Here is a 72,089-nt window from a genome sequence, read left to right as displayed (position 1 = left end):
CTAGAAATTAAAAAATATTCTAGGACAAGAACTTCAATCAAAAATTTTACATAAAAAGACACTGCTTCAATTGCTTCGAACCTCGTTCGAGAGCAATTAAGTACTTCATTAAAAATTAAGAATGAGATTAATATCATTTCCGCTTCTTACATAAAGTTTTTTTACGTTTCTTAACCAAGAATCAAATTAGGTTCTGGTCAGCGGATATAAGCTTTAAAATACCTTTTCATTTACAACTTAAAAAAACTCAACGATCAAGTTTTGGAGGCCGATTTAAATCAAAAATCCAAAACAATGAGTGAAAAAACAGCGCTCAAATATAGATCATTTGAATTCTACTGAACAGTGGGAACTGAAAGCTTCGATCAGCTAGCTTTACGGGAACCATAAAAATGTTGCTAGCAGAAGGCAGGAAAATAGCTTCCATTACGTCGCAAATTGTACATTTGCCCTTTTGCGGCCGATTTCAGCAAATTGTGGACAAATGTGACAATACCTCGTCACATTTTTCCACGCTTTATATCACTGCTTTACACGGTCTTTTTCAAAATCAATTAGCGTCGGAAAGGCAAATGTCAATCATCATAAAAACAAATCAAGCTAGCAATTTGCGTTTTTTAATCCGCAATTAGTAAAACGAAGAAAATTTGTCTATTTAAAAATCAATTAGTTTTTCTTTGATTCCTGCTTACTTGAAACTTTGTTAGCTGTTTTTGTTCGACAATAGCTCAAAAACACAATAGTGGACAAATGTGTAGGGTTGCTCACTTACAACTCTAATGCGACGTGGAAAACCCCGTTAAATTCAAGCAAATTTGCTTGTTTTCGTGTCTGTTTTGCAGCGTAACTCCGATTGCTCCACAAACCAAGCGTCTTAAAATTGCAATGCAAGAAAAAAGACCTAAAAATTTAGACCTTTGGCTTTGCAGCTAATTGCTGCAAGGCTTCCAACTTATCTCTCAATCTGATCTAAGTATGGGTCAGTTTGCTTTAATGAGTCCGTCGCCAGAAAAACCATTAAAAAATGAAAATGGCCTGGTTAATATAAAGATATACTTCAACATTACTTCTCAATTCTCTCAATTTAAGGCAAAAAATTGATTTTTATCAGCGATTAAAAAATGCAAAACTCAAATTTTTTTGTTGAGCGTTCACAAGCCAGCAGGTTACAAAAAAATGTCTGATTTTGCAGAAAAAAGCTAACGTAGAGAAACCGCACCTTGATGAAAGAAAGAAAGAATTAATTTCTTCAAGCATAATTGAAAATTATAAATTTAAATAAGCTCAGCAATTTTCAAAATTTAACACAAAATTAGATAGATAAGAAGGACTGACTGGCACTATACAAACTGTAACAAGATAACAAGAAGAGGACAGATAACAAGACCAGATGGTCTACACTGACCTGCCCAGGATTGATGAAAAACAAAACCTCACATTAGAATTAATTGGAATGAAAAGTTAAACTGTAGTCGAAACAAACGTAAACAAGGATTTCACAAAATGAAATGCGACTGTAGAAAAAAACTCTGCTTGCTTTCTGTCGTCGGTCATGGGTTGCTACATGTTAACAGAAAAATGTGGTATCCTACATACATTAATGCAGTCTAAAGCTTAATTTTAAAATTTGAAAATTTTAAAAGCTTTTAAAAAATCGGAACTTAAATACTAGGCCTGCGAGATTTTACGATTGATCCCCTACTTACTCCCTTAGCGACCTTGCCTCTACTGACGGTGGAATGAGCCTCTCGATTCAACTAGTGAAGCCAACCGGTCATGGACCATCTGATTGAGCACAAGCAGCAAGGTCAGGAATAAGTAGAAGTCACAAAAAATTACCCGCAGCTCAAAAACTTAATACATACCGTACTAATTCAAAGTTACTAAAAAGGAAAGCAGTTCTGAAAGTATGATAAAAATCATTCACTTCCTTATACGAGCAACCGATCAAGTCAGGCATTATATCAACCTTTCTTAATTCATTATACAAAATAGTTGAACGATATTGAATAGATGAACGTTGAATTTTTGTTTTGAACGATGGCACTTTAAGCAAATTTAAACAAGAAGAGAGTGTTGAAGAGAAATTCTGAAAAGTAAACAAACTATTTAAACACTCATCTGAATGGAAATTGTTGATAGAATTTAGGACAAATTTTATCAATTCATAAATATGTAGTTCATACACAGAGAGAATTTTATTATCAGCGAATATATCTTCACTACTGTCGGTTCGTTTTCGGAAGTAGATGAATTTGAGAATTTTCTTTTGTAGCAGGAACAAAGGTGTAAGTGAGCTGTAGCTGCAGCACCCGTAAATTAGTACTCCATACTGTAAAACAGGATTAATATTACTACGATAATATCTTAGAAGTAGTTTTGTTGGGGTATAAGGCCTAAGCTTCGATATAATGCCACAATGCCTAGATAACTTTCCGATAAGTTTTGTTGTATGGGTCTGAAAGCAGAGCTTTGTATCAATAAAAACACCAAGATTTTTACACGATGAATTATTTTTAACAACAACATTATTAAACGCAAACATTGTACTAGGATTAGAAGCACTTTTACCAAAAGTCATTTGAACTGTTTTGTCTAAGTTTAGCGCTAACTTATTAGCATTTAGCCAATGACTTATTCTACTTAGGTCCTCCTCAATATCATTTCGGAGGCAGGCACATGATGTTACATTTGTATCATCTGCAAACAAGTAGACTTCAGAGCTGTTACAAACATATGGAAGGTCATTTATATATAATAAGGGACCTAAAATTGAGCCCTGCGGTACCCCACATTTAATCGGAAGCCATCTTGATGACATGCCACAAGCTTCCACCCGTTGTTTTCCATCACTAAGATATGACCTGAACCAATTGTAACATGGTCCTCTAACTCCTTAACATTCTAATTTACGTAGCAGAATATCATGGTCTACCGTATCAAAGGCTTTTTTCAGATCAAGAAAGAAAGTTACTACTTCTCTTTTATAGTTATATCTACATTTTTCGGTAATGCAAGCTACCGCGTGAATCGTACTGTGCTTTGCTCTAAATCCATACTGTTTGCAATAAAATAATCCAAATTTTTCAAAATAGTTGTATACTCTTCTATACATTGCCTTCTCAAAAACTTTACTGAATAAATTCAATAACGATATAGGTCGATAAATGTTGATATCAGATTTACAGCCACTTTTAAACAACGGAAAAACTTTTGCACGCGACAAATTGGAAGGAAATTTACCTTGTTTGAAGGATTGGTTAACAAGAGCAGCAAGGACAGGTGATAGTTCTCGGTTAAACGTCTTTACTATTACATTGCTTATGAAATTATCGTCTGAGCTATTTTTGTTATCAATCGAATTAATGAGATCAGAAATTTCTTTTTCTGTGACTTTAAATAAAAACATGGACTGATTTTCAGACGCAAATGTTTTTAATTCACTATTTTGAACGTTCTTTTGAATCTCACAGCCAATATTCGTAAAGTGCATGTTGAATTTTTCAATAATTTCATTCGCTGTTAGGTCAGTGTCGTTTGAGTCTTTCAGCTTGGGATCTATTTCATATTTATTATTGATACCTCTTATATCGTTTAATAATTTATACACTTGTCTTGAGTCTCCAATACTTTGATTAAATTTATCTCTGTAATAATTTCGCTTGGTCTTAGTAATCAGGGCATTTAATTTGGCCCTTAGATATTTAAAAGTATTTGAGTCAGCTTCAAGTTGGGATGATTCAAGTTTTTGATACTGTTTGATAACCAAGGAATTTGCTTAATTTGATTAACATTGCCAGTCCTGATTGGTGCAAATTTATTTAAGGTTTTCAGGAAAGTATTTTCAAAAAATTCATAGGATGATTCAATGTCACCGTTTATTAACTCCCACAAGGATTGTATTTCCATACAGAATTGATGGGAAAATTCTTGTATTTTTATATTGCATTTCAAAAAACTTGTGTCTATATTTTTTTTGTTAGTTTACGATTCACCGATCCGTAGTACCATTTAATATGAATCGGATAATGATCTGTAAAATTATTGTGATCGATTACGAAGAATTCAGGTAGTTTAATATTTTGGAAAACGAAATGATCAAGACACGTTGAAGAGTTGTCAACAACTCTAGTGGGTAGTAATTCTTTGTTAGATTATTTTCCTTAAGGATGTCAATATTTGTATTGCCACAAATTACAATGGGATCAATAGACTCACTAAAAGATTCCAGAAAAACATCTAACGTGTCAACAAACTCAAGTTTGTTGACTCTGGGAGCAGCAAATTGTGAGTACTTTGAACTTATAACTGTTGATTTCAACTTCTAAAAACAATGCTTCTTCAAATTTTGTTGGTATTTCTCTTAGTAGTCAAATTGTCCCGCATCTGGATCAAAACACCGCCACCAGTGTGAGCGCGGTTTTTTACGCAGTATCTTTTATATCCACAAACAAGATAGTTTTCAGACTCTTCAGAGTCGGAGAGCCATGTCTCTGTAAGACACAAAAGTTCAGGTGGTGACTCAAGACTTGTTATAAGTGCTTCCAATTCCTGATAGTTTTTGTTTAAAGAGCGCACACATTCACGTGGAGGACAGACACATGCTTTACCGCAGTATCAAAATTGCTTTCAATTACTTTGGATTCATTTAGTTTTAATTTAGTGGTGGTAAAAAAGCAGCCCCCTCGCCGAAGCAGCTTTTAACATCATTCAAAGAGTACTGTAAATCAATAGCACCTTGATATAGCCCATTTATCTTATATATCATATGATTTTCTTTCCAGACGTAATTAATAGTGCCTTCTTTGGTCCAGCAAAAATCGATACGTTGATCTTGTCGCATCATTTGAAGGAAATTGAGTCTTGCTTTTGTTATGTCTTCAGATATCCGAATATGGCTCAGCTCAGGAATAGATTTCAGTTCCTCCTTCCTTCTCAGCAGCTCTATTTTCGCAACACGCCTCGAAAAACGCACAATTATTGGTTTTGCTGAACTACTAAATCTGGATGGTAGGCGATGAGCTATTGAGATGTCAGACAGCTGCAGTCCTGCTTCTAAACAAGTCGATATATCAAGAACAGTTTTCATTTGTTGTTTCAGTTCGCTCCGGAATCAGTTTGCCGTCGTGTGTAGTGAAAGTTTTTTCAGCTACTCCAGTAATTGACATTTTCACGTCGATTGTAAGATTCTAGCAGTTCTGTTTCAGATAGTGCCTTAACATTGAGCTTCTCAACTTCATCGCTAAACTCCCGCCGAACTGTTTGCAAAATTTCATCTTCTATCTTAGACACTGCTTGCTTGACGATTTCTTCGATGGTGGCTTTCAATTTGATAGATACGGCTTCCACCACGTCGGGAATACTGTTTTTCAGTGAGTCCGCGATGCTTGATTGCACTAATTCGCGAAGATTTTTTCCTGCATCGCTCTCTGGGCTTACTTCGGTGCAGGGTCTTTTTTTATCTGGGCGGTTGATGGGTGTGTTGTTTTCATCTCCCCAAATCAAATCAACATTTGAATCAGTGCTCATGTTCTACTCTATTTAATAAGTTTATCACAACAATTAGGCTATGAATCATTGAAATTTATGAATCATTGAAATCATTGAAATCTATGAATCGATGAATCATTGAAATTTAAAATGAAAAAATTTAACAAACACAAGGTTCTTATATTTATTAGAGTAAGTAACAAAATCCCCGGCTGCCAAATAAAAACTGTGTAGTAGTATCTACAATAGACTTCAGCAGCATTTTGAGCCACATTCACATAATTTGTCTAAATTCGTTGCCTCATGCATCTAGCAATGAACAGTTCCAATCATCGGCATGATTTATCAGATAGTTCAATTTGTAATACTTCAAAATTTGAGGAATTGATTTTTTTCGGAAAAAAGTCTCCGCGTCAACTGACACCTCATAATGAGTAGCACCCTAAATAGATATAAGCAATAAATTACTCCAAAAACAAAAACATGGCACTGGGTTTCTTTAACATGAAAAGCAAAAATAGTAAACAAGGAAGCCATAACTTTATTTTTATTACCAAAACATTTGATTTAAACTGTTCTCAAATCAATTTCTTAACACTTTTATGAACCACAACTTCTAAACCAACGTTTACAACAACTGCTTCAAACTTCGTTCAAGAACAACTAAAAAGAAACAAGATGAGGTGAACAAGAAACCGTTACTTAAAAATCTGGCTTTTAAACCAGTATTTGCTGTTTTCATACCATAGTTTTAGATGGTTTATTACAATTTAGCAAAACTTGAAGGATTTAATGTATGCTTGGCGCCATTCAGCAGATGCGGGACCAAATTAGAAAGAAAAATTGAGAATGAAAGAGTAACAATCGTATGTTGATCACGGAAACTGCAAACAACACAGTGTGCTACACCGCAAAGAAAAACATCATGAAACAATTGCAACTCAATGCACAATTAATTTGAAAGCTATTTGGAACTGTTTTGACTTGAAAAAATAGGCGTACTTGAGCAAAAATTGAATTTCAATTGATTTAACTGCTTAATTCGAACAGCTACATTTTTCAGAAGGAAGCGTGTTCAAAAATATTTGAATTCAATATCAGTCAAAATTCACAAATGCAAAAAAAATATTAGCGCAAGCACAGAAACTCGAAAACAAAACGTTAGTTGATAAAACCACTAATCGACTCAAAGTATTTTTGTCTGTTTTTCTCGACCAATAATTCAAATCAAACAAATAGTTTCAAAATGAGCAATTTCGATTTCAGATAGTCTATCATTTCAGTTTTGACCCCCTGGTCCATTGAACGGTTTCCTTCAAATACTCCATTTTGTAATACTTGGCAATATTCCACAGAGTCATCAACTGCTGGGAAAATTTATCCCTTTTCATCAAATAGGTAAAATTACCAGAACACTCGCACGTTCGTTTCATATTCAATTGTTTAATGTTTTTACATTTCACACACGATAAATCCTGTAATACAAACGCTAGACTTAGTTTTTGAACTTCGTTTACTAAACTCATTTCGATCTCGTCTAAATCGTAATTCAAGGAGCATTCCGTACATTTCCAACTTCCCAATTCTTCGCCTTCGAAATCAAGGGTTACGTCTCGACATAAGTCAACATCTCGACAATAGTTACACTCTCTGCAAATAACTTCTCGCAAAATGAAGGAAAGCGAAGGACTTTGAAAATCTGCAGCGTCTGAAAACTCGCCGACATTTATGATTCTCAAAACAGTTTTCTTCATTTGTTCGACCTGCATAGTCACGCTCGAATCCAGACTTAAAACATGGCAAACAGACTTGATAAATTCAAGTTCTGGGTTTTTGAATTTGAGGTAAGACCCGGGCAATACTGGGAATTTATCTTCATTTTGTACTTCGTTGAACTCAAATTTCTGCCGCTTCATTTGCAAACCATGCACTACACCAACTATTTTCTGGGTTATGTCGTTTGAAATCAAACGTCGGCAAAAATCGCGTAAATTTGACTCGAAACTGGACATCACTTCTTTACCATCGGCGCCTTCGACTATGACAGTTTCTGTAGCCATCGTTCCATCTGCTCGCAATTGCTCAATTTTCTTCAAAAGTAGAACTAAATAGTTGGCCATTATGAGTGTAAACTGCTGCTGCAAATCATCTTCAACTGGTAAATAGTACATTAGGTTCCAATTGGCGTCAATTTCCAAATTATCATTTTGTTCAGCTTCGGCGTTCGCAGAAATGTCTGGCTTATCTGTATTCTGATTGGCTACTTCTCCAGTATTTTCTGAGATCTGATTGGTCGAGGTCGCATTACTTTCACCGTCTTTGTCAATTTCAGTGACTTCATTTACAAGTTCTTTTTCCCCTTCTTGTTCAGTTAATTCTACTACTTCATTCTGATTGTCCACATTTTCCGGTATTTCGTTTTCTTTTGATTCTGATTGTGTACAAATTATCCCACCGAAATTGCAAGAGTCCATAAACATGAGAATGTTCCAGAACTTGTTAGGTTTGAAGTCCAGAATGTGGAAGAGGTCACGTGACCTGATGTTCTCTGTGATGAAATTGATGTATGTGTGGGCATCGTCTATTGAGTGTTTGGTTGTGTTGATGATCAACTTGTTGAATGAAGCGTATATTATTTCCGCACCTAGCCTAAAACATACGAAAATAAAGAATAATGTCAGGAAATAGAATACGGTAATATTTAATAATTGAAAGCCTCATCTGGTGCTAGGTTCAAGATAAAAGAAACACAGATTATCCATAGAGCTCAAGTGACTTATTAGGAGCCGCTAAAAATAAGTTGAATAAATCTGGCAAATTCAATAAATTTAACAATCAATTCAAATGCTTTAGCATAAAATCGACGCTAAAAAATAACATCGACGTTTACCATAAAATCGATAATCGTTGATAACCTAATGCACTGACTCGAAGACTGCATTTTATCGGTTTATCTCGTTTCTTTTGATTTCGCTTTTTTGACCTGGACTGTATTCACTACACTGCGTAGTTCAATGAGTGACAGATATTAAAACCCATACACTTGAAACAGTGAGTGGGGTAAGTCAGAAGTCAGACGCGACGTCTGACACAAGTCGTGGCTTATGTAAAACGAAAAACGTGATCGGAATGTTATATGAATTAAAAAACAGAGAGCCCAGATATGAATTTTCAAAAAATATGGACACATAGAGAAAATTGTAACATTGATGTTTGATAATGATGCCAACATTTTGATCCAGTGTTCTCTAAAACAGATTAAACCTTAATAGCAAACTTCAAAAATAAACAAAAACTTATTTATGGAAAAATGACTTGACATATAAGCAGGTGCTTTAAAACAAATCGACGAAACTGATCTGCTTCCGTCAACCTGGACATATTCTGCTCATCTTTGAAATGAGTCAACAGTTCAAACTTGAAAACATCAAGGAAGTGCTCAAATCATTTTCTTATTCTGATGTCAACTTTTTTTTATTAAATGAATTCAATTAAAACGAAGGAGAACTTTAATTACGATTGAATAACTTGCAAAGCAAATCAAGCAGCAAAAAAAAACGTTTAAAAAGTTTCACAGCACACCTCTTAAAGATCAACTATTTTAAATCGCAAATATCAATGGCCTTGAAGCATTTAAACCGATATGTTGAAAAATGAGTATACTTGAGGCGTTCCTCTGACTTTTGTTTTGATCTGAAAAGTTTTGACCTCAATTCGGATCAAACAAACGGCAAAATAGAAAAAAATCCTATTCCACAACAAACTGAACGGAAAAATTCGAATATGGTTCAGTTAGACATTTGATCTAGAAGGACGGTAAAAAATTTGTACATGTGAAAAAAGCAAGGGTTAGCCGAAACTTCTGGAAAAATACCCAATAATGCAGATTCACTGGATACATGAGCCTACAATAACAAAATTAAAAACAAACAAAACTCCTGAGAAAGTTATTTTTTAACATTTTCAAACACTCAGCTTCAACAAAAATGGCTCAATTTCTAAAAATAAAAGTTGGAAAGTTAAGCCATTGTTGTCGAAGCTGAGTATTCGAAAATTTTCAGAATTTTTTTTTCGTTTTGGGTGTTTTGATGCTAAACAGTCGAATTTTTGTGACCAGTGGACGGCGCAATTTTGACGAGGAACACCAATGCTAGTCGACACACTAGGTTCACATGCAAAAACAGTGTTTAAAGACAAAAAAGTTTATAGACACCTGTTATAAGTTGAAGACACTAAATGACACTTATTTTGACAAGGTTTGCTCAAAATTTGCAAACCTAATGACTACTTAATTTCCGGTTGTCTATCATGCTTTTGAATGGTGAAAAAAGTTATGGGTTCGACCGACAAAAAACCTTTTAAAGTTTCCAATCTCAACATAAGAATTCCATTAACAATTTATCTGATAAATAAATGATTAGTTGCGCAAGCTTCAAATTGAGGGCAAGTAAAAAAAAACAATGACTGAAAATATCAGAACTTCAGTTATGTTTGCAATTAGAAAAAAAAATCACAGAAAATCATTGCAAATTTGATGTCAATTTGATTTAGCAATACACAAGCAGAACTTCATTCCGTATCACTCGGATACAAAATTTAGGTACAAATAAACCCCTTTTCAGTTTTAGAAGAACGTGCCAACGGTTCTTCCTCGCGTCAATATTATGCTCAGTTTCATGTTTATTGTTTTTTAGTACATTCGCTTCTATTTCAACTTTTTGGGACTGACCATACTTCTATAATTAACGAGAAAGATAAAACAACACACCTTTTGAACTCGGCCACCAATTGAATGAGCACTTTTTGCATCATCATAGCCACAATCTTGGTCAGAGCAGGATCATGCAGGTACGCAGACGGACTCGTAAGCCACCTGTACAAGTGGACTAATTGCAAATCCGCCCATGGATTCCGATAAACAGACACTTCCTTTAGCCAACTATGCACCATACTCTTCATAACTCTGAATGCGTAAGTACACAACACACTGCTGTCGTAACTTGCGACACTAAGCGATTGATCAGAACCAGAACCTGAACTAATCATTTCTTCTATGCTTTGTTGAGGCAACAAATTGAAACTAATCGAATCAGCGGCACCGCCCTCCATATCGTTTACATGATGCGACTGAACAATCGTTGCGATCGGCAAACTGCAAATTTCAATCTCAACGCAAACTCCTTTGAAAAGTCCGCTGTCTATAACTTCCACGCTTCGGTGGGAATCGAAAGCGTTGCTGGCTAACCGGTGATCATCCGCCTCTTTTCCTCCAAAGTCCGGCCGGTCCGTTTTGGACAGCCACATTAAGTGGTTATGTTTCCTCAATTGCCTGGCATAGAACAAATCGGCTCCAAAATTGAAAACATCGTCGCTTGGCATGTTGCCAATAGGTATGTGCAAATATCTACAGTGGTCCACTAAACTGTTGTATCTCAGCAAAAAGTTCAAATAATGCTTGATAGACCATCGACACGCCATTTTCTGCCATTCAAGCCCACTCAACAAATTTGGCGGATCTTCAACCGTCAAATCAATAGTTGGAAAGTCATTGTGCAGAACTGCGACTTTGTTGAACAATTTGAACGAGTTAGCCTGATAGCATATTATAGTTGGACCTCGTTTTTCACTCTTGTAGTTTTGCAGTAACTTAGTTAGGGCTTTATTAACAACTTCGGGGTCTTTGCAGACGGTGGATTCGAACGTTACTCCACCTGGCGGAATCATCGAACTATTTGCTACATCCTCTTTGTTCTTTTTCAAATTCCACTCAGTCGCATACATTGAGTTCAAATTGGGAATCGAGTTAGTTGCTGAGGGATCAATTATGAACAGATACGCTTTCGGCATGTGAGTTCCAAACAAGGCGGTTACACCTCGGCCAGATACCAAAAATTGATACAAAAACAGTTTTTTCAAGAGCGTCACATTCTCTTCTTCGAGGTAAGAAACATCAGCTAATGTCTTTTCAGTTAATTCTTGCATGTCAAAATATTCCGTGTCGCGACCAATTAGGGTTTTGACAACGTGCTTGTTTATCACGCAAACACATCCGATATTAACAAGGAATCTAAATTCGAGTGGGACTGAAAGCTCGTAAACACCCTCAACGTTGGGCGATGTAAAATCCACTTGTAGTTCAGCCGCATGTTCGATAAAATTTTGTTCCGGGACGCAATATTGGTACAAGTTAAACGTCGGGTGCGCTCTGGGCAAATATTTTTGTGTCCTTTTCCAAATATGACCGCGCTCTTGCTCCTTTGGCTTCTTCATGTTGATGTAGAAAATTCGTGGAACCGAAATTTTCAAACAGTGCAAATCCTGCCCAACTAAGGTCCAGGCCTTAAATAGACCAGGGGACGCCGTTTTCGAAATTTGAATTATTTGCCAATGAGTGTTCATTAAATTAGTTTGAGTTTTCCTTACAAAATTATTCAAACCCCCACTCAAACTTGGACCTCGGGCACCACTAATATTTGGCGATGAATCAATATCTGCAGCCTTTTGGCGCTTGCTGGTTTTCTCCACTAGCTCTCTATTCTTCCGTTGTTTAATTTGATGCGCCCATTTCTTTTTGTGGAACTGAATCCATGCCTGCAAACTCTCCTTAGTGCTTCCCATGTCTGGAGGATTGCCCAGCACCTCACGCCAGGGTTTTTTCAAAGCCTCCAAATTTTCCAGTTCCAGTTTGCGTTTCTTGGAAACCCTTATAACTGGAACCGATGGTTTAGAACTTCCTGCAAGGTTCTCGATGTCTTTAACACCACTGATCTTGGATCCCGACAAACTACTGCCCGAATCGTTTCCGTTAATTGAAGGCATGAAAATCTCACTGATTCGTTTCTGTTTATTATAATCCAATTTTTCAATTAACCGTTTTTGTAACCAGTCCGGATGGGCAACTCTGGGTACAGGGTTGGTCAACCCTTGCAGCGCCGCTGGAATCGTAATGATTTTCTGGATACAACTTGAGAACCTTTCAATGTAATACTCCCAGTCCAACACTTCTCTAATATCAAACTCGTTCAAGCCTGGAGATTTCAGCCACTTTTTCAGGTAAAACGATCGGACAGCTGGGTCTGATTGAAATATGGCCAGCGGAACTGCCCGTTCTGTCACAGGTGCGTTTTCTGGCTTTCTAGAAATGACGAACTTACAAGCCAAACCTGCTTCTTTCACCATTTGGTCTCCAAGGAACTCTGCCAGTCGTTTTGCTGTACTGATCGAAGTCGATTTCTGGCCTTCATATTCTGACAAAGATTTTGACATGAATCTGTTTTCCGCAATCAAGTCGAACAGTTCGGAGTCAGGCATGTTTGCCGCTCGGCTGTACAGAACATCTAACCAGTAATTGGCAACTTTAGCCGCGTGTTCGTACGCATCGTCCAATGTGGTTCCGTTTAAAAAAGCATCAAAAACTGAGCTCTGAAAGTTTTTAATCAACTGCAACTCTCCTCTTCGTTTCACTTCGAACCCTTTCAGTTCTGCAATCGAGCCATCATCGTTGAAAACAACATATCGTTTCTTCAACTTCTTTCCTTCCTCTTTTGAAGCGGGTAAAATCATAGCCAGATAGGGTCCATCAACTTCAAAGAAGATTGAATTTTCGCTGCGAATCGTATACTCAGGGATGTCCGGCGCAACCCTGTCATGATACTGGTTGTTTGTGAAGTTCTTTTGTACCAATACGTTCAACATTGCTCCTGGATACGACACAGTCACCGAGGGTTTTTTCGGATCATTAGTCGTGAAAACACAATTTTCTGGAAAACTGGCGGGTAAAATACACCAAATACCATCTGTGTCCAGTTCTAAAGGTCGTCCAATCTGTTCGACCAATTCTCTGGCTTGCTTGATTATGTTAGCACCTGTGTGACAGACAATTCCTGCCATTTCCATGGAAAACCAGCGTGATCCTTTCCTCATTACGTAACCGTAGAATGAGTTCAAAATACATTTGTGAGCAAGTTGGAGAGAATCGTACAAGATTTCTTTACTTTTCGCACTTCTAATTGCTTCCATGTCACCTGACGCCAAAGCTTCGGTTAATTTCTTTTTCCACACTTTTGTCAAACCTTTGAATTCGTACCGTCGATCACGGAATGCTCGAACAGTATCAACATAGAATGAGTTTTCCCGCTGACAAATTGTCGAGTATCGAACCTCCTCTTTTGTGACTTTCGTTCTTTTGTACGCTTTTCGACAATATTCGCCGAGTCGTTTCTTCTCGGCGGCTGCCCTTTCTTCTCGTGTCAGCTCGTGATACGCCCTAGGCGCCCCTCCAGGAAACAAGGGTGGGAATTTCTCCGTTTCAAGCTGGTATTGGACTTTGTAAAACTCGTTTCTACTAGCGGGCATTATGTCACCTCTCCACACCCAGGCCATTTTTCGTTGACATTTTGCCCCTGGCTTGTTAAAATCACAAGTTGCACAAATGGTTTCATCTACCAAAGCTGGGGGCTGCAATCGATTGGTCAAAATAATATTGGGATACATTGCTCCTACGTCCAAATGGTATATCATTGGATTTTCCATTCGACTTGGGAAGTCTCGCAACACTTCCAACTTCTTCCTGATTCTCGTTTTGATCTCTTCGTAGTTTGTCACATTTTCAAGAGGAATATTTTCTTCATCTACTAATGCATGTTGCAATGTGCTGTCCAGCGTCGAGATCAACTTTTGAAAAGCTTCTGGAACCATCCGGAACTTGACCGGAATGTTGCTTCTGAAAACTCCGGATTCCAATGCTTCGACGTGTCCGCCCACATAGGTCTCATTATCCAAAACTTGCCCATTTGCTGTCATTTTATTCAACTCTGTCATTTGTTTATTCGGGAACAAAATGTTGATTTCAAACGCTTTTACCATCAACAAAGCCTCGCACAACGTCCCAGAACCCTTTCTCAAAACTTCGTCGGGTTTCATCGGAATAATGGTACTCAAAGCAAAAATAAACGGATGAACGTATTTCATGTACAGATAGTAAGTTGCAACAGCATCTGAAACCGAGTAATTAGCCAAGATTTGTGGTTTTTCTCTCGCCATTTGACACATTTCTTCCGGGTCTAATTCGACCGGGTCATATCGGAGTTTGGCTTTCGTGCACGCTTTCAAATTCTGACTACCGACGGGTAGATAACTGTCACGTTTTACCCAACAAAGACAGTCCATGTGAATTGCGTTTCTACTTTTATATTCGCCCTGAGAATCTTTTGCAAACCCGATTTCATGATGCATGTCTAAGCCGTATTCAGTAGCTCTGCGCTCAATAAAAGGCCAATCGAAAAAGTCACCGTTGTAAGTTGCAAAGACGTGAGGTCGAACCTCGCGAATATGGTCAAAAAAATGCTGCAGCAAAGCCTGCTCGTCGGGCACGTTGAAAATAATAAACGGTCCTTCAAACTCGGGTTTCGGAGTGTATTCGAAATCTTCAACATCTTCGCTGACAATTTCTCTATTGACTATTAAATATCCTTGACCGTCCACCATGTACGAAATCATCATAATCTGATCAATAGCCGAGTCCGGGAACTTGAGAGGCAGTTTTGTAGTTTCAATGTCAAAAGCCAGCACTACCGGGTCTGGCCAGTCAATCAAGGTGGGATGCGGGTTAATTTCTGGCATTTTTCCCGCAACGTGTTTAACGTTGTACCATTTACCCACAAAGATGTTCAAATCGATCGCAACGCGAACATGAAAAGGAACATCGTATTCACGCAAATCTAGAATGTTCTCAGATTGCTCCATAGTTTTGTCAGCCGCGCTTTTGTTACCCATTGCTGTATTTCCTGAACCATGACCATTATTGCCTGCTATTGCGTCTTGATTTGAGAGAACGTCACTTAACAATGCAGTATATGCGTCTTGACTTTTTGCCTTTTCTTGATTTTTACGAACAATGGGCATCAAAGCGCTCTTCAATTTGGACATGTGATTTGTGTTCAAAAAGGACAACTTGATCAACTTTCGGGTTAAACCCATCAGATGATTGGGCAAATCCAAATCTTCTTTGATCACAATTTCAACACTGGCTAATAATCCGGCATACTTCTTAGCCAGATACGCAGAAACTTCTGTTTCGGACCCTTCTTTTGTAATTATGAAGAAATAGGGTGCGTAAGGTAACGAGCATTTGAGTCGATTTCCATCAGCAAGAATAAAGTAATAGCTAATTGCAGAAACAAGTCTCTTGTCTTCGTCAACTATTTCAGAGGTTTCGAAATTGACAAGCCAAGCTTCGCGTTCTATTCCGTCTGTAAACTGTTCATAGCCAAATTTCTCGTCCATTGACTCATTTGTTTTGATAACACTCAAACGCTTAATTGTGTTCCAATCTTCACCCTCTTCAGTTTTGCCTGAATTCTTGGCTGGGTTCCGTTCCCGGAAATTTCCCGCCATTCCCGAATCAAATGGGAAGGATGGTTAAAACAAAGAACAAAAATTTAGATCATCCCAAAACTGAAATAAATCTATGTATTTTGGTGTTTACTTGTACATGATTGCAGCGTAACTACCGGCTCGACAAAAAATTGTCCGCAGATAATAATCGCAAAACCTGCTCCCAGGCCCCTAGTTAAATCAGACTATAGAGTCCAAAGACAAAAAGTGTTCCAATCTGATTTCCAATTCTTTCTTCGTTTACGAATCATTTTTCAAAAGCTTATTGAGACTTAATCAAATGATTGTCACCCAAACTGATGCAAATGACTAATTCAAAAAAAACGAGTGATCGTTTCACAGCTAATTAACTAACTTAACATAACCGACTAACATCGAGCGAACGGCTATAAAACTACGCGAGCGGTTAGCTTCTGTAGTGGCTTCGTAGGAATGCTAGCCATAGGAAGGGTCAAGCGATGAGGGGGAGGGAGATGTATGGCTGGACGACGTGGTTCAAATCGCCGGCTGGAGGATGAATGGGGAAAATTGGGGGTAACGACTGAGGGGGGATCACACTTCTAAGTAAACAACCCCTTACACCTTGAAATTGTCTCATCAAAACAGTTTTGGTGAATCGAATACTTCGAGAATAGTAAGGCGTAAGGCTCTAAGAGAGCTGCTACGCCACTTAATGCCCTCCGAGCGCTACCTGTTTATCCCGTTTCTGAAGGGGGTAAAGCGATGAGGGAGGGAGGACTGGACGAACTTTTAAGATTAAGAGCAGCCCTTAACACCGTGAAATGGTCTTCAAAAACAGTTTCGGCCCATCGCATACTTATAGAGTATTCAGGCTATACGAGAGCTGCTTAGCCACTTAATGCCCTCCAGGCTTCAACTGTTTATCCTAATATAAAGGTCCAAAAGTTAAAAGGGCCAGAAGATGGATCGGCTCAGCGAAAAATCGAATAAAAAACAGGACTAATACAATTGCGCCACGAACTTCGTTTGAGACAAATTAAAAATCTTGCAATATTTAAATCAGTTAAATGTTACTTCGTGAGATCTTTATTGGTCAAGGACAGGTAACAACATTAATTAAAATTGTAAGCAGGTAGTTAATTTTTTTTAAAAAAAAATAGAGATTTTCAATACAAAAATTGAAACACCAGAGAAAATAGAAAAGTGCTCGTGCTAATATTTGATTGATTTTATTCAAAACCTCTAGCCGAATAATAACAACAACGCTAGCTTTAAAACAACTTCAGAGATCTAAAGTAGAGTTATTCTTCTCTGGAGTTTTGAAGTCCTGAGGAGAATATCAAAGCCAATAGTCACTTTAAGAGTCAAGTCATGTTAAGGTTCAAAAATTTGTCAAAAAATAACGTTAAGAATATAGATACTAAAAAGTGAAGCGTGTGAAAGTCACTCAAGAAGTGAAATGGAAAGAATGCTCTAGCACAAAACCCTTAGCATAAAAAACAAATTAACAGTAATTGCTTCAAACTTCGTTCGAATCCAATTGATAAAGAAAACAAGACGCATGCACTCATTTTTCATTTTAAAACTGAAAGAATAAATGAGCAAGACTCCAGTTGCTGACCGTTCACACTCTCTTAATGCAACAATTTCAACGTAATAAAAAAATATTTAAAAACACAGCCAAGAGGCAGCCAGAAACTAACTGCAACAATTTTGTAAAAAAAAATCAGGTACAAGAGCTAACTCTAATTATGCACTCTTTTGTTACAAGTTGAATTAAAAGAGGACATCTGAATTAATATCTTCAAAGACTCCATACAAACCCTCGTATAGTACTAGATGAAGCAAGCAGAAATGAAACATAAACCGACTAATGTCGGAAGAATTGCTCTCGAACGACAGGCGGGTGGAAAAAATTTTGACCCCCTCGGGATTCGCACCACTGACCTCGCGATCAATAACCAGATGCACTGACTACTCGCCTATCAGGCCTTTTTGCTATGCTGCAACGGACTTTATATTAGCAACAAGCTTTACTTCGAAGTGAGAGCAATAGAGATCACTCAAAAATGAAGAACGAAAGCGTGAAAAAAGTCACTTGAGAAGTCAAAGAAACGGTCAAGCAAAATATTTGCATAAAAAAGACCAACACGTTTACAATAATTGCTATGAACTTCGTTCAAGAGCAATTAAACAGAGTGATCTAAAGAAACCAACACATTTCACGCAAATGAACAACGAACCAGTAACAATTAGAGCAAAAAAGACGTAATGCAAAAGACAGAATGGATGAATTAACGAGAAAGTGATCCGAGGGAATATGCTTATAATTTTCTTAGCTATCAATAAAGTCATTTCCCGCAAAAACGTCAGCGCAAGACCACTTAAATCTAAAATGACCGAAAAAGCTCCTCGTATCATAAGCGGTTGGCTTCGGTAGTGGGCAGCTGCCGCTTAGGGATGCTAGCAATAGGGAAGGGGTGAGTAAAGTAGGGGGGGAGTGGGTGGAGCGTTTAAGGAGTGGGGTGGTAAAGCGATGAGGTGAGGGGGTGGATGGTTGGATGAGGAGGTTCAAATAGCCAGCTGAATGAGGATCGATGGAGGGAAAGTTGCGGGTGATGACAGAGGGGGGCGTCAAATTTTAAGATTAAGAACCACCCACTAACACACTGAAATTGTCTCCTCCAGTTTCGGTGAATCGCATACTTAGAGAGTAGTAAGACGTAAGGCTCTATGAGAGTTGCTCAGCCACTTAATGCCCTCCAAGCGTTAGCTGTTCATCCCTTTATTGAGGACGAAATTCATAAGGGTAAGATTAAAAATTGGTCCACCGAAAAATTGCAAAAATATACCACATGACTAATATAATTGCTTTACACTTTGTTTGAGAGCAATTTATAACGGAACCCGCAAAAACTATTGCAGGCGATATGAACTTGTTTTTCGAAGACACTCGACCAAATATTGGTTCTATTTACAGTCGAAATTAACAAATATGCGAAATATGTAATTTTTGGCGCATCGGTGGGACATATAGGTCATCTTAAGCAGATAAAATCAAAACTCAGCCTTTTCAATTGACAAAAGAATGAGAAATCGAGTAGATAGGGCTCTCACGTCGAACCAAAACGGAGTTTTCATCAAAAAATAAATTTCATTTCATGATTAAAAGTTTAAAACCTGGTGTATAAATAATAGACTCACTCTAATTGTTCAATTATACTTCTACTATTTTATTCAAATTATTTATTTGTTGAATAGTTAGTTGGTTAGTTAGTGGACTCAGTTCACTCGAATGGGGGTGATGGTAAAGTTGATATATTTGTGTGCATGACATGACTTAATGCGCACTAAATGAGTGTACGCAAGTGTGTACGTAAGTATGTATAGATGGAGAGATACATTTCTAAGTGAGGCACAGGGCTTGGTGGTATGGAAATGGGGGGGGGGGTATCAAGGCATTATGAACGCTCACCGGCTGAAAATTGATACAAAGTAAAGCCCACTGAGGAGATGATGTTTTCCTGATCATCTTTTATGTTCTGTATCGATCACTCTTAAACTTGTTTCACTTCATAACGTGCATGAAAATTTGCATGTTTTCTACCATAAATGAAATTTGTATATTTTCCAACTTTTATGTTCAGAGGGCAACAATTAAGGTATAATCGCTTTCCTTCAACTCGCCTGCTTCACTTTACCCGAACTCACTAATTCACTTCATAAAAATTTACCCTGGCAGTATTTGGTGAATACCGCTTGTCTCGTGAATAGAGTTTGTTGTCTGGTATATATTTCCATTCCCTTTCCCATATTCATAATCGCAATTCAAAAACAACTTTTAGCCGGTGAGAAAGAAGTTACGGTTAGTAGTATAGTGTAGTATAGTAATGGTTAAATAGCCAACGCAGTTGGTTGGATAAATTAGTTAGTTGAAAGCGATAATATATATACTGATGGAAGTTTAAGATAATGGGGGGGGGGGGGGGTAAAGGAGGGTAGAAGGATTATGGATACGCGAGAAAGAATGGAAAAATAGCACTGCTCAATTTGTGATATGGATTAGAAGGACAAAATAGGAAAAGAAACTGGGCGAAGAGATGTCGATGAAGCTGGTCCAGGAGGGCAAATGACCTGGACATGGAAAGGTTGGGAAAGAGGGGGAAGCACGGGGGAGGGGAGTGGTCTTCAAAGACAGGGAGAATTCACACATTTTTATTACAACTATTTTAGCACAATAAATTAACAGCTTTTATGCACAGATTTATATTAGTCAAGAAACTTCATCACTTGATATCCATAATATCATTTGTTATCTGGCCCGTTACTCGTTCCCCGTTTTCAGTAAACTTTTCACATTTTCTCACCAGGGTACAAAAAACCTCGAGAGCAAACTAGCTTCTAAATTCTCGAAACTTTTCCACTGTCTGTGGGAAAAATCGTATAAAAATCAAGAATTCGTTCGTGTTTAAGGGGAATATATTAATTGAATGACAGAAACATTTCAAAATAATCTTATAACGGGTACTGATATTATCGAAATGAAACAATGCTCAACGATTTCTACTTTTGTACTACTCAAAGCATAAACTGGAGAGTCAGAATTAAATATAACTTCTCGGACAAAGACTCGAAGGCACACATAACCGAATCATGATTTCAGAATGGCTGTTGTTTCAAAACTTTTATTATACCAGTTTAGCCGTTCTGCTGTACTTTTGTTTTTATCGAACAAGTTTAATGGGTAATAGGAATATTTAGCTGTCAACGAAAACAGATCAAACTTTCAAAGGATTTTTGAATTGTTTCTTTAGAGGTCATGATTATATAAGTAACTCTTTCAACAAGGAAACAGAGCTATTATAGAAGCTATAAATATTTCTCATTTTTTTTTGTTTTGAAAGACTAATTATTATTATTAGTACAGAGGTCACCCCCAATTTCTTTTAAAATCTTCAAAGGTCAATCTGAAATATTTTAGAAATTTCTCGGCAAAGTTTATCACGACCTGTAAACAGGTATAATAAGAAACATTTTGAGTCATCATACTATGATCATTTTGACGATCGCGCAACAAGCTCAATTTTTTAAAGTCGGTCATGTTTGAGGCGCTCTTGTCGAGAGGAACAAGGCAATGAGTTGACATCAAAAGCTACTGCAGTTTGAGAATTGATGAGAGACGCCAATAAGGTAGCATCACTTGACATTATTAACTAGTATCTACTATTTATAACTGGTAAAATAATACAGCACACACCACATTGTTAAGTGAGCAGAATAACTCAGAGAATGAGGCCACGAAGCGAAAAAAGTTTTCAGGATAAAAATTATTCATTTGCATCACGCAAATGTATGTATTTTGCGAGTCTTACTCACGCAAATTTTTGCGCCCAACAAAACGTGACCTTTATCCGCATTTTTATTGAAACTTAATTTAATACTTTATTGAATGCTTGATCACGTGGAAAAAAACAGCGGTACGTTGCATTTGTAACGCATTAATGTCGTTTCAGAAGATTGTTTTTGCGCCATAAATCGTTTAAGATCATTTCGCGTCTCAATAGTATGATAGAGTATATGGCAAACTTCGAAAGCCAAATATTTGCAAAAACCTGCAATTTAAGCGCACTTATTTCATCCGTTGCTGCATTCTGATACAGCACGCAAAAAGTCGGAAAATATCCGTCATTGACGCACATTGGGATTGAAACTGAAAAAAATATATAACAGAAAATGTTTCTAAGTGTCAAAAAACTTCTAAATTGGTGTGCAGTTTCAGTGAGATTCTTAAAATATTCTTGATTCAGCTACTAAATTGAAGGCTATTAATGCCAGCTAGCAATAGCTCTAATGAACTTTGATAACCTAATGCACTATGACTCACTGGCTGGGCTTTATCCCGTTTCTCTTGATTTTGCTCCTTTGACCTTAAGCTTATTCTCTACATTGCGTGATTCAATGAGTGAAAGAATTTACAATCCAATCAGTTGAAACCGTGAGTGAGATCAGTCAGGAGTCAAACGTGAAAAATGTGACTAAAAAAAGAAAAACGTGAACGAAAGGTAGTGAGAATAAAAAAAAACAGCGTGACAAGTTCTGTGATACGGGGTAATACACCCACTAAAGCAACCTTCAATGATGCAGTAAATTAATACTTGAAAGATGTATTTTATATTCATACTTTACTTATGTTAACCATAATGTATATATACTGAGCCAACCGCTCGACGGTTGACTCCAATGATAAAGAAACGACAGGTTCTGACGCACTATGCATTAACCGCCAAAAGGCTAACAGTGCAAAACTACAGTTCTGCCCTAGCTTATCTGGAGTGAAGTTGTGCGTCTAACGTTCTTATTCGAGATTATCATTAGCCCTATCTCCGAGGTACCAAAGTTCTAAAACAGAATCCCAAGAATTGCTTGGAAAACCGGAAGTGATTTTGATTCACCAGCAGACCAATTGAAAATTCCAGCCAAAGAGACAAACGTAGTTTCTTAAATTTAAGAGAACAATCAAAATAATTAGCATTGCTAAAATTCGTGAAACTAATATACCCAGTTAAACTTTCTGAATATACCAGTTAAACTCACACAAACCTTTGATAGGGGCTCATTAGCCCTCAAAAGCTAAAAGACAAACCCGAAAAAAGACGAATTTCCAAAAGTTGAAACAGCAAAGTTTGTTAAATAGTCGTGAAAATTCGTAAATTCATGATCTCCAGAAAATTCATTGTTTCTAGAAACCATCTATAAACACATCTTCAAGCCCTAAAAAGTTTGACGCCTATAGACTGCAAAACAAAAAAATTTCGAATTCGCAAATTTTGTTGATATAGCATTTAAAATGTATAGATTTTTATGATCAGCGTGTTGCATAACACGGTATTTGTCAAAAAATATAAGAAAAGCAGAAAACTTAAGTTTGTAACAATTAAGGTTGTAACATAAGTCTGTTGCAATTAAGTTTGTAACAAAAACTTGCTTGATATATAGCAATAGCAGACAGGAAAAGACGAAAGTATAAAACTTGAAGTTAGGAAAAAAAACGAATAATTCGCCAGTTTAACGGTGTCAGTATGCATCTTTAATACAACCCCTGTAAGGTTGATATTTACCAAAAAAAAGTAGCACCCAAATCATGAAAAAATTTATGAAAACTTGAGCTTAGCAAAATTGACGCAACACAAACACAAGAAAAACCGAATTCATCAAGAATTTTAATACAGCATACGTACGTCTTCAAATACGTATAGAGCAGATAACAAGATTCAAATAACAGGAGACAAACAACACGAAAAAAGACAAAACCTTTTTTAAAAACGAAAATTGCAAGTTTCTAAAAAAATTGCTTAAGATCTTATAATCTTTAAAAGAATTTCGGTAAAGTTGAAAACTAAACAGCAACCCCACCTTCAATCCTTTGAAAGACTCATTGGCCCCTACGGATTGAAAAACTTTTGATAACAATATCCTCCAAAACCAAGGCGCTGGGTGGTCAGGCGATGCGTGGGGGTAGGGAGGGATGGACAAGGTTCAAATCATCAGCTGAAGGAGGATGGCCGGTGATGGGGGTTGACTGAGGAGGGAGGGGGGGTCAAACTTTAAGATAAAGAGCCGCTCTTCGCGCAAAAATTATCTTTAAAAACAGTTTCGGTTCAATAGCATGCTTAAGGCTAGTAAAGTTCAAGGGAGCGGCTGAGCCCTCCTGCCCTTACGTGTTTATTTCAGGATGAAAAATTAGGAGTTTCAGAAAAAAGATCATTTGAGCGAAAAAGCACATAAAAAGACCACATGACCAATATAATTGCAACAAACTTTGCTGGAGAGCAATTAAAAACCTGAAAAATGCGTGAACATTAGTACCAATTTGCGTGCTAAAATTTGCATTTGAGCACAAAAATTTTACCTGGAAAACTAATCCTTCAGCTCTCCAGGCACTTCAAAAGCTACTAAGGCAAGCTTAGGGACTCTGTTATTAACACTTAACATTCTCTGGGCATTACCTGTTTATCTCGTGTTGAAAGTTGTAATGAAAAAAATGTGCAAAAAAGGAGAGCGCCTAAAAAAATAGCCGTTGAGAGGCTGACAGCAGCTATTAAAAGCAGAGATAAATTGACCGAATTTTTTTCTCTTTTTTTCAGTGTCAAAAAGTGTTCTAATTTGGCCTGCAGTTTCAATTGGATTCTAAAACTATACTTAATTCAGCTTCTAAAATGAAATTTCTCATTGTAAAAAAAGGGAGCACCTAAAAAATAGTCCTAGAGAGGCTGACGGCAGCTATTAAAACCATAGCCGGCAGATTAGCGGAAAATAGCCGCCGTTGACGCGCTTGATGCAAAGATAAGACATAAATTGACCAATTTCTTTCTGTTTTCTTTCAGTCTCAAAAAAGTGCTCTAATTTGGCGTTCAGTTTCAGTTGGATTCTAAAACTATACCTAATTCAGCTTGTAAACTGAAAGCTAATAAGCTTAATACCAATGTCAGCTAGCAAACACTCTAATGAACTTTGATAACCGAATTCTCAATGGCTTAAAGACCGGGCTTTATCCCGTCTCTTTTGATTTTGATCTTTTGACTTTGACAGTACTCACCACATTGCGTAATTGAATGCGTGAAAGAATTTGAAATCCATTCATTTGAAACAGTGAGAGAAGGAAGTCAGAAGTCCAATGTGAAAATCGTGACTTATGTAAAACGAAAAACGTGATCAAAGGTAAAGCGAACTAAAAAAACATAGCAGGCCAAGTCCTGATGTACAATTCAAAGAATTTTCATTCTTTGAAAATTCTAAACAAAAACTAGACCTACAAAGGACTGAGTGAATTGGGAAAACCATTTCAAAAAAATCAGATCAAAGAATTAAAAAAAAACTGAAAATCAATGTCAAAATTCCGCATATGAACAAAAAACCCACTAGAAAGAAAGCAAGTTTTTGTTCAAACACCGTTTTCTCGCTCTACTTTAAAAATGGAGTCAAATAAATTTTCACGCCCTATAACCGCTCTTTTTTTGCTCTCCACTTCCTGTTTCGGGATGACCAAAATCACTACTCAAATTCGACTTCAAAAATCATGAAAATGTGTGAACAGATCTTAAAAAAAGACTGTGCCCCAATACAATTCAAATTCTTAGAATTGTAAAAGGAGAGCGCCTAAATAATAACCGTTGAGAGGCTGACGGCGGCTATTAATAAACCGACTAACGTCAGATGAATTGCTCTCGAACGACAGGCAGGGGATGGGGAATTTAGGGGCGTAATAAATAAAAATCAACGGGTACAAAAACTCGAACTTCATAGAGGTTAGAACCCGAGACCTCCAGCATAGCAGTCAGGCATCCTAACCAGTCCACTACAACGGCTTTGAGAATCAACCACTTATAATCGCTTTTATATTAGAAACAAACTCAGTTCAGAATGAGAGCAATTGAAATCCCTCAAAATGGAGAAGTGAAGCGTGACAAAGTCATCTGAGAAGTCAAAGAATGTTCTAGAACAACAACGTTCAACCAGGTTCAAGCAAAAATTTTCATTTAAAAAACAACACGTTTACAATAACTGCTTCGATATTCGTTCGAGAGCAATTGAACATAAACCGACTAAAGTCGGATGAACCAACATGATTTCAAAAAAGGATAATGTAGATCACTGAAATGAAGAACATTTGTGAAGAAGTCACTCAAGAAGACAAATGATCTCCCAGAACAAAAGCGCAAAACGCTCAAGCAAAATTTTTGCATAAAAAGACCAACAAATTTTTAATAATTGCCTCAAATTTCGTTCGAGAGCAATTAATAACCCACAGAATACCAATGCTCACTCCTCTTCGAGTTGTAAAAAAACAGCACCCAATTCGATTCAAAAGACAAAGTGAAGGCCAAAAATCGGTAGCTGTCGCAGCTACTAATCAACTACTGATAAAGATCCAAATTTTTCTGCGCTCAAGCTCCACAATTCTTTCGTGGAATGCCGAAACCAGATATCTCACACCAAAATATCACTCGCACATCAGTTGAAGAGGGGAGCCTAAATGGGACTAAGAAGTTCAACAGTGGGCTTCAAATAACCACATTAGAGGTTAACATATACCACTATTAAGATTTAAAGTAAAAACTGACACCAGTTTCGGCGCACTTTTCATTTGACTTTTAGTATTAAATTGCCACCAATTGAGTTCAGCTGCTTGAAATTGTGATTGAGAGAGAAATTTAGATCACGCGAAACGCCAAAAGTCAAGGACGTAAAAGTCGCACGAAAAGTCAAAATTGTCAAGCAAAAATGTCAAGATCAATTAATCAGAACATTAAGATCTCAAAACTGTCGACAATGATTTGTTGACCTCAGCGTCCTTCGGGGCAGAGGCGTTCAGGGCCGCATGTTCCCATGCCTATTCACTCTCTTAGCCCGTACTACAGCCTCAATATAGAATGGGAATTTTTTTAAAAAAGGGAAGGCACACTTCTCAAAAATGGAATCAGGGCCAACCATGTTAGTGCCATAGGCTAGTTCTACTCAAGTGCGCAAATATTAAGCACTTACTAGAACGGAAAGACATTTGAGTGTAATTTCGGATAACCGAAACATGAAAAAATGGCTTCTGGACATCTACATCACTGCTTTTATGCAAAAATCTAATAGCTTGCATTTTAGTGCTGCAATACAGGACTTGATCCTAAACTCTCTAAGACGTGAAACTTGAACCCGAGAAAATTGATCAAAATCTTTTCTTATGACACACCGTTGATAGACGAGGTCGTCTCATTGCTTGATTATGAAAAATAGCCAGAATACCCTAAACGGGTATAGAGGTTTAATTTCCACCTGTGACAAAAATCGGGCAAAATATTCATCACTTTATGTTATATCGACTGACAACTTGTCAGTTGACATTATTGTGTGAAACAGGCCTAATTATTAAGAAGTAAATTTGAATTTCGAGCCTCTTTTTCTCCGCAATTCTTTCAGATCTATTCTGTTTCGACCTCCAGTGTTTTTATGCCCCCCAAATGTTGTGTTGTTATAGAGCACATTACTATGCAAGTAATTGCACGTGCGCCTGGGGTGGGGAGGGGCTTAAAAGTTATATACCCACTAAGGTTGCGGGGGGGGGGCAGAATAGATCCAGTCTGTCTCTACGTTGTAGAACTTGTAAAGCAGGCAAAGCAGCAGCAGCCGAGAAGAAAGCACACTAAAAGCAATTCCGATACTGAAGACAGGAAGAATAGTGACAAACGGTGGCACTGACTAGACTACTTTCTCTACTAATTCTACTTTTATTCAAGAGTCACCCGACATTGACATCGACGCCGTTGAGCTGTCGGAACTCGTTATTTGGGAAAAGCTCTCTCCCCCTCCCGATTCGTCGGTTGCTGCCGATAACGGAGGAATATCCGTGCTGTTGTATAGACTGTTGACAATAAAGGACTCGTTGAAGTCACCTGCCATCGTGGGTTGATACTGCTCTTCGGATGGTTTGGGCGATAAAGAAGTTTCAGAGTCTAAAATAGAAAACGTTGTTGCTTTGTTTGGGTCCCTCAAATTGTTTTCAATCTAAAACTATCGGTAATATTTGCTGCTATTCTTACAAGTAGTAACATGCTACAATAAATTTTCAGCGGGCCAAAAACGTTGGGGGGGGGGGGTTGGGGTACCAAACGCTATAATACAACTCAGATTCCCGCTTTAATTGCAAACAAATTTTTTGCTGCTCTCTATCTATGACTTCACTTCTTTAAAATCGACTAAATGACCTCCAAATACTAAATGTTATACAATATCCTATCATATTTACCTGAGGTGTGGTCGGGTGACGTCAGTAGCGATATGTGAGGAATGTTCTGGAACTTCTGCATCGTAGACGGTGATATGGGAGAGGGAGGCTGGGGTTCTTCCCCTCCAAAACTGTGAGGAGGCTCTTTGTTGGTCTTAGAGGCGTCTGTGATATTTACTGCAAGAGATTTGGTCGTAATAGTATTAGTAGTTATAGGCTGCTGGTTGGTCGTAGCGCCACGATATGAGCTAGTTTCCCCCGTTGAGGAGGTACTATTTTGCTGTTGCTGTTTATCTGTTGATTGTTGTAACTGTCCTGACTGTTGGTCTTCAGAAGGCAACGGCACAGGCGGAAGAATGATCGGAATGTCATCTTGACCCTGCTAAAATGAGAAAATTTAAGAATGTAACGATGTGAGCAAATGTAACGATTTGCTCTCTAACAACAGCCGCAGAGCTCCATTCTATTGCAGCTTGCTTGAAATGGTGGGCGTGGTTGCTTGTAAGGGGGTGTTGTACAATAAATTCTAAGAGGCTTCAAATGAAGTTAGTAGAGGATTATAGACCACTATTACAATTCAAAGTAAAAAAAATGGAACCAATTTTAGCGCACTTCAATTTTTCTTGCTTTTAAAACTGAGAAATAGGTTAAATTATATCACGAAAAAATCAAGCGCGATTTAAGTCAATCGAAGAGTGGAAAAACGTAAAGCAAAATTTTCTAACATAACCGACTAACGTCGGGCGAACTGCTCAAACGATCGGCGAATGGTTTTCTTCGGCAGCAGCCAGCAGGTGCTGAGGCATGCTAGCATTAGGAGATGCACTAGGAGGGGAGGGTGAGCGGATTGGATCGCAGGGGGGGGGGGGGCAGAAAAGGAAATGGGGGATCTAAATCGCCAGAAGCAGGAGGGTGGACGGGGAGAGTGAGGCACTCTTCAGATTAAGAACCGCCCTTCACGCAATGAATTTATGTCTCCTCAAAACCAAAACATATGCGGTGACTCGCATGCTTAGATACTAGTAAGGCGTAAGGAACCAAGATAGCTGCTCAGCCTATCCCGTTTTTGAGGACGAAATGTTGGGGAGTAGGTGCCGTTGGGTGGTAGGTGTGGGGAGTAGATGGGTGATAAGTGAGGTGACGGGTGAGGCGACGGGTTGGTGATAAGGTGTGGAGAGAGTTGTTTGTAGCCTGGATAGAGAAGAGGGATTGTTACAGGATAGCTTCTCAAAATGACCTTTAGCATTACCAGCATTTTCTAATTACAATGTTTGACAACAGAAGCCATAGTTCGAACACAGAAGTCAATGTTCGAAAACAAAAGTCATAAACAAACTTGCCTCAGCTATTGGGGGGGGGGGGGGGGGGGGTAGGTGAGTAGGTAGAGGTCGTGGGTAGGGGGAGGCGTAGGTAGGTCCAATAGGTGGGAAGGAGGGAAAGGGATCAAGTCAGGGTTCAAGTCATTAACAAATTTGAACACCAATACTCCTCTTTGAGTCAGTCCTAAAAAGACCATGAGACCAATATAACTACTACAAACTTCATTTTTGAGAGTAAATAATGAAGAAAAACGGCGACAAAAATTGGTTCGAACTTCGTCGATGGTGGTCAAGCACGCCGATAGGCCAGCAAGCCGAATTTTGAAAATGAAGCAAAGTAAGCCGAAAAATTCTGGGATACCGGTATTTTAAGTTGCCCCTGGCGGGCCGGTGGGCGCGCTTCGCCGCGATAACCGGCCCGCGGTTTCCGAATTACATCCCAAAGCGTATGAGAGGCATGGCCATGGACAGCGGTCCACAAAGGCCCGTACCCACTAGAAGTCTGAACATAACCGACTAACGTCGGGCGAATTGCTCTCAAACGACCGGTGAGCGGTCGTTTGAGAGTCTCCAAAAAGTTTGAGCTGTGAAACAGAGCTGAAAGGCTCTAAGAGCACTTAATGCCCGCTGGGCGCTACCTGTTTATCCCGTTTTTGAGGACGAAAAGTCAAAAGCGTCAGACGAAAAATCGGTCAAGCGAAAAATCGCAAAAAAGACCAACAGGACTAATATAATTGCTACAAACTTCGTTTGAGAGCAATTAAAAATTGACGTATTTTTGTTTCTTTAGTGCATTGGAATACATTATGCCGAATAATAGTATGCGCAGTGTTGATTGTAATAGTTAACAATGTATTATTTCTGATAGATTACATAACTATTACATAACTTTCGACTTGCTTTTATGGTGGCTTACTTTTACTTCGGCTTACTTTGCACTCACCTTAAAAACCAACTTATTTATTACAACTCCTAGAAATAACGACTTTAAAAAACAATTATGGACCTATACTGCCCTCTGTTTCTGCAACTATAGACACCGTGTTGATCTTCTAAAGCATTTTGACTTAGAAGCCATAATATTTTGGTTCCCTGGAAATTCACTGGAAAATCTTGACAAACCAGTGAAGTTGGTCTTGTCCCGCTTCTTTCATCGAGACCTCAAATCGGTCAGACGAAAAACGATCAGACAGAAATAACATACCAGGCAGATTGGCAGAAAATAGCCGCCGTTGATTCCCATAACCACGGTTGGGATTCAAAGAACAGAAAAAGAAAACAAATATTATTTTTGTTGAAACAATTATAAAGCACGACCTATTTCGATGTCATCCTGCAGCTGAACATACCCCTGTTTCATAGTGAGACGATAATGGTGCTAGTATCAATACCAATAAGCATTAGAGTCGGTAACTAAGAACAAAGTTAAAGTAACGGTCATCTAAAAATAGGCTTTTTATACCGTTTCTATTTCTGATTTCGTTTGTTTGATACTGACTCTGTTCATTTTGAATTGCTTTGCTGCGAAACTGCTGTTTAAAAGCACTTTCAGCAGAATGAGCGAAGAGTAAAACTAGCCTAGAGAATTCAAAAAAATTTCACGCAAAATGTTGAACGAGCTGTGAACTAAGGTAAAGCGAAAAATTCGACGAAGTAAAAAACAAGTCCTGACCTACAATTCAAAGAATTTTCAGTGACTAAACAAAAGACTACACCTACTAGGGACTATGAGTGAACTGAGAAAACCATTTCTAAAAAAACATCAAAACTTAAGAAAAAACAGAGAATCAACGTTAAAATGCAGCATGTGAACAGAAAATCACTAGCGAAAAAGTATAATCTGGTTAAAACAAAAAAATTAGGCCTAGAAGGAACTGCGAATGGATTGAAAACACCATTAAGAAAAAATCCAATCCAAAAAATCGAAAAAAACAATCAAAGTTAAATTGCCCCATGTGAACAAAAAATCAGTAGCGAGAAAGCAAATTTTTGTTCAAACACCGTTTTCTCAATCTACTTTAAAACAAGACTTAACAAAATTCACGCCGCAAAACCACTCGCTTTTTCGCTGTACTTCCTGTTTCGGCGTGACCAAAATCGCTACTCCAATTTCACTTCAAAAATCATAAAAATGTGCGAACAGATCTTTGAAAAAAACATAAGAATGCCGGAAACGACTCGAAGTAAAAATCCGTTTAAACGCTATCTAACCACTCATCAGGCAAAACGTGCCTCCACTAATTTATGATTACCTTGAAACAAAACCATAAAACAAAAAATAAAAAAATCAAATCTGTTAAAATATGATAAAAAATCTGATCAAATTTTGTCATATATTGAGATCCCAACAAAACTATCGCGGCCAAAATTGCTTAATCAAAAGAACTAGTACCTACTAAATCCACTTATGAGAGTTTTTTAAATACTTGAGGCCAATTAGTGAAAAAAAAATTCAGGCAAAATGTTGAACGAGCTGTGAACTAAGGTAAAGCGAAAAGTTCGACGAAATAAAAAACCAGTCCTGGCCTACAATTCAAAGAATTCTCAGTGACTAAACAAAAGACTACACCTAGTAGGGACTATGAGTGAACTGAGAAAACAATTTCTAAAAAACATCAAAAAACTTAAGAAAAAACAGAGAATCAACGTTAAAATGCAGCATGTGAACAAAAAATCACTAGCGAAAAAGTAATATCTGCTTAAAACCAAGAAATTAGGCCTAGAAGGAACTGCGAATGGATTGAAAACACCATTAAGAAAAAATCCGATCCAAAAAATCGAAAAAACAGAATCAAAATGAAACTGCCGCATGTGAACAAAAAATCACTAGCGAGAAAGCAAATTTTTGTTCAAACACCGTTTTCTCAATCTACTTTAAAACAAGACTTAACAAAATTCACGCCGCAAAACCACTCGCTTTTTCGCTGTACTTCCTGTTTCGGCGTGACCAAAATCGCTACTCCAATTTCACTTCAAAAATCATAAAAATGTGCGAACAGATCTTTGAAAAAAACATAAGAATGCCGGAAACGACTCGAAGTAAAAATCCATTTAAACGCCGTCCAACCACTCATCAGACAAAACGTGCCTCCACTAATTTATGATTATCTTGAAACAAATCCATAAAACAAAAAATAAAAATAAGAAAATCAAATCTGTTAAAATATGGTAAAAAACTGATCAGATTTTGTCATATTGAGATGCCGACAAAACTATCGCAGCCAAAATTGCTTAATCGAAAGAACTAGTACTTACTAAATCCACATATGAGAGTTTTTTAAAATACTTGAGGCCAATTAGTAAAAAAGGTCTTAAAAACAACTTGCACTAAAAAAACTGGAAAAAGTTTAAAAAAATATTTTAATTTTACATTTAAGCATATATATCCAAAGAAAAATTCCATTCAGCCAATAGGGCATCCAGATGCTCGCAAAACAATAGGCAACTCATAATAGGCTACGAAACCACTCTAAAAACAGAAAAAAAACTGCAAAAAATTAATAAAAAATAGTTCCAATTTTTGCCATTTTTTGTCATTTCTCAACAAAAAATGATTCATATCCACAAAACTGTAACCAATTGTTATCTAAAATTTGCTCAATTAGAAGGGGTCTCTTCAAAAACGCAAAAACTAGCCCGAAAATCTGCAAAATACATGAACATAGCCGGCAGATTGCCGGAATAGCTGCGAAAGAAGAGAACTGCGTGCCATATAATAGATAGAAACAGATACAGATCTAAATTGAAAATCGACGCCACTCAAAAAACTTTGTAAAAAACATTCAGTGAAAAACTAATAAAGCTTGTTAAAATTCATTCCGCAGAAGCCTCTTATTAGGGACCTTAACTGCACATATGAGTTCATTTGACCTTAAACAAAATCAAACTAAGCTTAAGTTTCTAAAGTGCAAAAGTCATTTTATTGAGGGAGGTAAGTCACGTATGATCAAAATCTAAATCACGCAAATGACCTAAAAACTTTTGCTAGAGCGAGTGAGAAATGACGTCACGCTCGCAAATGCCGTTAGTGAGAGGAAGAAGTCATTCAGAAAATTTGACTTTTTCAGCTTTGCTGTGTGAACAAATGTAAAACGAAAAAAGAGCGTCAGACGACGAAACAAAAAACCATGAGCACCGCAATATAGCTACGCTCAGCTTACAGCTTCGCAGCTATAAAAAACCTGCGAGTTAGCATAAAATTCACATGAATTTCCAGACACTTTCATACCAAAACCAGCCTAAAATTAAAACAAAATCATAACCAAACCTCTAAACCAAAAAAACTGAAACAAAATGCTTTAAAATGCCGCACGTGAACAAACAATTTCGCTCGCTTACAGAATTTTTTCACGCTCTCCAGAAAACAGCGATATGAACAAAAAAACCACTTTTCACTCCATTCTTCATTTTGTTCAGCAACAAAATCACTCCGAAGTTTTTCACGTGTTTCATTTCTCGCTTCAAAATTCACCCCAGTAAAATTGATTTAAAAAAAGGAAATCTCCAATACTCCTCTTCGAGTCGTAAAAAAGGCAGCGCCCCAGTACAATTCAAATTCTTTAAATTGTAAAAATAGGAGCCGGCTGAGAAGTAACTGCGACAAAATATTTGCCATTAAATTTTCTAAAGAATTTCGTATATATTGATGTTATAAGACCTTGCTGGCGGTGACTGGTATCATTAAGGATTCTGAGAAACTGCTCCTGGCCCGTTTGCCTACTTCCCCAGACGTCCCCCCACCTGAGGGGGTTGCGCCTGGCTCCCCTTCTGTTGTTGACCCGTGATGTTGACTGGCTCCTGAGTGGTACTGGTAGTGGTGATTGGATGACAATTTCTGGGTGGCATTCTCACTTAAGTGGCTACCATCGCCTGAAACGCACTCATTGACAATCCAAAATTTTGAAATAAAAACAACATTGCCACAAAATCTCTTCTCAAAGACAGAATGTAATTTAGATAGCAAACCAGCTGATTTGCAGATTTTCTTCGTCAGCCTTTAAAGCCAGCAGCAGCTTTCTTCGATGTTTATACCACCGCCGTATGCTTTTTAGCACTTTGCCGTGCTCAGATATTAACAAACATAGCTTGCAGATTGCCAGAAAATAGCCGCAATAGATTCGTAGATCGGCAGTCCAAAAAAAAACAGTAAAGACAGACCAAAAAAATTTGTCTTTTCATTGAAGGCTGATCTGTTATATTTTAATTAAAAATCTGTATAATTTATTGCTGCCTCCATTAGCTGATCTCAAATAACCTTCATTTAGAGTGACACACACTCATTTGACCTTATCTCTTTGAATTAAAGTGAATAAAAGTCAATTTCAAAGTGAGGAAGTCATTTTTGAGAGTGAGGTAAGTCAAGTGTGACCAAAAATTTAATCACTCGCATGAACCAAAAAAACTCGCTCCACTAAGAGTGAAAAATGACGTCACACATGCAATTCAGTTGAAATTGCATGAACGAATGAACAAAAAGTGGCTGTGACGTCATATGGTCGTAACAAAAATCATGACGACGAAATAAAAAAACATAGCAGGACAAGTCCTGACGTACAATTCAAAGAGTTTCCATTGACTAAACAGAAAAACTAGACCTCGAATGGACTATGAGTGAATTGAGAAAACCATTTAAAAAAAATCAGATAAAAAAATAAATAAAACAGAAAATCAATGTCAAAATTCCGCATGTGAACAAAAAAACCACTAGCGAGAAATAAAAAAAATTAATTCAAACAAAGAATTAGGCCTAGAATGAGCTGTGATTGGATTGGGGAAAACCATTTAGAAAAAAAATCCGATCCTAAAAATCGAAAAAAAAAACAGTAAAAATCAGAGTGAAATTGCCGCATGTGAACAAAAAACCACTACCGAGAAACCGAATTTTTGTTCAAACACCGTTTTCTCACTCTACTTTAAAATTAGAGCGAAAAAAATTCACTCCGCAAAACCACTCGCTTTTTCGCTCCATTTCCTGTTTCGGCGTGACCAAAATCACTACTCCAATTTGACTTCAAAAATCATGAAAATGTGTGAACAGATCTTAAAAAAAACATAGCCGGAAGAATTCCGGAAACAACTCGAAGGAGAAAATTGCCCATACTTATGACTAAACAACTAGAACAACTACTTTGAACCCTGAACATCCACAAACGCCATAAATAATTTGAGGAAGAATACAAAGGGCATTCAAAAACATTGAACAAAAAAACTAGAAAAACAAAAATGAGTTTTTTTAATAGTACAAGGAAGCATAAAACCGAGTAAAGTTCCTTTGCACTTAGAGCAAGGAAAAGTTCGCAAAACAATGGGCAAGTCATAATAGGCTAGGAAACTTCTCAGATTTAAAAAAAGAAAAACTCCAGAAAATAAGAATTGTTTAAAATTTCTCTACAAAATTTCCCCAGAAAGAACTTGATACCAAGAGAAGTTTAGTCACTTGGTAACCAAAAATATCTAGTAACAAGCTTCTATTCGATTCCCACTTAAAGCATTAAAACAAAAAAAAACAGGCAAAAAACCATTAAATTTTTGTCTAAAAATCAGCAAAACTGATCAAAATCCTCCAAATTAGCAGTAAACTCAAATTAACTACTTGAACACTTCAATTCCTATCAAAACAAGCTTAAAACTAATACAATATCATAATCAAACTTCATAACCATCAAAAGTAGGAAAAAACTGCATTCAAAAGCCGCACGAATCAGAAGATTTCAAAAAATCAAAAAAAAATCACAAAAATTCGCAGATATCTTCATAAAAATTACTCAATTATCTTTAAAAAACTGACTCGAAACTGAAATCAAAATCATCAACACGCAACAAAAACAACTTAATTAGACAATAGGCATCCCCAAATGCTATAAAAACTTGAAGAACACAAAGAGCATATAAAAACAACTTGAAAGAAATCTGAAATCTTAAAAAAATAAGCTTTTTGATTTCACAAAAGCACATAGAGCCAAAAAACGTTGTATGGAGCAAAATGAAAACAGAAAAACTTCCAAAACCATAGGAAAACCGAATAGGCTAAGAAACTTCTCTAAGTTCCGAAAAAAAAGCGAAAAACGGCAAAAAATTAAGAAGAATAATTAAAAATGTTTCAGTTTATTGTCATTTTTCTTAACAAAAAAATCGTTTAAAACCTAAGAAAATGTAATCACTTGGTATCTAAAGACTCAGTAACTAACATGCGTCTATTAAAAGCCCATACAAAGCAATATAACAGGACAAAACGCAAAAAATTGCTAAAATTCGCCTAAAATTCAGCAAAATAGCTGAAAAACCAGCAAAATGGTATAAACTTCTTATTAATGACCAAAAACCTACAAACCACTATTAAAGCAACCTTAAAAATCACACAATATCATAATAAGACTTCTAAACCAAAAAAATAACAAAAAAACGGTTTTAAAAAACCGCACGTGAACAAAATTTCGCTCGCTTACAGAAATTTTTTTCACACCTCAATTTCTCGCTCTCTCGAAAACAGCGGAATGAACAAAAAACCACTCTCTTTTCGCTCCCCTCTTCTTTTTTGTTCAGCACCCAAACCTCTCTAAAATTTTTCACGCGTTTCATTTCCTGCTTCAAAATTCACTCCAACTAAAGTGATTTAAAAAAAGGACTTCTCCAATACTCCTCTTCGAGTCGTAAAAAGACAGCGCCCCAAAACAATTCAAATTCTTTGAATTGTAAAAAACCAAGAGAAGGCCAATAATAGTCCCAGCTATCGCTGTGCGGCTATTAATAAAAAAAACCAAGAGAAGGCCAATAATAGCCCCAGCTATCGCTGTGCGGCTATTAATAAAAAAAAACCAAGAGAAGGCCAATAATAGCCCCAGCTATCGCTGTGCGGCTATTAAAAAGGGAACTGTTTTTTCCCTGTGCAAAATTTTGACGTTTAAAACAATGTGTGAAAAAATAAAAGCTCTTTTGGCAATGCTATTGGTTTACGGATAATGTACTAACCCGGGTTGACCAAACATATGAATGGTCTTATAAGAGGTGAGATTATACATTGCTATTTATATGCGCGATTATGAAGATGTAAAATATCTAGAATCTTTTCCCTTTGTTCCCCCCAGGTACGTTATACATAGTAAATCCTTACGTAAAAATGTTGCACGTGTGTCTGGGGGTGCAAATAAAATGCACCCACTAAGCTGGGGGGGGGGGGGTTACAAACGGAGACGATCCAATATCTATTACAGAGGGTCATAATCTACCCCACAGGGAAGGGGGTGGGGTGGTGTTGCTTCAACTGTTGCTGCTATTGATCCACATAATAAATTTGATGATACCACCTTTAACATTGGCAGCAGAAGAAGATGAAGAAGAGGCAGCAGTGAAAGAAGATGAGGATGCGAGACCTCGCTTGAACTGGAGCATCTGCTGTTGCAGAACGAATCTCCGGGTATCCTCTTCAGTGGCCAGAGTCGAATTCCTCTCCAGAAGAAACACTATCTGTTCCAGACTCTTGCTGTACAGCTCACAGTAGCCAGAGAGCTAAACAGAGATCGTGATCAAAGGAATCACAGAGTCTCACGGTTACTATAAATTGAACAGCCAATTTTAAAGACACACCCGGTAGATTGCCGGAAAATAGCCGAGATAGACGCTTGTGGCCTTCCGTGATTTGAAACAACGAAAGAAATACGATAGACAGATCGACCACCAGTCCTTTAATAGACCACTAGACTTTTTGAGTTATATTCGGACTGCCATTTTTAAGAGACATATGGTCTATAAAGAAAAAGCCCTAAAAGAGCTTTTTCGAAATTGATATTCGAAATAAAAAAAACTCAGACTAATAATCAAGAACTAAGGCATTTAAGTTTGGCACTAATTAGATGCACACTATCAACAAGTAAATGTTCAGAAAATTTAAGTTCAAATAAGTGAGTTCAGAAGTCATTTTTTGAGTGAGGTAAATCACGCAATTGACCTAAAAGCAGAAAAGACGTCACATAGACATACTTTAACTGTAAAGCAGTAAAGTCATTGAAAAAGTCAGGTCGTAAGAATCATAGATGAAGACTAATTAAAAAACATAGCAGGACAAGTCCTGAACTACAATACAAAGAAATGAAAGAAAAACTTAGAAGTACTCTACCTGGACAGCAGATCAATTGAACAACGCCAGCCAAAACACAAATAAAATCTCAAAAAAAAAGAGAACAAACAATCAATCAAACTAAACAAAAAGATAATAATCGCTAAAACTTTGAAGCTTTTAATCCTAAGGCAAAATTTGATCCCTTTAATTATACCTATTTCAAAAAGATGTTCAAAACCAATTTTTGTTTCTGAAATTGCTGCAGTATTATATCTGCAAGGCCTGAAAAAATTCAATGAAATCAATTGCAAATTAAAAAATGAAATCAATTGCAAATTTTAATGAACTTTTGCTGAAAATTTTGATTTTAATATCGTAACAATCACTTAAGTGTCTCTAGAGGCTACAACGTAACCCAATTCCAAGCCTTAAAAATTAATTGGTTCAAAAATCGATAGGAATTCCCTGGCTCCTATAAAGGAAAAGCTCAAAAAAAGACAATATTTTTCAAAAAACTTGAAAAAAAAATGGCAAAGATTAGTATCATTTTGCGTGTTTTTGTTTGTAGTACTAAAACACATAGCTCATAAAATGGTCATAACGAATAATTTTGTCTCGCAAAAGGCCTTCATCAACTTTTAAAAACTAACCTAAGACTAATCAAACAAAAAACTAGAAAAAATCACAAAAAAACATGAAAAATTGCACCATTTTGAGCCCAAAAACTCCAGCAGCTTCACCACTCTAAGCACTTGAAGGACTACTAACGTCCTCTTTGGGCTTCTAATGAAACTTAATGCCCGCTGGGCTTTAACTGTTTATCCCGTTTTGAAATGGATGTCTTGAAAAAAAAACAGCGCCCCAATACAATTCAAATTCTTCAAATTTTAAAAAAAAACCATGATGTCCCCAATAATAGCCGCTATCGCTTCGCGGCTATCAAAAATAATCATGCAAATAATTATGCAAAGAACAGTTATCGAGATTGTGTACAAAAATGAGGAAAATTACGTAGTTCATATATAGAATGAATCATTCAAATAACCGTGTGATTGATTTTTCCAAATAAAAATTCAGGTGTAAAATTTTAAAAACATTTGAATTTAAAAATTTTCTAAAATATTTTCAAATAAATTAGACTTGTTCAAAGATAAAACCTCTTTCATTAAAACCGCCATAATAATGTATGGAAACACTTTAGCTGCATCTTTCTAACACACATTTAATTGTCAATATCTTCTAATCAGCTTAACAGCTATTTATAGTTATAATAGCCCCTTTCTTAAGAAGCTACATAATTGGAACGTTGTATAATTTATTCAGAGCATATCTCTGTCGTTTATTGTTATAATTCAAATGCTAAATTTAAGACGATAGTCACTTCAAAAGCATACACATTGAATCAAGAGTAATCTGAAAACAAATAAAATACATTAAGTTTTTCGTCTTACATCACAAATTGAAACTTTATAAATGAGTTAATTAACAATAGATGCAAAATGCATTACTTGAGACCATTTTTCCACAAATCCCTCGTGCGAGAGTGATTAAAACTCTCATTTTACCGGTATGTATAGCATTTCCATGCTAATATTGATTGAATATAATTATTACATTTGACATAATCCTTCTATAATTTGATACTATCGGCTGCCCTCACCTCCTCCTATCACCCCAGCAAAAAAAACAGACGTCCAATATAGCATGTTACGATTTAAAAATTCGCACATGCTTGGGCAAGTTCCATCTGCGAACTGAGCGAAACGATCGCTACATTACAAAATTGACCTGTACAAAATTAGCCCACAACTTTTTTATTAACCTGTTCTTTTTTGGGCTCGCTATCCAGGTCAAGCCGTGTGAGAGTATAATTGTTCTTGAGAGCATTCTGCAGAGCCATTATGCCAGCCACCTTCACGTTGTTATTCCTAATGTCCACACGCACTATACACGTCGACTCGGCTATGTATTCAGCCAACGCAATAGCACCTGCAAAATACCAACTAATGACAACTGCCAGAATTCACACACGATACGAGCGAATTCACTAATATGATTACGAAATCACTTGTAAAACAATGCCCTTTCACTTTAAAAAAGAAACTATTCTCAGCAATTAATTACGCCCGTTTGACAAATTAATACAAAGGTTGCTGGAAATATCATCTGTTTTAGATTTTGCGCCCACATATGTTTTACAAACTTCAGTAGTTATTGAGCTTTATGTATATAACGTTTTTCTAAAGGGCCATTCAACATTGGCCAACAAGTTATGCTACGATTGCTGAAACAAGAGCATTTTTCTATATTCATTTTTTTTAATCCATTCAAAAACTCGCAAGAACTTTTCAACCCTTGCATCATTAGAGCAAAAACTCTTCTCCGACGACACCGATAAAAATCAAAGGGCTTGTCAAAAGAAAAACAACATATCCAGAATAATGGCGAAAAACAGCTTCCATTGATTTCCATGACCTAGACTGGGATTAAAACAGAAAAGAAAACATACCCGGCAGATTGCAAGAAAAAAGCGACCGCTGATTCCCATAACCACGATTGGGATTGAAAGAATAATAGAAAACAAAAATAATTGAATTTTGTACAAAAACGTTTCAATGCGGACTATTTTGATGTAAAATTGTAGTTGAACATGCTCCTGTTTCTTAGTGAGAAGATACAGGGGCTAGTATCAATACCAATTAGCATTAGAGATTGTAACTAAGACCTATAAGGACAAAGTTCAAGTAACGGGCGTCTAACATTGGGCTCATCCCGTCTATATACGAGTTCATCCCGTTGCTACTTGATTTGGTTTTTTAATACTGACTGTTCATTTTGAATAGCTTTGCTGACCAACTGCTGTTTAAAAGCACTTTCAACAAAATGAGAGATGAGTGAAACTAGCCTAAAGAAGTCAGAGATTTTAAATAAAATGTCGAAAAAGCTGCAAAAAGAAGTAAAGCAAAACAAATTTTTGTTCGATTATGTAAAAACACAGATTGCCAGAAAATAGCCGCAATAACTTAGTAGCTCTGCAGTCTCAAAAAGAAAGTAAAAAAAAGCAGATTACGAAAATTTAGTCTTTTAATTAAGAACTCAAGATGCAAAATTTTGAATAAGAATCTGTATAACTTATTGCTGCTTCTATAAGATGCTCGTAAATAACCTTCAGTTACAGCGGTATACACTCACTTGACTTTATCTCTTTGAATTAAAGAAAAGTCTATTTCAGAGAGGAAGTAATTTTTGAGAGAGGTTATGTCACTTGTGACCAAGTTAATCAGACGAACAAAAAACTTCTCCAAAAATAGTGAAAAATGACGACACGCACGCAATTCAGCTGAAACTGCATTAACGAATGAACAAAGCAGATTTGACGCGATTGTGACGTCATATTGTCGTAACAAAAATCTTGACGAAATAAACAAAAATCAAGAGACGGCAAAAAATAGCCTCACTCGCCTATCGCTTCGCGGCTACTAAAAAGAACAAAAATATGAGCGCTATGAAAACCAGCTGAGAAGTTGATGACGGCCAATAAAAAATTAAGCTTACATACAACACACTAACAAAAAACCAAATTGGACAGCATTCGAAAAACATACCGGCAGATTGCCGTAAAATGACCACCACTGATTCGAATAACCCGCATTGGAATTGAAAGAACAGAAAATTATAGTGCTAAATCTTGTTTTAGAAGCTTGAGGTATATTATTGGGGTTCCTTAGAAATACTACTGGTTCTTGATACAGGAATTGGCACAAACATTTCTACTGCTTTGCTGAGCAACTGCTATCTAAAAGCACATTCAGCAGAACGAGCGAAGAATGAAACGAGCCTGGAGCAAAATATCTTGTAAAGAAGCCAAAATCGAGTAGAGCGCAATATTTCCTGGTCGAAGTAAAACAAAACATAACCGACTAACGTCGGGGAATTACATTCAAACGAACGGCGAGCGGTTGGTTTTGTCAGTAGCTAGCCACGGTTTAGTGACCCTAGCTTTAGCTGGATTCGACTCTGCACCTTTTAGTTTTCTAGCATTGTTAACAAATCAAAAAACTGATATTTTAAAAATTTGCAAAAAAAAATGCAAAATTTAAAAGAAAAACTTCCAGTTTTTGCAGTGAAAAAGTTCAATACTATTTTTTGTCTTTGCAGCTATGTCAAGTAACACATCTGCAAGACGTTAAAAGCTTCGCTGGCCGGTAATGATCGTTAACCTCAGAAAAGGTCAAAAATATTCAAAAAATTAGAAAACAATCGCAAATTTTAACAAAGTCTTGTTAAAATTCAAGATATTAAAATCTTAAAAACCATTTCATATTCTCAAGAGATTATCCAGTATCTTTATTTCAAGCTTGAAATAGTTTTACTGGCTGAAAGATCCACAAACTTGGAACATGATAATAATATTCCAAACAATTGAAAAAAAATTAAAACTTATTAAAAAAAAGTGCTAAAGCTGGAGCCATTAAAATATTGACAACCATTTACTTAACTCTAAAAACTATGCAGCAGTTTATTATCAAACCTAGGAGGAGGTCCCTAGGACCCTGGTGCCGGAAAAAAATTCAATAACATTGCAAATATTTTTAAAAATTGCTGACATTAAAACCTTGAAAAGCATTCGGTTACAACTAGACGCTTTGTAGTAACTTATAATCAAACCCTAGAGGTTATGTGGCTCTTGAGGCTGGAGAAAACTTAAAAAATGAAAATTTCAAAAAACTTGGAAATTGCAAATTGCACAAAAAACTGCTAAAATTTGTGAAAAAATGAAAACTAATTAATGGCCCAGAAACATTTTCCAGTAACTTGTTATCAAACACTAACGGATATTTTCTGTTAGGCTGAAAAAATGAATAATTACAATAAATGCCAAAAAAAATTGAAAAACAAAAAATCTTGAAAAACATTCCATTACAATTGAAAAACATACATTAAACTATTGTGAAACACAACAGGAGTTTCCTTGGCTCTTGAGGCTCGAGAAGCCTAAAAACCGACAAAAATTTGGCTATCAAAAAAATTGGTAAAACTTGTCATATTTAAAACTGCGTCTGGAAAGACGTGAATAATGAGAAATAAATGTAAAAAAATGAAAAAATCTGCACGTTTTATCTGCACGCTAAAATTCGTGATGTTGAAATATTGAAAAGTTGAAACCATTCCACTACCAATAGAAACTATGCAGCAACCTTTTATAGAACACTAGAGGAGGTTACTTAGCACCTAGGGCCGAATAAACTCAAAAAATGACAAAAATTTTCAAAAAGCTTAAAAAAAGTGAAAATTAGTATAAAATTGAGTGTTTTTAGCGCTCGGTTGTTCGTCAGTAGACATGGGGGGGGGGGGGGGGGTGCACCGGGGGGCTGATGTGGTGGGCAACAGTGGGTTGGGGGCAACAGCGCGGTTGGGGGGCAATAGTGGGGCGGGTCAACAGTGGGGGTGTCTTCAGCCTCTAAGAACCGCCCTTCACACCATAAGTATAAGTCTCTAAAACAGAGCTGAAACAGAGCTGAAAGGCTCTAAGAGCACTTATTGCCCGCTGGGCGCTACCTGTTTATCCCGTTTTTGAGGACGAAAAGTCCAAAGTGTCAGAAGAAAAATCGGTCAAGCGAAAAATCGCATATAAACAGACCGACAGGACTAATATAATTGCTACACACTTCGTTTGAGCAATTATTAAACAATTCACCACAATAGAAGATGGCTGTGAAGTTTACACCACTATTGATAAGATCCACATTGACAGGATTTCTTCTAAATCTCAAAAATTGTTAAAATTTGGTGTGCAGTTTCAGTTAGATTACATGACTATAGTTATTTAGAGCTATCAAGCTGAATACTAACGAAATCCAGTTATCACACTAATGAACGCTGAAACCCTAAGGTACCTTGCTTTAATAACCGGGGTTTTCAGTTTCATTTGATTTTTCTCTATTGATTTTCGTCGTATTTACTATATTGAGTAGATTTAATTGAACGAATTCCCAATTCTATTCACTTGAAGCAGTGAGTGAGGTAAATCAAAAATCACGCGTAAAAATTGTGACTTGCGGTATAATAAACATAGTCAGCAGCTTGCCGGAAAATAGCCGCAAAAGACGCCAGTGGTTGATTTTTTGGGTTAGATTCGGACTGTCATTTTTATGAGACACATACGCTCTATAAGGAAAAAGGATAAACAAAGTTTTTTCAAAATTAATATTTGAAAACAAAAACTCAAGACTTTAATACCCAAGAATAATGGCATATGCGTTTGGCACTACTTAGATGCACACTATTGATCTTTAACTAGTAAATTTCCATAAAAGTTCATTAGGTGATTTCAGACTTCAATTTTTTGAGCGAGATAAGTCACGCAACTAACCTAAAAGCAGAACAAATGACATCACGCACACAAATTTTAACTGCAAAGCAGCAGAAGTTACTGAAATTGAAAAGAAAGCAGGTCGCAAGAATCATCGATGGAGACGACGATTTTAAAAAAAACCACGATGTCCCCAATAATAGCCGCTATCGCTTCGCGGCTATTAAAAAGCTAATAGCAGGATATTACTAATTCAAAAGATAAAGCTAAATAGTGGCCGTCTGAATAGCTGATGGCAGCTATTCAATAGAAGCTGCCAACGTCGGATATATAGGCTCTGAATAAAAAGGCTGTGGGGGTGGGGGTGGTCGTCACTTAACGCCTGCTTCAGCCCTTCGGAATCAAGTCACTAAGGGGCAACAATGATCTCTCATGCGGTTATTAAAGACTGGTACTGAGATTTTAGGAAAACCCAACCAAAAGAAGATCAATTAGTTCAGCAAGTAATGGAACAATTTTTCAACGGTGCTTCAATTTTCATTCAGCTGATCAAGAAGCTTGGCACCGTAAAAACTCTTTCAGTCTTATAAATACTACAGCAAACTAAAACCCATCTTTAAGTCACAAAAAAAACCCACATAGCCCAAATAGAGTTCGGTGGTCTCGCAAGATTACGTTTCCTTTTGGTGGGTGTGTGTCTTTAAGGATTACGAACCAATTGAGTCGATGCGTGTCGAGCTCAATCCTAATCTGGCTATGCTCTTATTTCTGAGGAGACCGTCTTTCAACAGGGCAACTCCCTCATTCCTCAGGTCATTGTAGCCCATGTTCAATGTCTCCAGGGAACGGTGCACGGCCTAAAAAGACGCAATCACACTAACATTAACAAAAAGAATTTTTACTTAAATACATGATATTTTTGGAAAAAGTTATTAACATACCCGGCAGATTGCCGGAAAATAGCCGCCGTTGATTCCCATAACTCTATTGGGATTGAAAGAAAATAAAATATCAACAAAAATTGATTTTTGTATGAAAACATTTTTAAGTGCGATTTATTTTGATGTCATTTCGTAATTGAGCATACTCCTGTCTCTCAGTGAAAGGCTACAGGGTCTAGCATCAATACCAATAAGCATTATAGATAGTGAATAAAACTTATGAGAACAAAGTTCAAGTACCGGGCATCTAAAAATGGGCTTTATGTGTTTATCCCGTTTCTATTTCTGACTTCGACTTTTTTATACTGACTCTCTTCATTCTGAATTGCTTTGCTGAGCAGCTGCTGTTTAAAAGGACTTTGAGCAGACTGACAGAAGAGTGAAACTAGCCTAGAGAAGTCAAAAACATTTCACGCAAAATGTCGAAAAAGCGGCAAAATGGGCAAAGCGAAAAAAAGTTCGACGAAAAAAAAAACATAGCAGGACAAGTCCTGACGTACAATTCAAAGAATTTTCATTGACTAAATAGAAAAACTAGACCTAGAACGGACTATGAGTGAATTGAGAAAACCATTTTAAAAAAATCAGATAAAAAAATAAGAAAAAAAAACAGAAAATCAATGTCTAAATGCCGCATGTGAACAAAAAAACCACTAACGCGAAATAAAAATTTAATTCAAACAAAAAACTAGGCCTAGAATGAGCGGTGAATGGATTGAGAAAACCATTTAGAAAAAATCCAATCCAAAAAATCGAAAAAACAGTAAAAATCAGAGTGAAACTGCCGCATGTGAACAAAAAACCACTACCGAGAAACCGAATTTTTGTTCAAACACCGTTTTCTCACTCTACTTTAAAATTAGAGCGAAAAAAAATTCACGCCGCAAAACCACTCGCTTTTTCGCTCCATTTCCTGTTTCGGCGTGACCAAAATCACTACTCCAATTTGACTTCAAAAATCATGAAAATGTGTGAACAGATCTTAAAAAAAAAAAGACAGCGCCCCAATACAATTCAAATTCTTTGAATTGTAATAAAGATAGCAGGACAAGTCCTGACGTACAATTCAAGAATTTTCATTGACTAAACAGAAAATTAGACCTAGAACGGACTATGAATGGATTGGGAAAACCATTTAGAAAAAAAATCCGATGCAAAAAAATCGAAAAAAAAAAACAGTAAAAATCAAAGTGAAATTGTCGCATGTGAACAAAAAACCACTAGCGAGAAAGCGAATTTTTGTTCAACCATCGTTTTCCCACTACTTTTAATTTAGAGCAAAAAATTTTCACGCCGCAAAACCACTCGCTTTTTCGCTCCCCTTCCTGTTTCGGCGTGACCAAAATCACTACTCGAATTTGACTTCAAAAATCATGAAAATGTGTTAACAGATCTTAAAAAAATATAGCCGAAAGAATTCTGGAAACGTCTCGAAAGAGAAAATTGCCCATCCTTATAACTAAACAACTGAACAACTATTTTGAGCTCTGAACCTCCACAAATGCCATTAAAAAATTCAGGAAGAATAGAAACGGCATTCGAAAACAAATTGAACAAAAAAAAACTATAAAAACTTTTTTAACTTGAGTTTTTTTTATAGTACAAGGAAACATAAAGCCGAATAGAGTTCCTTTGCCATTAGAGCAATGAAAAGCGCGTAAAACAATGGGCAAGTCACAATAGGCTAAGAAACTTGTCAAAGATTAAAAAAAATAAAAACTTCAAAAAAAAAAGAAAAAATGGTTTTAAAATTTCTCAATTCTTCTGTCAATTTTCCTACGAAAAAAAATGAGTTAAACCAAGAAAACTTTAGTCAATTGGTATCTGAATATTTCTTAGGTAGCAATCTTCTATCCAAATCCCACTTAAAGCATTAAAACAAAAAAAAACAGGAAAAAAATTTAATTTCGTCTAAAAATCAGCAAAACTGATCAAAAATCTCCAAATTAGCAATAAACTCAAATTTACTACTTGAAACCTTCAATTCCAAGAGAACAAGCCTAAAACTAATACAAATTCATAATCAAACCTCATAACCATCAAAAGTTGCAAAAAACTGCTTTTAAAACAAGCACGTGAACAAAAAAAATTCGCTCGCTTAGAGAAAATTTTTTCACACATCAATTTTTCGCTCTCTCAAAAACAGCGGTATGAACAAAACCACTCTCTTTTCGCTCCGCTCTTCACTTTTGTTCACCACCAAAATCACTGCAAATTTTTTCACGCGTTTCATTTCCCGCTTCAAAAATCACTCCAATAAAATTGATTAAAAAGGACTTCTCCAGTACTCCTCTTCGAGTCGTAACAAGACAGCGCCCCAATACAATTCAAATTCTTTGAGTTGTAAAAAATTAGGAGCGCGAGCGCTATAATAGCCGGCTGAGAAGATGAGGGCGGCTATTAATTATAGATAGTGAATACAAGTAAATCTTCAAGCCAGCGGGGGCAGTAATCGAGGATCGTGCGATTCTGTAGACGGTCCTTTCTCATAAGTCCAAATTGGGAACACAAAACATTCTGTTCATCTCTATTGAACATAAATGACTTTTGAATCTTATACCTTCTTTCTTTCTTTTGATTAAATGACAGCTTAGTTCAAATTAAATGAAACGAAAAATATTTCGGGTGAGCACAAAATACACGTTTTTGATACAATATTTAATTACTTATATAGGCAGATCAGCCTCTTTCTTTAGAAATATGAAGACAATTGCGTAACTTAAGGTTGCTCATATAATTAAAATTAAGCTTGTTTTAATTTTTAAAAAATTATCAGCATGTAAATTCTGTAGATTCTGTAAATTCAGTAGCATGTAAATATTCATTTTTTGCCTTGAAATCAGTTTCAAATTACGCACAGAAAAGGGGAACCGATCATTCTGTGGGACTCGTGGTCATTAATCGATTCATGATCAAACACAGCCGACTAACTTCGGTAATTTTTAATTTGCATGTTTCAGAATTTAAGCAAACAGGGAAACTTTCGGAATGGTTTTTAGAATTGTTTACATAGCCCTGTGCAATGAAGGTTAAAATTATTTAGAATTACATTGCATCTCTCAACCATAGATGGTTGCCTTGAATTGAAAATAGAAAAGGAAACAGTTCTGATCAACTCTAATTGACTACTACTACTAATTGAAAAGGAATTCTAACCAGTGCAGATACAACGTATTGGCAGTTGGGAGAAAGATTGTTGTTCCAGAGGATGAGAGAGACCAGCCCCACTCCTGTCTGCCCCTGCTCTTTTAAACCCTCGAAGATAAACGCCGCACCTTTGTCCTACAACACACATAACCACTCCTTACAAACACATACACATACACGGAGACTTCGGTAATTAATCCGCATGATATTCGAGCAAAATTGACAGCCAAAAATCAAAAAATTCACAAGACAGTTTCATTTTTGTTTAGATACTAACTTTTCACCAGTAATCAAATTGCTCATAGTTAAGCTACGGGTTTCAAAAAATTGACTTAACTTAACTTTCTTCAATCGTTAACTCCAATTAATCGTTATTTCTATTGCCTTGCACTCAGTTTAAACTTATAGCATCAAAAGCGAAGGAAAAACAGCATAAAAAAGCAGGAAAACAGCATAAAAAGCGCAAAACTAATAAAATTTAGTTGTCAACAAACTTAGTTTGAGAACAAAAACAAAATTGCATTAGAAGTTAAAATGGCAAGTGAATTAAAAATTGCACTCCAAACAAAGATCTACACAAAGACCGCTCGTAACTACAGTTTTAAAGAACTTACGGCGAGGTTGTTGTTCCTCAAGTCCAGACACTGTAGCTTGAAGTTGGACTTGAGCAACTGGCTGAGTGAAGATGCATCTGTGTGTACTAGATTGTTGTCTCCCAAGTACAACTCCTGCAGAATGTAGTTACTCCTCAAGCCCACAACTGAAGAACACCACAACAAACATTACACGGGCCTCATTATTATAATTCTTAGTAGGTGCATTTATTGTTGATTTAACACAACCCATGACTTTTCAAAAAGTCTTTTCAATAAAACTAGAGAGCTTTGCTATAAAAGTTAGGAAAAAAGTCGCTAAACGATAAAGTCCTATTTAAATAACATTCGAATGTGTCTTTGTCGCGTTGCAAAACTAAAGCAATCTCGATCAAAAAGAATCTTGAATAAAATTGATGAAATGAGGAAGCACTTCATCAGCATGCTGCGTCATGCGATTGAGTTACCTCCAAGGGCACCGAAATTTAAATTGAGGCCAAATCGAATTTCGGAGCTACCGTCGCCAAAATGCGGAGTTATTGCTTTTCATTTTCTCAAGTTTCTACGGGTTGGGTTATGTTTCCCTGGACTCAGATTAGGTTAGAAGTTCAATAATTGCTAGGTAGGAAACTCTCTTGTCACTTAAGACATAAAAAGGCCGTGAGTGAATTAGGGAATGAGTGACTGTGCGTGAGTGTGTGTCGTGTGTTACCGAGGTAGTTGATGTATTTGCCAGACATTCGGCAGTTCATCAGGTGGAGGGCTGAGAGGTTGCAGTTGGTCCGGATGACTCTGGCCAACAATATTGAACTGCTGTCTTGCATCTCTGTGTAGCTACAGTCCAATAGCTCTATGAACGGACACTGAAACAACACACAAAACATCGATAACAATAGCCACATCCGGATTGAAGCAGACAAAATAGATAAAAATTGCAAAAATTTTTTCTTTAAAAAAATGTCAAAAGATGTTCTAAATTGGTGAGCAGTTTCAGGCTCTAATATATACTCAATTTAGCTTCTAAACTGCAGCATATTACCATTAATACTAATCGAATGACAGCTAGCAATCGCTCTAACGAACATTGATAACCTATTGCACTATGACTTAAAGATCGGTTTTTATCGGTTTATCCCGTTTCGTTTGATTTTGCTCTGTTGACCTCGACCGTATTCACTACATTGCTTGATTCAATGAAAGAAAGAAAATAAAATCCATTCAGCTGAAACAGAGTGAAGTAAGTCACAAAACAAACGTTGAAATTCGTGACTTATGCAAGACAAAAAAAAGTGAATGAAAGGTAAAGCAAATTAAAAAACATAACAGAACAAGTCCTGAAACAATTCAAAAACTGTTCATTGACCAAACAAAACATCTAAACCAAGAATTGACTATGAATGGAATGGGAAAACTATTAACAAAGAAATCTGATCATTAAAATCGAAAAAAAACAGCAGAAATCAGTCATACTGCCGCATGTGAACAAAACCCAGAATCGAGAAAGCGAATTTTTGCTAAAACACAATTTTCTGACTCTACTTTAAAATTTGAGTAAAAAATCAGACCGCAAAACCACTCGTCTTTTCGCTCCACTTCGTTTCGGCGTGACCAAAACAACTTCTCCAAGTTGAGTCCAAAAATCATGAAAATGTGTGAACAGAGCACACCAATACAATTCAAATTCTTTGAATGTAAAAACATAGCAGGACAAGTCATGAAATACAAAACAAAAAAAGTCAATTGAAAACTTGAAACAAATATACATGCCCAGCAAACCAATTCAACAATGCGAGCTAAACCGTCAAGCATGGTTTCAAAAAATTAGAGAAACATAACCGACTAACGTCGGGCGGATTGCTATCAAACGACCGGCGAGCAGTTGGCTTTGTCAGTAGCTAGCTACGGGGGGTCACCGTGGGGTGGGGGAGGCTGATGGGGGCAACAGTGTGGGGGTGTGTGCGACAGTGGGGGGGGGGGGTGGGGTTCTACAACTTCTACGAACCGCCCTTCACACTATAAAATAAGTCTCCACAACAGCTTATTTGAATCGCATACTTGGACACCAGTGAGCTGAAAGGCTCTAAGATCATTTAATGCTCGCTGAGCGCTACCTGTTATCCTGTTTTTGAGGACGAAAAATCAAATGGGTGAGAGGAAAAATCGGTCAAGCAAAAAATCAAGTAAAAAAGACCTGCAGGTTTAATATAATTGCTAAAAACAAGCAAATAAAAACAAAAGGATAAGAAATTAAACTGTTTATACATTTAGGGTCAGCATGCTGAATACAACGGCCTTTAATGAAGAAAAAAGAGCAGAAGAATTGGCCAATACAAAAAAAAACATACTTTGTACATAGAGAGCGTGTACGAGATAAAAAGTGAACGGATAGAGAAGAAAAGAAACCCCAACCAACACACACACACAAACACACACACACACACACACACACACACACACACACACACACAGAGAGAGAGAAAGAGCTAGGAATATTTTTCATGATCGGATTCGACTCATCAACTTCTACTTTTCTAGGCTTATTAATTAAATTATATAGAAAAACCAAAGTCCAAAAATCGAAGGAGAAATTTCCACATTTCGCAGTGAAGAAAATGTTCCAAACCATTTTTTGTCTCCGGATTTCTGTCATGTAACGCATCTGCAAGAATTAAAAAGCTTCGTTGGCCAGTAGTGATCGTTAAACTCAGAAAACGACAACAATAACCACAAATTTCGATTTCAAGTTAATTGAAAACTTGAAAACTTGAAAAAACTGAAATCTTGCTTAAGTTCGTGATATTAATATCTTCAGAACCATTTCATTGTCTCCAGAGACTATCCAACGTTCATATTTCAAGCCTTAAACACTTTCACTGGCTCATAATGATCCACAAACTTGGAAAATAAAAATTTTTCGGAAAACTTTAAAACTAAATTTTATAAAAAGAATTGCCAAAACTCGAGCCATTTAAATAATGATAACCATTCTATTAACTCTAGAAACTATGCCGCACCTTACTTTCAAACCTAGGAGGAAGTGCCTGGGCCCCTGGTGCAGAAAAAATCAAAAATATCGAAAAACTTGAAATAACTGCAATTTTTTTAAATTGCTTGAATTCGTTTTTATTAAAATCTCGAAAAAATTCCATTACATCTAGAAGTTACGCAGTAACCTATTATCAAACCCAACAGGAGGTTTCTCTGCTCTTGAGGCCAGATAAACCTAAAAAAATGACCGAAAAAAAATTTTCAAAAAATTGCAAGTGTTGAAAAATTGATAAAATTTGTGTTATTAAAAATTTGAAAACTATTCAATGGCCAATAAAAATTCTCCTGGCCCCTGAGGCTGAAGAACCCTGCATAATAACAATAAACCTCAAATAAAATTTAAAAAGTTGCAAATTTTGTCAAAAAACTCAAATTTGTAAAATCTTGAAAAACGTTCCATTACATCTAGAAACTATGCAGTAGCCTATTATCAAACCCTAGAGAAAGTTTTTTGGCTCTTGAGTCCGTAGAGACCTAAAAAAGACAAAAAACTTCAAAAATCCTGAAATTACGATAACCTTTTTCCAAAAATACTAAAATTGGTGATGTTAAACTGTTGAAACCATTATATTACCACTAGAAACCATGCAGTAATCTATTAACAAACCCTAGAGTAGGTTTCTCGACACCTATGGGTAAAAAAACGACAAATAATTTTAAAAAGCTTGAGAAAGATTGTGAAAATTATGATAAATTTGCATGTTATTAGCGAGCGGTTGTTCATCAGTAGCTGGCCACGGGGGATGGCGGCGTGGGGTCCACCGCGGGCTGCGGCAACAGTGGGGTGGAGGGGGCAACAGCGCGGTGTGTGCGGGGGTCTTCATCCTTTAAGAACCGCTCTTCCCACCATAAGTAACATACCCGGCACATTGCGTAACATAACGTACTTCTGTTTCTTAGAGAGAGGCTACAGGGGCTACTATCAATACCAATAAGGATTAGAGATGGCAACTAGACTTATAGGAACGACGTTCAAATAGCAGGCATCTAAAATTGGGCTATATGGGTTTATCCCGTTTCTACTTCTGACTTCAATTTTTTATACTGACTCTCTTCATTCTGAATTGATTTGCTGAGCAGCTGCTGTTTAAAAGGACTTTGAGCAGAATGACAGAAGAGTGAAACTAGCCTAGAGAAGTCAAAAACATTTCACGCAAAATGTTGAAAAAGCGGCAAAATGAGGTAAAGCGAAATATTTTTTTTATTCGACGAAGTAAAAAAATAGGAGCGCTATAATAGCCGGCTGAGAAGATGAGGGCGGCTATTAATAAGTCTCCCAAAAACAGTTTGAGCTGAAACAGAGCACTTAATGCCGGCCGAGCGCTACTTTTTTATCCCGTTTTTGAGAACGAAAAGTCAAATGGGTAAGACCAAAAATCGGTCAAGCGAAAAATCGCATAAAAAAGACCGACAGGACTAATATAATTGCTACAAACTCGTTTGAGAGCAATTAAGCAGAAACCGACTAATGTCGGAAGAATTGCTCTCGAACGACAGGCGGGTGGAAAACCATTTGACCCTAACCGGGATTCGAGCCATTGGCCTCCCGATCCCTATCTAGAATCACTGGCCACTTGGCTATCCGGCCCTTTTTTCCTATGCTGCAACCAGCTTTACTTTGACGTGAGAGCAATAGAGATCAATCAAAAATAAAGAACGAAAGCGTGAAAATGTCACTTGAGAAGTCAAAGAATGTTCTAGAAAAAAAGCGCAAAATGACCAAGCAAAAAATTTGCACAAAAAAGACCAACACGTTTACAATAATTGCTATGAACTTCGTTCGAGAGCAAGTAAAAAACTAGTGAGGTAATTGAGGCGAAATCCGTATAAGATGTCTAAGGAGTAGTTAGAGAACTAATTTTGCTCGTAAAAATTAATCAGTGTACTGGGCAGAGTCTCAGGCGAAACCGAGTTGAAACAAAGTCCGCCATCAATCAATGAGGCATCAAAAATTGTTAAGACCACCTATCCAAATAAGCCAAGCGGGGTGACTTCTCAAAGAACCATTTTCGGTACCTTCTGAGTAAAGCTAAGTTGAAGAATTCTAATCTGATGAATGAAGAACCTTCAACCCAAAAAGTTCAACACAGCACTCAATCAAAGAGGTGACTTCAAAATCTCTACTTTCATTAAAGAAGAGTCAATGAGTGATCAACTTGCAATCAATTAAAAAGACAATGAGGTGACGAATGTAATCGGATAAACAATAATTTTTTAATTTTGTTGCTTACAATGTCCCAGGAATCTCATCACTGTCCCGAAAAGTTTTATCTCCTAAAAAATTGAAGTTGGATGTTTGACTTGAGGAACATCAGGTCTAAAATAACTGCTACACTCGCAGCCATTTAAGACTGAAAAATACAATTGGTGCGATGAATGTTCTTTGGCACTGTACTGCGTAAAATACTACACGGAATGAAAAGTATCTGGATGTTTAAACGGCTTCGATCATAAAAAAACAAATTTAAATGGGCTCTTCAAATTAGAATATTCTATCATTTAAAATACAAAACATAGCCGGCAGATTGTCCGAAAATAGCCGTCGTTGACGCGCTAGACGCACATCGGGATTGAAGCAGAAAAAGAAAGAAGAGATCGAAATTGACAAAAAATTTTTCCTTAGTTTCAAAAATTGTTCTAATTCAGTGTGTAGTTTCAGTTAGATTATAAACCTATACTTACTTCAGCTTCTAGACTGAAGGATGTTAAGTTTAATACTAATATCAGCTAGCAATCGCTCTAATGATATTTGATAATCTAATGCACTATGACTTAATGACCGGGCTTTATCGGTTTATCCCGTTTCTTTTGATTTTACTCTTTCGACCTTGACCGTATTCACTACATTGCCTGATTCAATGAGTGAAAGAAATTAAAACCCATTCAGTTGAAACAGTGCGTGAGGTAAGTCAGAAGTCAAACGTGAAAGTCGTGACTTATGTAAAACGGAAAATGTGATGAAAAGGTAAAGCGAATATAAAAAAAAACAGGACAAGTCCTGAAGTACAATTTCAACAATTTCCATTGGCTAAACAAAAAAACAAGACCTAGAATGGACTGTGAGTGATTCGAGAAAACTATTTGGGAAAATTCAGATAAAAAAACAGAAAACATAGCTGGCAGATTGCCAGAAAATAGCCGCAATAGATTTGTAGATCGGCAGTCTAAAAAAAAACAGTAAAAAAGACAGACCAAAAAAATTCGTCTTTTCATTGAAGGCTGATCTGTTATATTTTGATTAAAAATCTGTATAAGTTATTGCTGCCTCTATTAGCTGATCTCAAATAACCTTCATTTAGAGTGATACACACCCATTTGACCTTATCTCTTTGAATTAAAGTAAATAAAAGTCAATTTCAAAGTGAGGAAGTCATTTTTGAGAGTGAGGTAAGTCAAGTGTGACCAAAAATTTATTCACGCGCATGAACAAAAAAACTCGCTCCACTAAGAGCGAAAAATGACGTCACACATGCAATTCAGTTGAGATTGCATGAACGAATGAACAAAAAATGGCTGTGACGACATATGGTCGTAACAAAAATCATGACGACGAAATAAAAAAAAACCAAGAGAAGGCCAATAATAGCCTCAGCTATCGCTGTGCGGCTATTAACAAGGTAAAAAAAACCGCATGTGAACAAAAAATCACTAACGAGAAAGCGAACTTTTGTTCAGAAACCGTTTTCTCACTCTACTTTAAAATAAGAGCGAAAAAATTTCACGCCGCAAAACACTCGCTTTTTGGCTCCACTTCCTGTTTCGGCGTGACCAAAATCACAACTCCAATTTGACTTCAAAAATCATGAAAATGTGTGAACAGATCTTGAAAAAAGAAAAAACAGATCAAGAAAAAAAGACAGCACCCCAATACAATTCAAATTCTTTGAATAGCAAAAAAAAGGAGAACGCCTAGATAATAGCCGTTTGAGAGGCTGACGGCGGCTATTGAATATTATGTTTGTAAATTAACGAAAATATTCAGTAGTCAGAAATTATAAAGATCTAATCCCCTAGTGGTTTTCTCGGAAGAAGAATTGGGAGGCAAGCCCCCACGAAAAGCCCAATTAAACAGCGCAAGTCAACGATATCACTACACAAAAGGTCATATTCACAGTGAACATAGTCAGAAAATATACTCTTAACAAAAGTATCAAGTTTTCGATGTAAAGATATTTCTATCTTTGTTGTATTGTTGAGAGTACTCGTCTTAGAGTACGGCAAAACCATTAGAGTTCGATTAGCGCTATGTACTTTTTTATTACTGATAGTACTGATAAAACTTGTATATAGGTGTCCTAATACTTATCAAACATGTATAGTGGGTTTTTGCACACAGACACACATTGAGTGTGTGTGTTGAACGCGTGCGATACAAACTCACTTCAGTGCTTAATTTGTTTCAAAGTTTTGAGTCTCGGACACCCCTTTTTCGGAACTGACTGGGTTGGAACAATTGCTGTGTCCTTCGCACAGCAAACAAAGATCGATTTGGCTTTTTAGTCTAAAACTACCTTACCTTTTTAATCAGTTGACATAAGTGCATCCAGGCGAACTGTGATAGTTTGTTGTTAGCACCCAGTTTCAATTTGGTCGCCACTTCATAATAGTCTATCATTTCGAAGAGAGGAATCGCCACCTAAAAACACACTTAGACACATACTGAGTCAGAGGAGGGACGTACATTCCCCCAAATATAGCTGAGTTGAATTGTGCTGTTTGCAATCTCTGGGCAGACCTGCTATTTTAACACACACTGTAACCCTTTTTTTAGTGAACGAAAACTTAATTAATGGAGACAATAATTGCAAATAACTAAAATTTCATTTGTTTCTCGGTTGCAAAACGATGAGCGTCAAAATCTGATGCTGAAAATCAATTCCAATTAACAATTTTCAATTTAAATTGTTAAGTATTGCATCTCAACCAATACGAGCACATCAGAATAAGTTAAAATTCCCCGACAAGGGAAAATCCAGGATTAGATATCTAGTGAGTTTGCTTTGTATGTTATGGTGAGTTAGTTAGTATATGTGTTGTGTAGTGTTGTGTTACCGTGTCTTCTAAGTAGCAATTTTCCAGATCGAGTAGTACAAACTGTGCATGTTGGAATAACACCTCCAAAGACTCAGCACACTTCATGTCCACTCTCTCACCTGTAAAACACAAGTCAGCCAATCAATTGAGACGATTCCATTAACCAAATCAGAACCGCCCTCACTTTTCCACCGGTAGAATAAGGACATCTCAACTGACTATTTTAATTTTGCCTACACAGCAATACTAGAAGCACTCGAGATATAAACTATTTGTTTTTCATTTCTCAACATTTCGGGATATTTCAAATCGAAGTGTGTTTTCTTACCTTTGAGGCTGAGCTCTTTGTATCGCCCATCTGCGTTTTTAGCTTTCTAAACACAACATAAGATACTCCGTAAGTTACTCTCCAAATTTATTTTTGAAAACCTAGTTGATCAACCATCAGCAATCCATAGCAAGTGATAAAATGGATATTGACCGTTTACCTGGAAAGAATGGTGACTCAAATCGTAAGAAAAAAATTAACAACCAGTTTGATATAAATCCAGTTTAACCACAAAATCAGCAATTGACCTATAGAAAAGTGAATATTTCGTTGCTAATTGTGGGGATGATATGTACCTCCAAGCATGATATGACTGAGTTGAGGGGTTTGGTCCTGTTCAGTTCACAGCTGCCCCTATACAGGCTGATCATCTCCTCTCTACTAGGAGTCTCTTCACCTAAATATAAAAACCATCACTATTGATTGCTAGGTTAAGATCTCATTCCTGGTCTAAACAGCACAGGCAGAAGAGAAAATTCGAAAGTAAAATTTTTAACGAATAAATGAAATTAAAATCCTTCGTTCATGAATCTCAGTTCATAGCAAAATTCTCATCAGTTCAAATAATGAACAAATCAAATTGTCATTTGGGAACCAAATGGACAAATAATGCTTGAAACAATAATGGAAAATTAAAAATGTAGCCGGCATATTATCGGATTAAAGCCGCGATAACGACAATTAATAGAGCAAATGGAAATATTGAAGCCAAAAAGATAAGCGATAATGGACCTTTCACTATTAGTTGAAACTTATCGAACAAAATCTTCACATACGCGAGCCCAACTAAACGTTATGATTACATAATATACGTACACTCTAATGACAGAATTGAACACAGATACCCTTAAGAAAACATTTCACGAGATATACTTTTAATAATCTCTTTGAATTTTCACAATTTGGATTGCGCGATAACGACTTACTATTATTACCCATCCCACACTCCAAAACAAAATTCCTCTTCCGACCTAGTAATGGTTCCGAGTTACATAAGTCAAAGTAATCACAAAAGCTTTGATTGTTATTAGTGAAGAAATTGAAACACAAAAAGAAAGAATAAGAGACAAATAGACCAAGTTTTTCTGTTTCTATGTGTCAAAAATTGTTCTAATTTGGCAAGCAGTTTCAGTTAGATTCTAAAACTATGCTTAATTCAGCTTCTAAACTGAAAGCTAATAAGCTTAACACCAATGTCAGCTAGCAAACACTCTAAAGAACATTGATAACCTAATCATGACTTAATGAGCGGGCTTCATCGGTTTATCCCATCTCTTTCGGTTTAGATCTTTTGACTTCGACAGTAGTCACCACATTGCGTAATTGAATGCGTAAAAAATAAAATCCATTCAGTTAAAACAGTGAGTGAGAAGTAAGCCACAAGTCAAACGTGAAAATCGTGACTTATATAAAACGAAAAACATGACCAGAATGTAGAGCAAAATAAAAAACATAGCAGGAGAACTCCTGACGTACAATTCAAATAAATTTCATTGACTAAACAAAAAACTAGACCTAGAACAGACTATGTTTGAATTGGGGAAAACCATTTAAAAAAATCAGATCAAAAACCATTAAAAAACAGAAAATCAATGTCAAAATGCCGCATGCGAACAAAAAACCACCAGCGAGAAACGGAAATTTGGTTCAAACAAAAAACTAGGAATAGAATGAACTATTATTGGATTGGGAAAACCATTTAGAAATACATTCGATCCAAAAAATCGAAAAACAGCAAAAATCAAAGTAAAATTGCTCCACTTCCTGTTTCGGCGTGACCAAAATCACTGCTCCAATTTGACTTCAACAATCATGAAAATATGTGAATGGATCTTAAAAAAACATAGCAGGACAAGTTCTGAAATGCAATTTCCTTTAAAGCCTTAAAAAATTCATTGGCTCAAAGATCGATAGGCAATAAATATAAGCAAAAACTTCAAAACTAATTTTGAAAACTACAAATTTCAAAAAAAAAGAATTTCGTTGTATTAAAATGTTGAAAACCATTCAATTGCGCCCCTAGCAAATTAACATACTATCAAACCCTGGATGCGATTACCTGGCTACTGAGGCAAGAAAAACTGAATAAAAAATTGCAAATTTTATCCAAAAACTTCTAAAATTCGAAAGGTTAAACTGTTGAAAACAAATCCATTCAAACCAACAACCATGCAGTAACTTTTTATCGGACCGTGGAATAGGTTTTCTGGCACTTGCGAATGGACAAATATCAAAAAAGTGATCAACTTTAGGAAACCTTAAAACAACTACAGACTTTAGCGAAAAATGCCAAAATTCCAAACATTAAAATGTTGAAAACCAATCCATTGTTAATCGAAACTATGCAGTGCTCTATTAACAAACCCTACAGGAGATTGCCTGGCCCCTGAAACTGGAAAACTCAAAATTGAAAAAAAAAATCAAAAAACTTGAAAATTGTAAAAATTAGCATCATTTTGCGTGTTTGTGTTTGTAGTACCAAAACATATAGCTCATAAAAAGGTCTTAACAAGTAATTTTGTCTCGCAAAAGGCCTTCATCAACTTTAGAAACCTTCAACCTAAGACTAATCAAACAAAAAACTTAAAAATTGCAACATTTTGAGCCCAAAAACTCCTAAAAATGACCTTTTTACCTAAAATTAAGGCTATCCCAACAGCTGCACCACTCTAAGAACTTGAAGTACTACAAAAGCCAACTTTGGGCCTCTAATGAAACTTAATGCCCGCTGGGCTTTACCTGTTTATCCCATTTTGAAAGATCAAAGTCATTGAAAACTGTGTCAACACATCTTAAAAAAACAGTGCCCCAATACAATTCAAATTCTTTGAATTGTAAAAAGGATAGCACCTAAATAATAGACGTTGAGAGGCAGACGGCGGCTATTAAAAAGCTAACATTCGACTAATTGCTCAAAAACGACTGGCTTTAGGTCTTCCTTAAAAAGTCTCAGCGGAAATGCGTACAAAAAACCACAACGAGACCCTATACAACTCAACTGCTTTCCAGTTACCAACCTAGCCAATTTTTTTGTATCAAATTTTCTGAATCAAGCAATTTTTAAATAGAAATCGGGATCTATTCTGCCCCCACCCCAGTTAAAAATTATATGTTGTTTTACGCCCCCAGTTACAAATTATATGTTGCTACATAGCACGTTACTATGTAAGAAAATAGCAAGTGCGCCTGGGGGCGTAAAAAATATAAGCCAACTAAGCTGGGTGGGGGGGGGGGGGGGCAGAATAGATCCAGCAATCGGAATTCTCCAGCTTTTTACAAAGAAAAATCATAAAAAATAAAATAAAAAGATTACTCTGAATCTGAATTGATCGAGAAAATCTGAGTTGAGAAATTCGAAAAATATTCTCCCACTGATGAGTGAGCATATCTTAGCCTGTCTCAAGAGAAGGCCTCTCAATTTGAAATATAGTCCAGAAAAAAATAGCTAGGAAGCTGAGATGGTCAACAACAAAACCGGATTCAGGCTGTATCAAACTGAAGTCACTTAGACACAACCAACCAGCTTGAAAAATCTCAACGAGTGGGCAAACATTAAGCTGCTTACCAGAACATCAAGAAAACTGAAATAACCTGTTATTTATTTAATTGGAACAAACCTTATCTAAACATAGCTGGCAGGTTGCCAGAAAATAGCCGCAATAGCTTCGTATATCTGCAGTCTCAAAATGATAGTAAAAAAAAACAGACCAAAAAACTTAATCAAATGCTGAGATGTTAGATTTTGATAAAGAACTTGTTTAATTTATTGCTGCTTCTATTAGCGGCCCTCAAATACTCAACTAGGGTGACAAAAACACACGACCTTATCTCTTTGAATTAGATCAGAAACGGTCGGAGAGGCTGCACGGGACTCTTAAGGCCTGAACTATGTGCAGGGGTGGGGATTGAGGGGAGAGGGATGATGTGGGGGTGGGGTGGGGTAGGGGGATCATCTTTTCTCAGTACCGACTTTCACACCATAAGTATAAGTCTCCAATTGACCAACAGGATTAATATAGTTGGTACAAACTTCGTTTGAGAGCAATTAACAATGATTTGCTTAGAAGTGCTATGTAAGTCATTTTTGATAAAACGTTTCATCTATAATAGAGAGTTAATGAGGGTAATAGATGATGACATCACGCCATATAACAGCAGCTGACGTGCGGCGTCAACAGAGTAAAATAAAGATAGAGAGACAGAGATAAAGTGTGAGAGAGATAAAACGTGAACGATAAAAGAAAAGAAACTCCAGCCCACAGAGAGAGAGAGCTAGGAAAATATTCTTACCCGATGAGATTCGACTCGGCAACTTCTAGTTTTCTAGCCTTGTTAGTAACTAAATCATATAGAAAAAACTAAAAAAAATACAGATTTTGCAGTGAAAATAATTTCAAAGCCAATTTTTGTCTCTGGAGTTCTGCCATGTAAACTATCTGCAAGAGTTAAAACGTTTCGTTGGACAGCGATGATCGTTAATCTCAGAAAAGGTCAAAAATATTCAAAAATATTCAAAAACAATTGAAAATTTTAACATCTCGTTAAAGTTCGTGATATTATTATCTTCAGAACCATTTCATTGTCTCAGGAGGCTATCAAGTATACCAACTTCAAGCAATAGTGTCACTGACTCATAAAGCACCATAAGCTTGGAACGAGATAATTTTCCAAAAACTAAAAAAACATTCCATTTTATCAAAAAATTGCTAAAACTCGAGTCAAAAAAATATCCATAACCATTCAATTAACTCTAGAAACTATGCAGCAGCTTATTATCAAACCTTGAAGCAGGTCCCTGGGCCCCTGGTGCAGGAAAAATTTTCGGAAAATATTCAAAAGACTTGAAAAAAATGCAAATATATTTTTCTAAAAATTGCTTAAATTCGAAATAATAAAATCTTTGAAAAACATTCCATTACATCTAGAAACTAAACAGTAAGCTATTATCGAATCCTAGAGGAGGTTACTTGGCACTTGAGGCGGGAGAAACCTTAAAACAGACAAAAAAATTCAAAAAACTCGACAAAAATTGCAACTTTCATCATAAATTGCTAAATTTTTGATATTAAAAAGTTGAAAACCATTCCATGGTCAAAGAAAAATTTCCAGTAAACTATTAGTCTCAAAAAACCTGAATAATAACAAAAAATTCCAAAAAAAAAATAAAAAATTGCAAGTTTTTTTTTAAAAAAATAGTAAAAATCGTGCTGTTAAGATCTTAAAAAACATTCAATTACATCTAAAAACTATGCATTAACCTACAATCAAACCGTAGAGGAGGTTCCTTAGCGCTTCAGGCTGGAGAAACCAAAAAAATGACAAACATTTTCAAAAAACTTGAAAAAATTGCGAGTTATATCAAAAAATGCTAAAAATTGTGATATTAAAAAGTTGAAAACTGTTCCATGGCCAAAAAAAATTTTCACTAACTTATTCTCAAACCCTTAAGGAGGTTTTCTGGCACCTGGGACTCGAAAAACGAGGATAATGACAATAAATGTCAAAAAATTTTTTAAAAAATGCAAGTTTTTGTTGAAAAAAATGGTAAAATTCGTAATGTTAAAATGTCGAAAACCATTCTATTACAGAAACCATGCAGTAATCCTGGAGGAGGTTCCCTGACACCTAGGGCTGAAATACCTTAAACAATGACAAAAATTTCAAAAAACTTGAAAAAGTGAAAATTAGTTAAAATTGCGTGCCTTTGTTTGGAGTACCAAAACATAGCTCTTAAAACGGTCATAAACGGTCATTCGTCTTGCAAAAGACGTTTATCAACATTAACCAGTCAACATTAAACTGGTCCGACAAAAAATCGAAAAATGACGAAAAAACCGCCATCTTTTTGGCTCAAAAACTCCTAACATAGCCGGCAGATAGAAACAGAAAAAAAAATCGACGCCGCTCAAAAAACTAGGTAAAAAAACATTCAGCAATAAATTAATAAAGCTTGTTAAAATTCATTCCGCAGAAGCCTCCTAATAGGGACCTTTACTGCACAAATGAGTTAAACAATTGACCTTAAACAAATTCAAATTAAACTTAAGTTTTAAAGTGCGAAAGTCATTTTATTGAGTGAGGTAAGTCACGTATGATCAAAATCTAATCACGCAAATAACCTTAAAACTTTTGCTAAAGCGAGTGAGAAATGACTTCACGCGCGCAAATGCCGTTAGTGAGAGGAAGAAGTCATTCAGAAAATTTGACTTTTTCAGCTTTGCTGTGTGAACAAATGTAAAACGAAAAAAGAGCGTCAGACGACGAAACAAAAAAACCAAGAGCACCGCAATATAGCTACGCTCAGCTTACAGCTTCGCAGCTATAAAAAATGATAAAACTTTTAACCTGAAACCAAGTGGGTCAGACGGAAAATCGGTCAAGTGAAAAATCGGATACAAATACCAACAGGACTATAATCGTTTAAATTCGTTTGAGAGCAATTAATTAGTTTTCCGTAAGAAGCTCGTTGATTTCTTTTCGACTTCTGTTCAGTATCATCATGCCTCATCTTTTTAGCAACTACTCGCATAGTATAGTGACTTCTTCACATCATGATAAAGAAAGATATATGTTTCACGTATGCCTCTGAACTTTTCTCCGGAGTAAGCTAGCCAACTCCTTTGAATCTGGACGTACTTTTGATGATTAAGCCTCGATAAAAAAGAAAAAATTAGCCGGCAGATTAACGGAAAATAGCCACATATTGGGACGCATATTGGGATTGAAACAGAAAAAATGAACAGATTGAAAATGATAAAACACCATTTTCTTGATGTACTTCAAAATTGGAGTGAAAAAACTCACAACGCAAAAACCACTCGCTTTTTCGCTCCACTTCCTATTCCGGTGTGACGAAATCACTTCTCCAAATTGACTTCAGAGATCATGAAAATGTGTGAACAGATCTTAAAAAGACAGCACCAAGACAACTAAAAATCTTTGAAATGTAAAAACATCCGAAAATTTTAATGAAAACCTTGAAACTAATGTACATGACCAGCAAAGAAATCCAACAATGCCAACTAAACCGACACGCAAGTCTCCACAAGTAGAGAAAACAAAAGGATCAGCATGCTGAATACACCGGTCTTTACTGAAAAATGTTAACATAGCCAACGTTGACGCGCTAGACGAACATCGGGATTGAAAGAAAGAAATCGAGATTGAAATTGACAAAATTTCTTCCTAAGTTTTAAAAAAATGTTCTAATTCAGCGTTAATTCAATTTCAGTTAGATTCTAAACCTATACTTACTTCAGCTTCTAAACTAAAGGGTATTAAGCTTAACTCTAATATCAGCTAGCAATCGCTCTAATGAACTTTGATAACCTAATGCACTTTGAATGAATTACCGGGCTTTATCGGTTTATCCCGTTTCTTTTGATTTTGCTCGTTGACATTGACTGTATTCACTATCTTGTGTAATTCATTGAGTGAAAAAATTTAAAATCTATTCAGTTGAAACAGTGAGTGAGGTGAGTCAGAAGTCAAACGGTCAAAATCGTGACGATGAGAAACAAAAAACGTTATCAAAAAGTAAAGCGATTTAAAAAAGGAGCCCGCCTAAATAATAGCCGTTTGAGAGATTGACGGCGGCTATTAATGAAAAAAACACAATTGTGACGTTTACTTATGTTAGCAAGTGCAACGGAGTACAAAATCATTTTTTGAAAGAGGCAACTTATCACACCATCCATCTAAGACGCATGCCACAGAGTAGCGAATGACGTCACAGCAGAGCTAAAAGTCACTGAACAGTCGCTCATTGACTTGCTTAAATGCGATCAAATGGCAATAATAAAAATTGATGCAGACCACGATTTAAACAAAAAATTACAATGAGATTAACCATAGTCTTAGCTATCATTTCGCGGCGATTAAACAGCTCAAATGATTTATGAGAGCTTCTAATTCAATTTTTTGAAGTACTTCAGCTTGTACTTAAGTTCAGGAGCTTAAAACTCTTAATAAAGCAATTTACATCGCGCACGATTCAAGTAGACAATCGAAATTGTCACTCGAAAATATACAAGATTAAGCACAAACAAGCAAAAAGAACACCAAAAATTTTATAAAAGCTAGCATTCTTTAATTATCCCTCTGGAACTCATTTAGAAGTTACGTTTAAAAATTCCACAATAGCAAACTAACTTCTTTGGTAATACTTGGCAGGCATGTAGCCAGACACGATTGGCTCCTGAAATTTGATCTTGGTGGCTCTGCCTCCACTCCATTCCTTGTCCGTCTCCCCACTTCCAGCATCCACATTTTCCATAGGGTCATCTGGATTGTACACTGTCTTCGTGCGCTCGCGACCTGAAAAAAATATCTATTTGTAGCATAGTGGAAAAATGGCCAGATCGCTCAAAAGTGGACTTATTCTGCACGAAATTGCAACGATTAAATTACACACAAACATCAAAATAATCCAAATGCCAAAAATAGTCAAGCAAAAGTAAATCTATAAAGATTACAATTACAGTTCAAGACATTGGTACTGCCAAATGCAAGTTCTATACAAGGTTTATGGTTGATCAATTTTATGGGGGGGGGGCACATTTACGAGGAATTTTATTTCTTAATTGATTGGATTAATGTTTTGATTCTATATTTCATGTTTAAATTCCGTTGGTCAAATAGCGTCTTAATGTTTTTTTCCGCAACAGAAAGTTACTGGATTGATTGAAATATTTGAAAAAAAAATTGGCCAATAAAGGTCCTCGAAGATACTAGGTTCAACTAAAAATAACAAAAACTACCACCGTCAGAAATTCATAAAAGCTAACATCTATGATCTTAATAAAAAAGCCCTATGATTGCTGTTTACTTCTGGATCACAATTTCACAATTTTAGTGAATGCTCACGGGTTCGTAGGAGTACGGGGCAGCATACGAATAATTATAACCTGGTGGGTCGATGTTCATACTGCTCTCCAATTGGCTGAAAGCAGAACAGTCTGCGGAGGTACCAGAGATATCACCCGACTCACTCGCACTGAAACTGCCCTCTTGTTCCTGCCGTGAACCATCATCTGAGTTGGCGTTCACAATAGTGTCATTGTCTAAAAAACAACTTATCAATTTTGAATAGTCTCCAGGGTTAAATTGCCAATGACACAAAATAAACTTTAAACTTGATCTTCTCACATACGCATACGAATAGAAGTTTAAACGAATCAGTCAAAAAGAGGCGACATCAGAAAGCGCCGAAACGTGACTCTATCCAAAACAGCAATTAGTTGCCCTAAATTGTCAGTTACTTAATGAGAAGAGTATTTGCTTGGGTTAATTGATCCTATGTTTGATTGTGATAGCTTTATATCAAGTCTCATGAGCCAATGGGGTATGGCCGTGGCCCACGATAATTACAGTATAAGAGTATATTACAGTATTGAAGTTTAAATTTATAAACCGATTGTAAGGTCAATTTCAAAAAGAGCCGAATATTTAAAAATAATGAAAACAAATGATTAATTTGCTAGGCCAATTAAATTTAGTTCGCGAAATGAGAGCACAAAGTTTTCAACCAAACGCAACCTATTATCTAAGAATCGAAGTTTTTTATTGACAGCTAATATAACGCTGAAGCCAAAAAAAATTAATTATATTGTAATTCTTCTACGTAAGCAATTATTCTACGTATTAATTGATTACTGTTAGCCGACGTTATTATAAGCCAATAATGTCAAAACTAGGCGCATTAGAATTAATTGTTGACAGAGAGAGAAAACAAAACTAGGACGCGCAATTATCTTACAAGAACGCCATTTTCTCACTCAAATATTGCGTTTTCTAGCTCAGGTTAAACCGCAAAATCTGACAAAATTTAATTGCAGTTGCGGACATTTAATTGTTGATAACATTTTCAAGAAAATCAAAACTGCCCCCAATTCTGTCTACTTTAAATGCGAAGTTACCACATGCTCAATTAAATTTTCTATGAATGGGAACTTACCTGCAGTACGGCTAACCCCACAATTATTATTCCCAAAAAGACAAAATTGAAGAGAAACTTTGACGGACACCACTTTGCCAATCTTAGAAAAATTTGCAGTAAACGGATCAAAATTTTTCACAACTTCAGTCAGACAAGATTCGACATGGATTGACCTGGACTTACAAATGATCCGAATGCAAGCTCCACAGCCAAAAATAGCAAGATATTTTGATACCGAAAGTTGGAGATCAACAAAAAACCAATCAAAATTTATCACTTCATCAAAAAGAAGGAATTTTCATTTTGCAACAAAAAGGATTGGAATTTTTGGTCAGATCGAAAAAACGTTTGTTCGGATGGAACATTCAAAACCACTCCAACACCATTTTCTCTAAATAGATACTTCTGGAAAACTGGGTGCAACGATGACTTAGAAAAATAGTAGGTACGCTTTAGGGTTCAAAGTTACAAGAAACTTATAAAAACTTTGGACCAACCACGTTTGGAAAAACGTTCGGTAAAAAACTTTGTTTGGGAGACATTGCTGCCTGTCTGCGTATCTGGAATTATTAGTGCCTTAAAATCGACAATACGGTTTTCAATTCATTATGGATTCTGATTCCACTTTACACAGTGCGTTTTTCTACAAATGCAAGAGCTCAGTTTTTCACAGGCCCACGCAAAAGCAAAAATTCTTCAAGGATTGAAAAAAATATTTTTCATTGCCAATCTTTACACCAACAAGAGATGCTTGCCGCCATTCAATTCTACAAAACAACAATTGTGGACATTTTTATTGTGGACAAAATATCCGCAGCTCTTATCTTTTTTGATTGTACAATTTTTGGCTGAACGGAGACATTTGAAGAGAAATGTTTTGTGTTTTTGATCGGCCACCAAATCTCAAGAGCGCAAACTATTTCGAAGGTTGCTCACAGTGGAAGGTAGAATTTCAGCACAAAACCCAAGTTTTCGGGTGCTTTTGTCAAAACTTGCCGATCAAGCGTGCAAATCTCGGCTCAATCTCCGTCAGTTATCTCGTGGTCAAAAACAAGTGAACAAAAATGGCAAATTTGAAGAAAAAAAACAACATAGCTGGCAGATTGCCAGAAAATAGCCGCAATAGCTTCGTAGATCTGCAGTCTCAAAAAAACAGTAACAAAGAGACAAAAAAATCGTCTTTTCATTAAAGGCTGATTGATATGTTATATTTTGATTAAAAATCTGCATAAGTTTTTACTGCCTCTATTAGCTGCTCTCAAATAACCTTCATTTAGAGTGACGCACACCCATTTGACCTTATATCTTTGAATTAACGTAAATAAAAGTCAATTTCAAAGTGAGGAAGTCATTTCTGTGAGTGAGGTAAGTCAAATGTGACCAAAAATTTAACCACGCAAATGAACAAAAAAAAAACTCGCTCCACTAAGAGCGAAAAATGACGTTACGCACGCACTTCAGTTGAAATTGCATGAACGAATGAACAAACAGCATATCTGAAGTGGTTGTGACGTCATATGGCCGTAACAAAAATCGCGACGACGAAATGAAAAAAAAAACCAAGAGTAGACCAATAATAGCCCCAGCTATCGCTGTGCGGCTATTAAAAATAGCATTTGTATCCGGGTGGTAATTTGTCTGTTCAGGAATATTATTTCTGATACTTTTCGAAAACTGCAATGTTATTCTAGTGAATATTTTGATGCTCTATGAAATTCACAATTTTCATTCGGCTAATTTTCTTTTCGGCTTATATTCACGGCACCTAAATAAATAACAATTTAGGGTAATTAAATACTTGACTGTTTTTGGCTCTTTTTGGATAAGGGAAGTTTCCGGCGCTTTTTAACCTCGTCGCTTTTTAACTGCACCGTATAAAAGCCTCAAATATTGAAAGCAAAAATATTTGGTTATAAACACGATTTTCGTATACAACAGCAATTGCAAACTTAAATTAATTGCGAACCTCAATTTAATATTATCCTATCATCTCAATTAACTTTGGAAATTAGTTTGGAAGCTCTCACAACATCCAGCAGAAAACAGGAACCTGACACGATGAGCATGGATGCGTAGTCACAAAACTTGAGATGCCAAAAAGCCATTCAGGCTTCCTCCCCAACAAACAGAACATTGAACAAGGAACCAGTTGACATTTGAAGGGAAACAATAGCCGCGTTTAAATTGCCCACTTTTGTGGCAGAAACTTTTACGTGTGAGATAACAATATGATATAAAAACTTAAGACCGGAACAGACGGCGGTAGATAAAACAAATTTTGGGTCTTTCCCATTAGAGCCCCCCACCTTAGTGGTCAGATAACCTATTGCCACCCAATCATGGTAAACATACCACAATGGGGGTCTCAAAGCGTCTAAAAGAACTATAATTTCGTGGGATGGGGGCTATATGGGAAATACCCAAAATCTCAACTAACGAAGGATGGTTTCGACAGGCGCTTCAAGTAGGGACTCAATCGATTCCTCTATAGCTTCAACGGTTGATTCATTTGGTTCTGCTGCACACTCTGCATTATCTGTCCCTATTTCGTTACCAATTGATTCCACTCGTTTCTCGCCAAAACCGTTAACTTCGGGAAACGATGTCGGCGAAAGAGAATCTCCGAGAGCATTATCAATGCTCATTACTTTCATCTCAACATTCCACCATTAATCTGAAGAAAATTAATCACATTTCATCAACTGTTGTAGGAAATTAAAGATTTCTTGCAACGATGAAAAGTTAAGTAATGGTAATAGTGCAGATCTGTAAAAGCTTCATTTTATTTAACTCAAATTTCATTCAAACGTTGTAACTGTAACTAGCAGCATCAAGATTGGAACGGCTTTTCAAATTAGTTTAACGAAAACAAAAACTTCATTGTCAAAAAAATTATTTGATCAGCCTTGTTTTAAAGGCAATTTTGTAGTCAATTAATCCATTAACCCTGCTGGGAAAAAACTAAATTAGGAAATGACCCTCCCCAACACTGGTTGAATATTGGCTGGTCGGGGCCGTCCCAGCACTACGTCTTCATAAAGGAATTAGTGTTTTTCAAATCTATCAATAAAAACGAACATCAGTTGAGACAACAGAGCAAATGGCGAAAGAAAATGAGTCACACTACCAGCCTCCCTTCTTCATCAACAGCTCGCATTAAAGTATCAACAATCTCGCGCCGCCTAAATGGCAGGAGCATCGAATGCAGAGGATGGAGCTCTTTAGGAAACCAAAGCGGACTTTCGCCCTTAGATATGACAGAGCAAGTTGTTCCAAGCTAATGGGCCAGCTCCACGGGCGCATGCAAAGACGAGAGGACAAAGCGAATTCCTTTCTCAAAATCAATTATTCTTTGTTCATATTTGCTCTTTTTTAGATTCGTGATACTAGAAGGCGTCGCTACTGATTTCGGGGCAGTTTTCTGCAAGCGGGTTAAAAAAATTTTACATCAAAGTGTATTTTGTTGGACCTGGATTTACAAAGTCCGTTGGCCTTGGTGTCTAATCATGCATCATCAGTTGTCGTTATTAAAGAGCAAAGGTTTCTTCTTGCAAAGGCTGAAGATGAGGTGTAATCTCAACATCGTTCTTTACAGGCGTACAATGAAGGCATTTTACCTGATTTCTTTACAGGCGTACAATGAAGGCGTACAATGAAGGCGTACAATGAAGGCATCTGACCTGATTTCCCACCCATCACAAAGCCTACTGAGTCGCATTGCCATCACAAAACACGCTGTTAGGTCATATCGCTTCAAAGGTAGAGCGTTCAACTAGCCTGATTCTCCTTTTCACTGGCTAAGTGATGTGCGCGAATCTCAGTCTTATCCAATTCGCACTCAATTGTTGTCTTTTTCCATTTCATATTAAGCTTTCTTTTTTCATAGAACATTTTTGATGCTGCTTCAGTTGGGCTTCGAGGAGGACATTGGATAGAGTATGTGAAAGCAAAACTGAACGTGTTTTTTAAAACTGTCTTCAATTTGACATTTAGGCCGCCCTAACTTAACAACAGCGATAAGATATCTAGTATTCTCAATTGTAGGAGGAATTTTTTACAGGATCCGGTAAAGCATATCATTGGTTGATGTTACATTGCCTTCTAACAGGTCTCTAATGAAGTTATTCTTGTACCAGCCGTGAATGTCAAATGACGCTAAACCCATGATTTAGAAAGATTTGTAAAAATTTATAAATATCTTGATATAAAAATGGCATAAAACTCCCTGTATATAAGATTTTTTGTGTTAGTGATCTTTCTACAAATTATTTCAATTTCGCTTTATCAGAACCCATATCACTAACTATTATTCTACAACCGTCAACTTTTTCCACGTCGTCTTCACCAAGAGTCTGTGCATACCACTTTCTAACTGAGAAGCAACTTTCGGGATGTTCAATTAAAGGGATGACGGCAATCCCACATATCGATATTGCAAAGGAGTCTTGCTCTCCTGAGCGATTAATTTTTGCTTGTTAAAAATTAATTCTGATGGTTCAAAAATTGGATTGCAAAAGAAATTATAGAGGGAAACAAAATTTCGCGAAGTTTCTTATAGCAAGTTTGAGGCCATTGAAAGAATTTTTCTCGTCAATAATTAAGATCGCTTCAGTATAGTTATTATCAAAAAAATGCTCTCAACGAATTAAAAGTATGATCAATAAGGAAGGAAAAATTCACTTTATTGCTTAGTACTGTATTTGTTGCGCGGGACGCTATCAATGTTGCTAACGTGTACAATCAAAAGAAGCAGTT

The 72,089-nt window shown here is 36.5% G+C and overlaps 2 protein-coding genes across 3 annotated transcripts; both read right to left on the bottom strand.

Annotated features, from left to right (window-relative positions):
• Positions 1-6,562: 6,562 nt before the first annotated feature.
• Positions 6,563-15,949, bottom strand: LOC142348430 (DNA polymerase epsilon catalytic subunit A-like). The gene is made up of 2 exons (XM_075399789.1): positions 10,259-15,949; positions 6,563-8,139 (listed from the first exon to the last, which is right to left on the bottom strand). Exons 1-2 carry the CDS (start codon positions 15,883-15,885, stop codon positions 6,765-6,767), a joined length of 7,002 nt encoding a protein of 2,333 aa, XP_075255904.1. The 5' UTR covers positions 15,886-15,949; the 3' UTR covers positions 6,563-6,764.
• Positions 15,950-26,862: 10,913 nt separating this feature from the next.
• Positions 26,863-70,004, bottom strand: LOC142348429 (uncharacterized). Of its 2 annotated transcripts, none has more exons than XM_075399788.1 (16): positions 69,772-70,004; positions 66,304-66,459; positions 65,549-65,713; positions 57,694-57,794; positions 57,398-57,443; positions 57,088-57,188; positions 56,552-56,671; positions 49,700-49,850; positions 49,009-49,154; positions 48,404-48,529; positions 45,022-45,163; positions 39,816-39,982; positions 37,242-37,443; positions 33,596-33,807; positions 27,641-27,998; positions 26,863-27,347 (listed from the first exon to the last, which is right to left on the bottom strand). In XM_075399788.1, the coding sequence occupies exons 1-16, from the start codon at positions 69,986-69,988 to the stop codon at positions 27,127-27,129; spliced, it is 2,631 nt and encodes an 876-aa protein (XP_075255903.1). In that variant the 5' UTR covers positions 69,989-70,004; the 3' UTR covers positions 26,863-27,126. The 2 variants fall into 2 exon arrangements, with proteins under 2 accessions (XP_075255903.1, XP_075255902.1); XM_075399787.1 differs by having other exon boundaries at positions 26,864-27,347; positions 27,641-28,001.
• Positions 70,005-72,089: the final 2,085 nt, after the last annotated feature.

The sequence above is a fragment of the Convolutriloba macropyga genome, chromosome 10 (genome assembly GCF_964194025.1).
Source record: "Convolutriloba macropyga chromosome 10, txConMacr16.3, whole genome shotgun sequence".
NCBI classification, from domain to species: Eukaryota; Metazoa; Xenacoelomorpha; order Acoela; family Convolutidae; genus Convolutriloba; species Convolutriloba macropyga.
The sequence above is the reverse complement of the archived record's forward strand: the minus strand, read 5'-3'. Positions and strand labels throughout refer to the sequence as shown.

Coding starts and splice junctions, on each gene's coding strand:
- LOC142348430 (XM_075399789.1), bottom strand. CDS start 15,885: ATGGCGGGAAATTTCCGGGAACGGAACCCAGCCAAGAATTCAGGCAAA. Junction 8,140..10,258: donor TTGGTGGCCGAGTTCAAAAG/GTGTGTTGTTTT, acceptor CGTATGTTTTAG/GCTAGGTGCGGAAATAATAT.
- LOC142348429 (XM_075399787.1), bottom strand. CDS start 69,988: ATGAAAGTAATGAGCATTGATAATGCTCTCGGAGATTCTCTTTCGCCG. Junction 39,983..45,021: donor GACACGCATCGACTCAATTG/GTTCGTAATCCT, acceptor GGTATTTTGCAG/GTGCTATTGCGTTGGCTGAA. Junction 27,348..27,640: donor GTCACCCGACCACACCTCAG/GTAAATATGATA, acceptor TTTCTATTTTAG/ACTCTGAAACTTCTTTATCG.